At 37.1% G+C, this 72,089-nt stretch overlaps 1 pseudogene; it reads right to left on the bottom strand.

Annotated features, from left to right (window-relative positions):
* Positions 1-36,889: 36,889 nt before the first annotated feature.
* On the bottom strand, positions 36,890-38,206 carry LOC149155596 (high mobility group B protein 15-like; annotated as a pseudogene).
* Positions 38,207-72,089: the final 33,883 nt, after the last annotated feature.

Raw genomic sequence — 72,089 nt, 5'->3', positions numbered from 1 at the left:
ACTGATAATCCCCCATTTGAAGTTTGACATTTTCACAATAGCCTTCACATTTCATTGTCCCCCCATCAGCAATTTGGATCTGGAAGTTAGAAACTAGTCGGACAACACAATGCATTGCTTCCGCGACTCTTTGATGGATAAAATTATGTGTGTTGCCACTATCAATCAAGACTACTACTGGGCGATGCTTAATAAAACCTTTGATTTTGAGAGTTTGGGGAGAAGAAATCCCTGCCAAAGCATGCAGCGAGATAACTGGTTCTTCAGGTACATTGTCATGCTAGTTGTCCTCTTCTTTCTCCTCTGGTTCCTCAAGTGGTGGGGCTTCCTCCTGTTAGAGTCGGTCTAGTAGCCCTCCATCAGCGATCAAAACTCTTTGAATTTCATTAGTAGGTGTCTCATCAGTGTCCTCTTATTGCATTCCATTAGGAATGCCATAACCCTGATGGAGGAGCTTGTGTCTTTTATTCCCCTCTTGGCACTGCTGGTTCAAGTTGTTTCAGTCAATAAATGCTCTACAGGGTCATTTGTCTTGTCTTGAAAGTCAAGGTCCTAGGTCTAAGGTTTAGTCCAATTTGTCTTTGAGGTCATGTTTTTAAGGTCAATAAATGCCCAGCAGGCCAGAGGGATGTCTATCAAAGCATCACTTCAAAGGATTTCATATTGTACAGCTAATTTTTACCTTGAATTCAAAAACCCTGTTTTTGAAGACAAGGTCATTTTCTCATTTTTTGTAAAATTGGTAAAAATTCAAACTCTTCGGAAGTCAGCATGCGGCCTTGGTCCCCTTTGCCAAGACTCCTCAGAAGCTACCTCTGCAAAAATTTTCAAGAAAAAGCATCATTTCAACTAATTTCAGGACAAAAAGGAAACCATAAGTCAGCAGCATTTAAATTTTGAAAAGTGTCATGTTATAAACATTAGAAAGTGGGTTTGAGGGGAAATTAATTCAAATCAAGTTTATAAAATCCCCCCTCCCTTCATTTTATCATTATTTGCCTCCAAGACTCCAAGAGCAAGTGTGAAAGGCGACTTAGTGAAAAAACTGGGCGAAATTGCTGTGAGAGCCCGCGCGCTACGCATCAGGACCTGCGCGCTACGCGTTGGGCAAGCGCTACGCATCGGGGCAGTCATCGCAGTGGGAAAAAGACACAGGCGCTACGCGTTGGACGCGCGCTACGCGTCAGGACGCGCGCGCTACGTGTTGGGGTTTACACACAGAAAAATTGCCTTCAAACCTCAAATCGACCCCAAATCTCTTCAACGTTGCAGATAGGCCTCCAAACATCAAAGTATATTGCTTGCTAAAGCTTGAATGAGCATTTAAATGTCATCATTTTGAAATGAGAAGTTCATGTGTATTTTGCGTACAAATGTCAAAGTGCAAGTAAGGCTAGGGTTTTTCTTTTGCTACTCAAGGTCATCCCTTTTCACCCCCATTTTTTCCCCACATCCCATTACCATCTCCCTTGTCATTTTCACCTAATCTCCCTAACAAAAATACCAAAAGCCCTAAAACCCTACCCCTATCCCTAAAATTCAATAACATAACCCTAAACCCTACTTCCCGTAAAACCCCTGCAAATTATAATTGTATGATGTTGTATATGTCATGATTCCTTCCCTAAATCCCCTTTTACTTATATTTTCCCTCAGTTCCCTCAAAAGTATCCCTTCCCTAACATCTCCCTTGTGTTATTTGTCCCCTTGAAGCAGCATTTCAACAGTTAAAACAACAGGTTTTTGAGCAGAAAGCAGCAGTACATTTCAGCCACTTTGCTCTTGAAACCATGTCAGAAATCGAAACCGACTATGAGCAAAGTGATGACCGTGAGTCAACACCAGAGGTTGAGGTACAAAGGAGGCCTCACAGGGGTGGTAAGGGTGGTCACCATGTGAGAGAGGAGCCCACCTCTTTGACCTATTTACAGGCTTGTCCACTTGCAGTCACATGTTTCCGCCATCAATCATGTTATGAATTTTGCGAGAGGCTATGCTTCTCCGGGTCAATGCTCATTTGGAGAGGTTGCTGGCCAAGGCCAACAAAGATAAGGACCTGCTCCGGAACATGAAGAACCACTATTGGGCCCGAATGCACGTATGCAAGGCGAGAATGAAGGTGCTCCAAGGACGGTTGGCCAAAGCACTAAAACGAAGAAAAAGGCCCGATCCCCTCCACATCTTGGCTGAGGCTTCCTTGAAGGAGCATGATGCTAAATGACTCAACTCCAGCACAAATTTCAGAAAATTTTGAGCATTTTTGGTCACTTGTGAATTTTTTGGGCTAAAAACAGGTTTTCTTCACCAACGCGTAGCGCGCCGCGCACGACCCTTAAGATGGGCAACTCCATTTCAGGAAAACTCAGCATTTTTGGATTTTTCATACAAAAATACACTTGCTCATCAATTTCCAAGAAATTTCACCAAGTTTTGAGCCTCCAGAAGGTCAAAAAACATGCAAAAAATGACTTTCTGCCACTTTTTTGACACACAGGAAGCAGTCTTGGGAGATTGCAATTTTGGAGGGGCAAATGGACACCAAATTCAGAAATTCCACTTGGGTTGGAAAGTAGACATCCAGACCTTTCCAACAAGACCATTTTTGCCTCATTTGGACACCTGTAAGTGCCTCAAAAGTTGCTCCAAAGGCGCGCTACGCGTTCCGAATCAGGGCGCTACGCATTGGGCAATTTTCACAGAAATGCACCTACAGCTCAGCAAAACGCAGTTTTGACTGGATTTGACTTTTTGGAGTGGATTTTGATCCTCCTTGTTGTAAATGATGTAATTTTATGATATTTTGACACTTATTTATCTCTTCTAGAAGATTCATTCATGAAATAGGCAAAAATTTAATGAATGAATTGGTTTCCTAGCTTATAGAGGCAAGTTGTTTTGACTGCCTAGATTTTAGTGCTCAGTTTAGAATTGGTTGAAACAACTCCTAGGATAGTGAGCTCGACCCCTAGAGGCAAGGAAAGATGTTAGATTGCCTATATTATGTACTTTCTTGGTCATTTTCATGGTTGGACTCTTGAGGGAGAAAGCTTCTATTGTATTACTCATTGTATCTCTGCAATTTTGGCAAAGGAAGAAAGACCAGGGTTTTGCAGTCCTTTTTGGGATTCCTGTGGTTACATGTATTGATGGTGTGTTTCTCTTTGTACTTGTAAGTTTGTTATGTGAATCATCTTCTTACTTTTCCTTCTGCAAATTAGGCAAATGAAGTGTTAAAGTAGAATTCATGATTGCCATGCTCTGCTTTTAAGTTTGCTTAATATCAATGTTTTCATCTGTTTAAGGAGAACTCAAGGTGTTTACTTGCTCTCCTTAGCTCCTCACTAGTCAATCTTACCCATCTGACTCTTTCAAAGGCATCAATACAGTCTCCTACCTTGCCCCAAAGAACCCCCTGCAAAAACTGTGTCCAATCCCCGCACCCAAAATTGCCTTTCCCCAACTTTCCACCGAAACCCTAAAAATCGCAAATCAAACCTTTTTATCAGTTTACTAGCCTAAAATCAGTGTTCTTTATTGGTTATCTCTGCCCGTTGAAGATCTTTGCCGAGATAGACCGGAGAGAGCCCTCTCCTGCCCCGTAGGGCTAGCTACGAGGCTAAGTGGTTTGATGTTGCCTTGGAGTTTGCCTTTCTCAGCCTGAGGTGAAATTTCAAGCGCTAACACCTCTGATGAACTGTGATCAGTAGCATCAATTTGAAAGAATTTGGGATGCTTGCATTTATGCCCAGGGGAGTATTTCTCATCACAGTAGTAATACAATCCTTGCTTTCTTCTTTCCGCCATTTCTGCTGGTGACACCTTTTGAACCTTGAGTGTTTGGGTAGTGCTTTGAGCCTGTGTGGAGCGACCCTTGTTGATGAAATTTGGGCAATTGGACTAGGCCGCTAACGCACATTCTACTTCATGAGCTATCCTGCAAGCATGCAGCCATGAGCTAAGGTGGTGCAGTCGGACGTGGGCTTGTATAGCTTCTTTAAGACCACTGACAAAACATTCCGTGTAGAACTCATCTTGTAGACCTCCAGTGCGGAAAGCTAAGGCTTCAAAGGCTGTAATATATTCATTCATTGTTCCTATCTGTCGAAGCTTAGTGAGACGACCCAAAAAATCAGATTCATGGTCAAAGCGATCCGTAAGAGCTTTTTTGAATGTCTACCAAGTCAAGGGCCTTCCATAGCAACGTTGATGCCATTGCCACCATTGCCATATTTCATTGTCCAAGTACATGATACCCACACTAAGCTGAGTCACATCATCCAGGATGTAATTCAGTGTGAAATATTGCTCCATTTGTGCTATCCATGCGGCCGGGTGAGAGCCATCAAATTTATACATGTCCAGCTTGGGTGGTCGCGGATGGGATTGTTGGTGGGTGCCAAAGAGGTGAAGAGACTGGCTAGACTCTCCCTCAATGTTTTCATTGCCAATAGATGCCTCCGCGCGTGCCTCCACCTTGCCCTTAGAGAGTGTTTCATTTAAGGTCTTCAGCTGCAAGATGACATCTTGCAATTATGATTCAAGGCTGTCAATCCTCTCATTGGCCATAGCTTGATCTCTAGTTTGTACCATGCACCGATCCGATGTACTAGAAATTTGGGACCGCCTGAATTTTTTGGCCCTAACAATTGAATGGTACCACCTTACTCAGCTCGTCGACCTGATTCTTATGGGCTAAGTCACCAATAAGCGTCCCAGGGGGTCTCAGACTCTTTTTTTTTTACTCTGAACGGAGTCTTAGTCCTTGCTTAGGAATGTTGCAGTAGCCGAATCCCAGGAATGTTAATGTTGCCCAAAGTCCTGCGAAAATCACGCCTAGGTATAGGAACCCACACAATTAGTTAGATCTGAATGGCGGATCTGATTGTTGTGATGGATACAGAGCCCAAACTGCTAGATCTGGATGGCGGATCTGATGGATCTGAGAGATCTGAATGGCGGAACTGATTGCTGTTGCGAATCTGATGGATATGATAGATCTGAATGATATGATAGATCTGAATGGCGGAACTGCTTGCTGCTGCTGTGACAAAAACCCCACTTGCGAGATATGATCTGGCAAAGATTATGCGTGATCCAGAGATAGAGAAGGGAATTATGGTCTCTAGGAGTGTTAGGTGCTACTGATCGCAATATACATAAGGGTCTGACAGTAGTACTCGGCCCAATTTTTCAGGGCACTAACTAAGGAGGATCAACCGTACCCTTAGCCGTACAACCCAACTACCCTATCGAACGCGCGAGTAATCTCTCCGAGTGCTGTTCTTGGTGTAATATAGTAGCAAGACAGCCGACAATTTATCTATGGCGAGGTTTCAAGGGAGCTAGGGGGCTTCCGATATACCCAGAGGGTACTTGGAAGATAGTCCGTGCGCAGTTCTGTCTAATGCGCTACTACTCGAAGGGGTACCCATAAGGGTTACAAGGGAGTCCAACAAGCGTGACGACCTCTTGTATTTCCTGCGTGCATGCCTCCCCAAATCCGCAGGTTTATGCGTTCAACGACAGATCCCATGGTTTAAAGACGCCGAAACACATCTCTAGCCAAATTTTTTTTTTGCTAAAAATTGGAGATCCCACCAGCCCTGGAAAGCACTCTGATACCACTTGTTATGCTCTTAACATGCAAGATGATACCAGAATACCAAATATGCAAAGAAATATACCCAGAACATATAACAATGAGAAATAACAGTAAGTATTTTATTATTCAGAAAGCAATGTTCACTTGCCTCTTCGAGGGGGCAACCTCCAATAGAGTTGAGCTCAATTACAAAATAAGACACGATGCTCCTCGAGGGGAGTCTCTATCCTTTATATAGGATTCATACATGCAATACCATGGGACAATACCATGGTTCTTATTAATACCATCTATCTAATACCATGGCCCATTTGCAACTAACTGTGGTCCCTTCATTAAATGCGGGTTAACCACTTACAATTATTAATATGGGCTTTATTGACTCTTTACTTAACTATAACTATGACTCGATCCTATTACATAAATAAGGGGGTTAGGGTTGGACCCTAACATTGACTCCATCAAGGATAATCCTCTTCACTTTGGCATTCTCCATTTTGTAGGTGGTCAGCTAATAATAATATTTGCATACTCCCTCAATCCAAACACATCCAATAGGAATGTCATTATGGATTTCCATATGTCAAAGTTGGAGGCTCCATCCAATTTATCCCGATCTCTCAAACCTGCTGCGACCATCTCTGGAAATTTAAGAAACTCAAATTTTATAGAGAATAGACTAAAGAAATTGAACTGGTTTAAAACCCTTGGTTTTTCTCTTCCCGTTCCTACGTAGATCTTCCTTCTTCCCCTAGATCTGTTCTGATACCATATGGAATTTAATTACTATTGTAGTTAGCTAGTTATTATTCTTCTATCAAATAATTATTTGTCTTCTGCGAAAAATAATGAATAAAACACAACTGCAACTTCACTAAAAAATAAATAACCATGAGAACTGAGAAAATTATGCACATGCACAAATAATAATGGACCCTAATATTTTGGACAAATGTCCCTAGAAAAACCCCGAAGGGAAAACTAGTTATGCAGATGAGGGTTTTATTATTAATTATTTGTCAAAATTTGTGAGTAAAAATTACAATTGGTTGCTGTAAAATAGCGAACCTTCGAAAAAAAAATTTCTTCGCTTCCACAAGCCAATCTGACCTCCTAGAAGCAACACGAACCCTCAGATCCAATTTAGCCTCCCTCTGTCTATTCGATCTGGCTCACACGTGTGGTCTGATAAATAAAATTGGGCCTCCTGAAAATTCACACTAATTGGGAAATTTACTCAACTTTCACTGGAAAATATGAATTCTCTGGAAAATCGAATTCCCTTAGGCAAATTGACCTTCTTCCAGAAATTTCATTCTTCCTCTAGCAACTTGACCTCCTTGACCAATTCACACTCCTCCCGGGAAATTTGGCCTCTCTACAGAAAATTGATCTCCCTCTATCACTGAGAATCTAGAAATCATTGTGAATATTTTCTCTTTGGAACTTGATCTTCAATCATTTTTGATACCCTTGTTGTTGATGTCCCTATGTTTCCTCTACACCCTTGCTCTCACTACAATGTTATGTCTTGATCTCTCATTGACATTCTATGTATTCTTTAAATGCCCATTGATTTCCGCTTATAATCTCTTGTTAATGAAGCAGCGACCATTATCTAATCTCATTTGATGGCTAAGATCATCTTGACCTCTTCTCATGACTTTTCTGAAAGTCTCTAGAGGAAAATCGATTTCCCTAATTAATACTAATTAATTAATCCATTTCCATAAGTTATATTTACGTAAATTAATTAACTGGATTATCGATTCTAATTAAGGCCTTTTCTTGCAAAATCTTTTATGGGTATTGGAGAAAATGTGTTCCTTAGCCTCATAGACACAATCTGAGACTAGAACACCTGTCCAAGCTACATAAACTAACACATACCACCCTCTGAAAATAATACCTTCAAGGCCCAAGAGAAATTGCATGAAGATGGGGAACTCATTCAAGAAACTGAAGCCCGGAAAGAGACTCAAGAAGTTTTGGATTAAGAGGCAAAGGACCATGTGGCAGGAACCCTCCAGATCCACTCATCCCCGGAAGCAATCTTGTCCTTAGAACTAGGTAAGCTAGGGGAAGTAATCCAGGAAATAGTTCAAGTCCCAAAAGGATCCAGAGGGGGGGCCTCGATACCAAGGTCAACTAGAACCAGATCTGCACAACAACAAGAAGGAAAGGTAGAAGAAAACCAAGAGGGTGATTAGGGGAAAAGTGAGTAAGAAAATCAGACAAAGAAATCTGAGAGACCATGAAAGAATGAGATAAACAATTGGGGCCTCAATCAAGGCTAGATTCCTTCAAAGGGTACTCCCATGAAGAATCGATTCTGTAGAAAAACATGAGAAATGATGTTGGTAATTCCTCTCATTTGGCTAGTAAATAATGAGCATCATCTCTTGGAATTGCAGAGGGTTGGGCAGTAAAAGGAAAATTTGAGTCAAGAAATATTTAGTGCAAGATGCTCGCCCCTCCATTCTCTGCATCTAAGATACAAAACTTCCAAATTCTTACTGTCATTAATTTATTATAGAAAAACAGTTCAACAATAGCAAATATCTCCTCTAGAGGATCTGAAGGACTATGAACGGTTTGGAATCCAAGACAATTTCACTTAATGAGCCACATTATCCTTTAGGATGTTATATTGACAATTTTGGAACACTAAGATATTGGACATAAACTGAAGTTTTACAATATCTACGTCACAATTCTTTATGGAGAAAACAAAGCATTTTGAAATTATTTGAATGCATTGTAATAAGAGGATCACCACCACCAAAGCATCTGGGTTGGGGATTCTAATACCATATTAGACACATCAGAGAAAAGAGGGTGAAATACAGTAAAGGACCCTTTTAGAGAACACATGGAGGACCTTCTCTTAGATTGGGAGTTGGTCGATATGAAGCCTCACAACAAAACTTTCTCTTGGAACAATCGAAGGAATAGTTCCCAATTCATAGTTGCCTTCTTGGATCAATTTCTGATCCATAGAGATTAGCTTCTGTAGGGGCTATTTTTTTAGGAGAAAACCCTTATCAATGTGGCCTCTGATCATAATCCCATCTCTATAGTTGTTTCAGAAGGGAAGAATCTAGGGTGAATCCCTTTTAGATTGAATCATTTGTGGCTCCAAGAAAAGGAAGCAATCCAAATAGTTTTGAGAGTATGGGGTACGTATATTCTTGGATCACCAACCTATATCTTAGAGGAAAATCTTAGACGACTTAAAAGAGTGCTCAAAGAAAGGGAAAAGGTTGATTTCTCTTCTCCAACATCTAAAAAGTAGGAGATCTAATCCAACCTAGAATTTATGGCCAATGAGATGGCCAAGGACTCGGTTACAAGATCCCATCTCCAACTGCAAAAAGATTTAGCATAAGAACTCTTCATTCAAAATATAAATGAGGAGGAGGAATGGAGAGTGAAATCGAGAAGCCTCTAGCTTAGAGTAGGGGATCAAAACACCAAATTTTTCCACCAATAGGCTTATATGAGAGAGCATTGAAACAAATTTATAGAAATCACTAAAGAGGATGGAAAAAAAGTTTCATCCTATTAATAATTTAAAAGGGTCACTTTCAATCTCTTCTAATCTTTGTATTTGGAATGGGGATCTACTCAAGAGGAAGATTTTGAGTATCTCCTACTAGAAATCCCCAGGTTAATTACCCAAGAGGATAGGGCTCAGTTGGAGGGGGAAATATATGAATGCGAAATAGTGGATGTGTTTTGGGCAATGGAAATTGACAAGGCACCGAGTCCAAATGAATTCACTATCCACTTCTATAGGACATTATGGCACACCATAAAAATCGATTAGGTAAGGATGTTGAATTGGATAAGGAAGAAAGAGAAAATATGAGGAAGCACTAACTCGTCCTTTCTAACTCTCATTCCTAAGGAAACAAAAATTGTTAGTTTCTCTTTCTTTCACTCCATTCCATTGTGCAACATTTCTTACAAAATTCTAATAATGGTTATTCCAATTGGTTCAAGCTCTTGATGGGTAAAATTTTATTGGAAAATCAAGGCAGTTTCATCTAAAATCGACAAATATTAGATAATATAATACTAGTCCAAGAGGCAATTCACTCAAGAAAACAAGTAGAGGATAGAGGAACGGTGATAAAGTTGGACATGGCCAATTCTTTCGACCGTGTTTACGATGTTTATCTCTTTGCGGTGATGACCAAGTTCGAATTTAATGATAACTTCATCAGATGGGTTAAAGCATGCATTGGACACCCCTAGATATCCCCTCTTCTAAATGGCTTTCCAACAGGTTTTTGTCAGGCTTCGAGAGGGCTTAGGCAAGGATTCCATCTTTCACCAGTCCTTTACATCATTATGGTCAATTCAATTAGTAGAAAATTGAAGGCAAAAAGACTCAGAGGCAACCTTGGAAGACTTTAGATAGAAAGAAACATCAAACTTGTAAACTATTCCCAATTCATCCAAGGTGCACTACTGATGGGTGCAACGTCGAAGGTTATAGTGAAATGTTTCAAGAAATTCCTAAATGTTTACTTGGAAACATCTAGTGGAGAAATTAACAAAATAAAGAGACAGATATTTGGGTGGAATTTCCTAGAACCAGTCTTGAGAGTTATTTCTCAAGTCTTGGAATTCCCCTTCTCAGCTAAATGGAAATCATTTAGATATATGGGTATCCCCATCTCAGAGGGTGCTACCCAACCAAGGGAATGGGAGGGATTCATTCTCAAAATAAAAAATAAATTTGAAGCATGGGGGACACATTGACTCAACCTCACAGGGAGGCTAGTGTTGATCAAATCGATTATGATCTCATTACCAGTTTATTAGTATTCAACACTGTTGGCTTCGGTTGGTCTAAAAAATAATTTGAGTATCCTTCTTATAAAATTCCTCTAGCATGGTGGGAAAGGAAATGAGAAAAATCTACACATGGTAAATCAAAACACTGCAAGAGTGCAAAAGTCGTAGGGGGGCCTTTGTATAGGAGATCCCCATCTGTTGAATCTCATGCTCAGAGCCAATATTATTTGGCACCTTTTGTAGAACCCGGGTAGGTGGTGGAAATTTGGTCCCACCAATATTTTCCCTTGCCTCTCGCTCTGGTCCAAAAGAGGTTCAACCATCTGGAAATTATGTTGAGCAATGACCCCTCTTATCTTGAATTATCTAGGGTGGCACATTGGAAATGACAATGAAATTAGAATTTGGGAGGACTCTTTTTCTCATAGAAAAAGGCTCTCCTCTCATGAGGATCTCTCTGATCTCAAGGAATGGTCAACGAATCAAAGATGGAGCACTTTAGATGACATCTCACACTAGAATGAACAAGACAAGTGTGGGAAGGGTGGAAGCTTTCACTAATTCCTGGGCACCTCGTTGAACAAAGAAATAAAATCCTAGATTATCTAAATGGAGCCACCCCTGTGCATGTATATTATAAAGACACTCAAAGTTGGAACAATGCAAGCCATGGATATCAGGAGAAGCAAGGATATGAAATTCTTTTGCAAGAGATCTCTCTAATCACTTCCTTTCTACTTTGGAAGGAAATTTAGCAGGCTGACTGCCTCCCAATTTTATTATTATTATTTATTAATTTTTTTCTTCCTAGCAACCAACACAAAACAAAATATTAACAATAGAGAACCTTAAAAAGAAAGGAATTGTTGGTCCCTCCCGATGTCCTCTGTTGAGCTCACATTGAAACAACCAAGCATCTCTTTCTCCACTGTGATTACTCTCTCGCTACTTTGAAGATAACATTCTATGATATAGTTTATATCACTCGTATACCTTCTTCATGGAAAGGAATTTTCCCGCACTAGAAAAATTCCTACCCGAGCTCTCTTCAGGCCAAAAAGTCCATGCCCGAAGTATGGACAACTCCACCAAAATTTCTCCGTTGGAAGCTCTATTTAGCTCGTAATTTGGTTATATTCCATGGTCAAATGGAAACTCCAAGTAAAACAACTTTCAAATAAATGCGACTGATGCTAGAATTCTTCACTCAAAAGAGTATGCCCCCCTCCCTGACTGTTGGAAGATCTCTCTGAGGAAGAAAGGAGTTAGAAAAACAATCTTAAAACTAGTACCTAGTCATTGTCCAATGTTTAAAAACCAGGAGGGTCGGTAAGAGGAATCATGTGACTCTCGAACATTAATTTGAAACTTAGCTGCTGGAAACAGAAACTCCTATACGCTTTTTTGATGGACCTTGAAAGGAAACCCAGGGGTGGCAGGAGCAGGAGTAGGAGCAGGTGGATTCATTATTTTGCTTGATGAATAAGAAATACCACATTTTCTTGGGGATTAAGAACCGCCACTAACAACATAGTAGAATAATTGGCTTTGTGGATGGGGATGAAGCTGGCAATTTAAAAAAATTTAAAGTAGCTTAAGGTGATTGGGGATTGAAGTCCTTTCATCAACCAATCGATAAAAATCCAATATGGAGCATGCACCCCTTCTCATATATTGTGGTTACAAATCAATATATATATATATATATATATATATATATATATATATATATATATATATATATATATATATATATATATATATATATATATATATATATATCATTCATTTTGATAGGGTGGATTCCTTTCACGTATTAAGGGGTTAAAATTCCTTAGTTGATTTTCAATCCAATGTTGGAGTAGGGCTGCATGAGGGAGTTCTAAAGAGAGGGACCACCCTCTCCCTTCCTCCCATTCCATAATTAATCCACCAATAATGGAAACAATGCGGAGTTGATTGATTCAACGATAGGGGGCGCCATCGACCAATTGGACACTCTCTAGTTCCATAAATCTGTAGGTTTTGCTTCTTATAAAAAAAAATTGAACATATTTTGTAGAATCTATAGCAGCAGGATAGTAGGTAATGGAACTGCTGGGATCCTGAAAAATCTGTCAACTACAACATGTAATGGGCTTTCTACACCCACGAGTCGGTACCGCTCAAACATTGATTTTTTCTTGAACTTTGTGACTGCAACTAATTAGGAATTCAACATTTTTTATAGTACCATCAAAATTAATTGTTCTAGTTAAAAAATAAATAAATAATACATTTAAAAAAATTAAGTTATAAGTAAATTTAATAAAACAATTATTTTATTTAAATGATATATAATTATAATATATTTTAAACCAAATATAAGTAATATATTAGTAAATGGATACTTTTATTAAAATAATATATATTTTTTTAATTAAGGGAATTGAGTGATTTGGGTTAAGTCCAGGATTTAAAAAGGTTAACGTTTTCTTTAACCATGGGAATATGGAATTTTTTAGAATGAGAAGGATTTGAACCCAGGTGGAGAGAAATCAAAAAATACCTCCCAACCATCTCATCAAACCACATCAACCCAAAATTCACATTTTCAAAATAAATGTTTAGGTTAGGTGCAAGTCACAACTAAATTTAGAAAAATAAATACTTCACTTAAATGACACACTATTTAAAAGAAGTGAAGGATAAGGGTACTACACAAAAAAATTTAGTGATGTAGATATCCCCTCTAAATGGCACATTGTTGAAGAGGACAAGTGAGAAGAAAAGTTTTCAATATAGATACCCCCTCAACAACACTCTAATAAAAAAGGTTAATTCTAAATGCAAGTCACAAGCAAATTTAGCTAAATAAATGCCCCCACATGAATGGTGCATTGCTAAGAATTATTGGAGTTGTTTATATTTACAAAAAAAGTGGATGAAGCTACCAACCACATGAATGGTACATTGTTAAAAAGGGATTGAAGCTAGGATCAAGTCACCAACAAATTTAGTAAAATAAATACCCTACTTGAACGGTGCTAAAAACGGGTTGAGGTTAGAGGTACGTCATGAACAAATTTAGTGATAGAGATATTTTCCTAAATGTAATACTATTAAAATATGATTAAGGCTAAGTGTAAGTCATTTAGAAAAATAAATGAGGTCCACTTATATCTAGAGGTGTGACAAACATGCTTAATATGTTGTTTTGACACACTCTCATCAACACAATTATCTTAATATTTAGGAGGTAAAATTGCTTTTGTACACCCCACCATAATTGCAACTTCTTGAAGCCCAAGCACAAACCAAAATTTCACAAACTCATATTTTAACAAAGGCTTCATAAAGATATTGGAAACCTGATGATTTGTCATGCAATAAACTAGATTGAAAACATTCTCATGTACCAATTGTCTTAAGTGATGGGCATGAACCTCCACATGCTCCATCCTAATGCGTGCAATATGATTCTTTACAAGTTGTATCGTAATTTCGTGATCACATTATACCACAATTGATGTATTGACTTGAAAACCAAGTTCACTAATGATATGTTGAATCCATACTACCTTTTTGTCATCATTCATTGCACCATGACATTATGCTTCTATAGTCAAAGGTGAGACCACCTTTGAAGTGCATAATGAAATGTAGAATTTATGCAATAATTATCACCAATTGAATAGGAAATTGGCATAACTGACCAACTAGTTCACATTATCACTACAACAATTTATACCAAGATAATATGTACCCTTGATATAACAAATAATTTTCTTTGCAACCTTCAAGTTACTTTCTCATGGTTGTTACATAAACCATGAAACCACACTAACAGCAAAGGAAATATAAGGTTGATCACGATTTAAACATATAAGAATACCAACAAGTTATCAATAATGTGTACCATCAACTTTTGGAGAATCACATTCCATGGTTATCTTTGTTGAAATTTTGTTGTCATTGATGTCAACCCAAGAAACAACCAGAAGAAGCCCCACCTTCAATGACAAAAATGACAAGAAAGAGTAGTGTTCTTGAGCTCATGATCATCTTCATGTGATGGTTCTTGTGATGCTGATTCTAATGGTAGGTGGAATGTCTCATAACTCCTCATGGTTAAGGAGACATGCCTCGTCAAAGTTGGAGCCCCATTTTGTGGTCAAGAAGCCCTAAAGGAGATATTACAAGCAACTTATTGATTGGTTTACTTGTGGCATTTTATTTCAAGAAAAATAATTTAAACTAAGATGGGCCTATCCTAGTAAAATTTTCTTGCAAAAGAGGACTTTGTCAAGGGAAAAATAATTATTAAGTGCAAAATAAGTCGGCCTACAAAAGTAAGTTAATTTTGGCTCCAAATATTTTCAAAATTTGAATTTCAAATTTGAGAATTTGTAAGGTCAAATCCCCCCTTTGAACATGTCAGCTTGCCGCCTCTAGAAGTCTCTTCAACGAGTATAAATAGGGCTCATTTTCCCTCCATTTTCATCATCTCATATGCACTCAATTTTATATATCTATGTGATTTTCTATGGCCTTGTGGAGTCACACTCGTCTGAAGAAGCAGGCTAATTTTTAGAGAGGTTTTTGGGTTAAATTTTATTCTTTTGGTGAACGGTTTTTGTGGGTCTAAGCAAGGGTTTTCATTAGGTCTAAGCAAGGGTACCCATGCATCTGTTCAACCCTTCTCTTGGTAAATTTTGGCCCTCTAAAAAAATATCTTTGTGGCATGATCCTGTACTAAAGTATCTTGTTGCACAATCTTAGTTCAGGGCTAAGGATTTCAACATACCTGAGGATTTCCACAAGGAATTTTTCTAAGACACTTCCTAAGGCATATTATATACATTAGTGCTCCTTTTGGTGGTTTATTCTAATTTGAGATTAACTGAGAATGTTGAGGTAACTCGACCCTTGTGGAAGGGCATGTTTGAGTTTTGATGGAATTTTTGGTGGTATGTTTTGCCTATGACCGAGGTAGACCCGAGGCATATTATGGACTCATTTTAAGGGCATTTCTCTGGAACTATTCACTGAACTTTTGGTTATGGTTTTTCGTTGGGGTTGTGGATTAAATCTAAGTATCATTTATGTGGAAAGTCTTGGACCCTTTCATTGAGGCACATCTTATTCACTATAACTTTTCTAAGGCTAGTCATTATGATTACCTGATCCCCAATGTGGGTTTATATATGGCAACATTATCTTCCAGCATGAGCTCTACTCCAAGTCCTTTTGAAATCATGTTCTAAGGAAAATATGAACCTGTTTTAATGACTCTATGGACAATTTCAAAGGAACTCCTGTGTATTTGATTAAGGTTTATTTTGTAAATCTTGAGTATTGATTAAAGTTAGATATGTGGACTAATTGAGGGTCTATTCAAGCCTTGTCTAAGGAACAAACGTCTCCTTTTCATCAAATAGTCAACAGATTTTTGACCTTCGAAATAGGCATCCCAAAAGTTACATTTCAATCTACTTGAGACAATATCTATTCATTGATTCTTATTTCGGCTTTCTAAGGGACATATAGAATTTTGAGTTGTGGTGTTTTAGACAGACTTTGAAGTGAATTTTTAACCATTATTTGGCAACGACTTATGATCTCATTGTGGCTAAAGTAAACACTGATATTTTTGAATATTTCAAGGACTATTGAGATGGTTTTGGACTGATATCTAACACAAATATTTTCTCCTTTTAGGGTATTTTTTGAGGTTGTCCTGAGCATTGAATATTGAGCATCATAGCATGGATAGAATCATATCAAAGTCATCAAATCTGAGGCTGGTTTTGAAGTGGTATTCATCTTTGTAATTATAGTACAGTAGAAGAGTAATAACATCATCAATAAGAAACAGTGCATTGAAGGTTGTGCAATATTTAGACCACTCAAGGGAATCTTCAGGCACTAAACTTGATAGTCTGTGGCACACTTCAACAACCTTGAGGTATGGAATATCTTATTTGTTCAGATTAGGTTAACTGAAGGAATTGTCAAGTATTGCAATCAAAAGTTGAAAATGTACAAGCGGTGTCTTCAATCAAAGACACATCCTTGACAAAATATCTCCTAATAGAAGTCTAAAGCATTCATTGGCATATCTCCCATAAAAGGTATGAAACTTGATGGTTCAGTTATGTTTGATTTTTTTTATTGAAGTAGGAGTTGTCAGTACACAAGGACTAGATGTGAAGTTTGGAAACATCATTATACATATGGAGCATGCATCAACAACAAATAAAGGTTTATTAAATATATTTGTAAGTGGGTCATTGTCCCTAGTATGGGAGCCCACAGTTCATTTCTCTATTTTATATTTTCAAGGTGGTTGGGTGGTGCAAGGCTGGAGAGTGAAGTATCCTTCAAGTTAGAGCCTGAAAATACTTCAGGGTGGTAGAGTGGTGCTAGGGAAAGTTGGATCTTACAGGGTGTTGAAGCATCCTTTCAGTTTGAGATTATAAAACGGGGGTATTGTAGCATCCTTCCAGTTGGAGCAAGTAAAACTAGGGTGTAGGGGCATACTTTCAGGAGTTGGAGCTTCTTGATAAATTGAATGCTTTATAGAGTACTAGGAAGTTTGAGCTTCCCTTTCCATTAGAGATGAGAAACACTGTACTCATAAATTATTATAGAGAAGCATTCAATGGTTTTTCTCCTAGAAGGGTCTCCACCTAAAAATATTCTTGTGTACTACTCCTGTGATGTGTTGATGATTTATGTTTGATTTGATGTTATTTCTTTGAAATTTAATAATTAAGTAATTTTAAGTGAAATATTGATTCACCCCCCTCTCATTATTTCCAACAACATTCACTTATGACTAATAAGGTTAGCACATGATTTACAATCTTCCATCTAAAACTTTCATAAAATATTCAATACATATTTAGGCTATGGAATCAAGACACCATCATCCAATTACAAGACTTGGATTCCTAAAAATAAACATAATAAATCAAGATCAGTAATACCAAATGTATTTGCCAAATGTTTCTTTAAACCCAAAATCAAATCAACATAGCTCCCAATTTTCCCTAAATCATCCACATACAAAAGAAGAATAAGAGCTTCACCATTTACATACAAAACATAGATACAATTTTCTAATTCATGGCATTTGAAACTAAGATTGAGGAAAAAATGTCCAATATTTGCATACCATACCCAAGGGGTCTATTTCAAATCATACAAGGATTCCTTTAATCAACAAGAAAAATTCCATCATTTTAAAAGCCTAAGGATTTATCCATATAAATTTCTACAATGAGATCACCATGTAAGAAATAACTTTTGACATCCATTTGGTGCACCTTCCATTGAAAATGAGTACCAAGTGAAAGAATAAGTCAAACGAATTTCATCTCAGCAACAAGGAAAAATTCATCGTAGAAAAATAGATGCCTTCTTATAGAGAAAAACCTTTCACTCTCAAGTGAGCCTTATTTCTTTCGATAGTACCTTCAAATATGAAATTGGTTTTGTAGGCCCATCATTGCTTTACCCCATTCATTCCATGTCACTAAGGAACTAAATCTCATTTTTCATGCTTCATCAAATAATGATACTCATCAACCATATTATCCTCCCATTTAGGTCAACCATCTACATTTTTGTATGTATCAGGATCACATGCTTCATATCTCCTCTATTGGCTCCAATAGCTTCAATTTTCTTAGTAGTTCATCTGGATAGATAAATATTATGTGTAAAATATGTATCTATACCAAAATATTCATTAGAGGAACAATCAAGGGTTCCAAATCTTGTGGTCAAATCTATTGTAGAAGGTTCACTGGAAGTTAGATTTGGTACTGTTGTCACTTTTTCTAGCACCTGTAGCACAAGTGCTTCAGGAGATATAGAAAGCTTCCTAGAGACAACCTCTGGGTTGATTGTAGAGTAGTGCCTAGGACATCTTAGATAGAGGAGTGCATGGAAGAATATCAGTGAGGGGTTTTGGCAGCACTCCAATTGTCACATAGTTAAAAAGATAATAAAGGGGGCTTGGTTCAATAGGCCTTCATTAAGGTAAACTCAAGCCAATACATGGATCCAAATGTTCAGGGGGTAAATCGGGCCAACCTCAAAGAGAAATGTCTGGTTCTGGTGGCCGACACACAACAACATGCAGCTTAATATTGACGTTGCAGTAAAGTGAAGAGGAGGAAAGGGAGGAGGGGATTCGGTGCGTAGGGATGATTGCAATACAAAATCCTAAGCAATGATTGTTTCGGTAGAAATATGGAAGAGGGAGGAGATGAAAGAGTGGAAAGAGTGGAGCGCAAATTAAGGTTTCATGCCATATACCTCATGGGTACCTTTATCACCAAACAACATGAGTAAATATGTGCTCATACAGGTACTGCAGGTTAATCGAATAACACAAGTAAATCTATCTTGTACACAGGTATTGTAGGTTATAGACTAACATAAGTAAATCTGTCTTATACACAGGTATTGTTTGCTATTTAGCAGCCTAGATAAATCCATGAATCAAAGAGAAACCGACAGCTTCATCACACTATTTCAGAGAAAGAAAAACATATATGAAATGAGATTTATAGAGGGGAAAACATACTGCGCATTGCCATGATTGGAATCACCAAAGAGTTTCATTAATCTTCGAAATGAGTCCCATTCACCAGTCCATTTACATTCAAAAATCTATAGCTCAAGTCCCTCATGAACAAGCTTCATAGAACCAAAGTGGAACCACAAAATTTGGACCACTGCAGGTGCAGAATTCCGGAACCACTATTAAGTGTTTCTTCCTCCCTTTTATAAGGAGAGGGAGATCTTGGAAATTAATTACAAAAATATCTCAGCCTGAGCATCCAATTGTATGTTAGGCTACTTGTCTCGGCGTGCAAGGCTCTGTCGCCCCAAAATGATTTCATTTGGATTTGATTCCATTCTCTGAAATATAGAAATTACAGAAAAATTGAAACAAAGGAAACTGAATGGTGATGGAGGAACATATTGTTCTGCGGTTCCTATGAAGGCCCCTGATCAGGCCACGTTTCTGCCACAATTTTCCCCTCTAGCTTCTCGGCTGGTTCCTGTCTCTTTCGAATTAACTGTCTGGCTTCACCACTCTCTGGAGTTGGTAGCGATCTACTGTGTTTTCTTGTCACAAAGAAGAAGCAAAGTTTGCCCTACAAGTCCTTCGTTGTGTATATGAGTGGAGCTCCATGCTGAGCCATTAAGTCTTCCTGAGTCCCATACCTCCATTTACTCTCTGAAGACGTGTGGCGAAGCAATCAAATTCATTTCTGCGATGCATGTAGTCCTTGGTTTCTTGTTGCATGGGCTTCTATAGGATTATCCCATATCGATTTGCAACTGCTCCATGCCTCTATTCAATGTCTTAGCTACTGACCCATCTGCCTTTAAAGCTCTGTACCATGATATCGGAACAGTATTGCATCGGGACTTTTATTCTAGAGGATGCTACAAACAACGAGTTTCAATGCTCCTTGGCCCCCTTTGGTTTAGCCCCTCTTAATATTTATTCATCATAGGGCCGAGTGATGTGACTTGGGGCTCAGCCTCAAGGCACTAGGGCCTTTAGACTCCTGTCAGGGGCCGTTTTCCTTTTATAAAGCGCTTTTTCCCTTTCCTTTAAGTTCCTCTAGCGATTGCATGCTTAGCAAAACATTAGAACTCCTCTACATCTGAGGTTTACAGTCAATGTTCTTATATTGGAGCCACAACATGTTTGCGATCTCCAATTGTGATAGCCCTTTGCATGTGCCATGTCAATAACATCATCATATGTAGCAAAAGTTGTCGTGAGGAAGTGATGAACATTGTTGCCCAATCAAAGCAACATTTGATTCTCATGCAAGTAATTTAATTTATATCTATTAATGGTATGAGAAGGTTCACGGTACTGTATCCTAAAATTTTAGTAGGCTACAATCCAAATTCGATTGTAGAACTTTATTTTTAATAGGTTAATTTAAGTGATTTATTTATTTTTAATCATTTGGATTACAAATCAAATTTTAATAATAAAAAATTATAAAAATATTATAGAATATTGAGAAAAAACTTAATACAAATTTTTTAATCATTTCAATTAAAAACATAATTTTAATAATAAAAAACTATAAAATATTTAATAAAAAATTAACACAGTTAAATTGAGTCAAAAAAGAGTTAGTTGAGAAATGAGTACAAGAAATAAGACTAAATTGTGTATTGAGTCAATAAAGACAACCATTACTCACTACTATTCACAAATGCACAATGATTTATCAAGAAAAACCACTCTAATTGAAATAATTTTTGAGTATTTCATAGTGGATAGATTTTCACTCCATACCTCTAAATCTATCTTTACAAATTATTGCATTGAAATGATCTAATCTATATGTATAATTTCATCACAAAAACAATCAAATTTATATAATAAAAGATCAATTACAAGAAATAAGAGATTTTTTTATATAATTTAAATTTTTTCCATTACTTGAAATATATTTTTAAATATATATATATATATATATATATATATATATATATATATATATATATATATATGGATTTAAAGTCCTAGAAAATGGTTAAGTATTTATTTTTTTATTTTATTTTTTATTTTTGTATAAATATAACTCAAATTTACCATTATAATAATATTTATTTAGATATTATTATTCAACCATTTTTTACCATTATAATAATTCAATTGTCAAAAACTCTTAATCAACAAAAGCAATTTAAGCCATACTCTAGAAACTTTTATCCTAACAACTTCTATGCACAATAACATAGATTAAAGAAAAATGATTTAATTTGATATATATTATTTTTTGTAAATATTAAAATTTAATAATTAATTAATAATAAAAATACCTATTATTATTTGATTACCATTGTAAAAAAATCAATTTATTATAACATGAATTTTCAACACAATTCTCCTCTTTATTGTTTTTTGATTTAACTTCTGCTATCAATTACTTTTTGTATAAGAGGCAAGTACTAAGTTGCTATCGATTACTTTTTGCATAAGAGACAAGTACTAAGTAGCAACATTGCATATTACATGTATTTAAAAATGTGATTAACGTTGTCAAAAGGCATGGAGAATTTAAACTTTTGATTTTTTTTAAAGCTTAGTAGGACTACATCTTTATCATGTCCAATATATCACCTTGATTGAGCGGGGAATTGAAATTGAACGAGTGACTTCACATCAAAGAGTGCTTTAACAAAGCACCCGATTACCGTCTATCCAAAACCCATGAAAAAACTTTTGACTTTTTAAAACTATGATGTAATAATTTAATTAACATTATTTAAATTAATTATCATACATTAAAGTAAATTATTTTTACAACCATATATATTATTTAACTTAGGAGCATATTTTGAAGTAGTAAACATATAAGTGAAAAAGTAACACTCAAGAAGGTCTATATGCTATTCAATCTAAAAAATGTGAGGCGGTTATACTCAAGATAGAGATCTCTGTAAGGCATACGACTGCCTGGATTGGGGCTTCATCACGTGTTTGCTCACAAAGATTGGGATGAGATCCAACATGTTCAGCTGGATCATGGCCTGCGTAGAATCGGTGGACTATGCGATCATCATCAACGAGATTCCATCTCCTTTTTTCCATGCGGCCAGGGGTCTTCGTCAAGGATTCCCCCTCTCGCCTCTTTTATTTATACTGGCTATGAACTCTCTTAGCCTGCATATCAACAAGGCTGTCGAGGAAAACATGTGCCGTCCCCTGAAAATCTGCAAAAATACCTCAATCTCCCATAATTTATTTGTTGATGATATCATTTTATTCGGTTTGTTGTGCAGGTTCACCTGGATATTTTTCTATGAAATCCTAATCAATTTTCAAAAGGCTACGGGTTTGCAAATCAACAATGAGAAGTCAACAATTTATCACAATGATATAAATCTGGATGCAGTTGCATGGTTAGCTGATCTTTTTGGATTTAAAACACAATCCATCAGTTGTGGTATCAAATATTTGGGTTTTCAGATAAAAACAAATGGTTACTCTAAGACAGATTGGCAATGGATTCCGGACAAATTCTACAGGAGGATTTGAGTTTGGGAATATAGATGCCTCTCTCTGGCGGGAAGAGTGATCCTGGCACAATCAATATTAAATCAACTTGCGGTTTACTGGGCGCATTTATATTTTCTTCCAACAAGCATAATTCAAAGCATGAATAGAAAAACAACTAATTTTATTTGGGGTGGTCAAGCGGAAAGAAGGAAATTCCACCTCTCAAAGTTATCCAGTATCTCGTTGCCAAAGAGTATGGGAGGTTGGGGTTTACTTGATATGCACACCTTTGGGAAAGATCTTTTATGCAAATAGCTGTGGAGAGCAATTCATGGAGATGGTCCATGGAGTAATATTATTCAGAAGAAATACTTAGGCAGGAAGGACTTAACATTCTGGTTCAGAAAAGGAAAGATCGGCGCCTCATATGGTTCTTCAATTTGGCTTAGCTTTCGCAAGTTAGAAAATTATTTTTTGAAGAACTTAATTTGGCGTTTTCAATCTGGCAGCAAGATCCTTATTGGAAAGGATCAGTTCCTGAGTGGCACTGAGGTGGTAAATGTGCCTGAATCTTTATTGAAATTCTTTCATAGAAGAGGTCTTTTCTTTTGGGACAGTTTGATTGCTGGCTGGCAGGATTCCATCCCTCTGTGGAAAGATGCTGAAGTTCTGGAAATGCCTCATCCGCTCGCTCTTCAATGGGAACGCATCAGGTCGAGCCTTAGGAGCTGTGGCTTTTTTCGCCAAGTGGAATCTGATTATCTTATCTGGAAACTTTCGAAAGAGATGAATATGGTCCGTGTAAAAGATGTATATCAAGATTTAATTGGCTCAAAGCTGCTCACGCGCAATCCTGTTTTCCCCTGTATTTTCTGGAAGGATGGTTGCCCTTCAAAAATGATTTTTTTCGCTTGGCTAACTTTCCACAACAAGAATTTAACCTGGGAAAATTTAATGAAGAGAGGCTGGCACGGGCCCGGTCTATGTTCTATATGTAGGTCTGAGGGGGAAAATAACGATCACTTATTTTTTGAATGCAAAAAATCGCAACAATTATGGCAGGCTTTGGAGATTTGTTATGGAGTTCAACATAAGACTCACGCTTCAATTTCCGAAGCTTTTCTCTGGTGCAACGATCATAACAAATCATGGAGAAGGATCTTTATTATTACTCTATGGATCATTTGGAAGTGGCGGAACAATACTATCTTCAATGGCATCAAATCTCCATTCTTGAAAATATTCTTTAATATCGTCGCTACCTTTGAAGGTCTTCCGTAGAAGCCTCTCAAGCAAAAAAAGGATGATTGTTCAGATCTATCAAAGGAACTCTCATTGTTTCCAAGGGCGTTTTTCGACGGTGCCGAACAGAAAGGCTCTTGTGGTTGTGGATTCCTCATTATGGTAAAAGAAAATATTCATTTTTCCATCCATTTGAATGGGGGGAAAGGCTCCAACAGCAAAGCGGAGGCGATGGCTCTCGCTGGCCTACTAAAATTTTGTCTCTTCCTTGATATTCAGGATGTGACAGTTTTTGGAGATTCAAAAGTTATGGTGGATTTCGTTTCAAGGAAAAATCATATCTTAAAGCCTCACCTTGTTGGCTGGTTGGATAGGATCAGGTTCTTTTGGGGATGTTTGGCTAGAGGATCAATTCACCATATCAGTAGGGATAAAAATTTTCAGGCTGACTCTCTGTCAAAAATGGGTCTTCAATCAGCTCCAGGTTTTTGGTTTTTGCAGGTCTTTTCTGAAGGGGAAATCTTTTTTATCCAAGAATTTTCTCTCCCTGATTTCTAGTTGTGAATGCTTGTCTCACAGGCTTCTCCTTGACTCATTATGTTCCTATGTTGCTGCTTATTGATCCAGCAGATTCTTCTTTCTATGTTCGTCCATGTTTTTGGATTTCTGCAGCTGGTCGAATATGCGACTGCTATGATCTATGTTTCTCTGTATAGATGGGTATCTCTTTTGAACTGTCAGCCCTGGCAGGAAGCTTTTATTTTTCTGGAATATGCATCCATGCTTTATCTTTTTGATCCTGACCTATGGGTCATTTTCAGATGTAAATGTTTATATCTATCATATAATACAATATCTAGCTTTTTCGTCCTGAAAAAAATAAGTGAAAAAGTAACATATACGAAAAAAATTGAAATAAAACGAGAACATAAAGAATGAAAGAAAGAAAACAACATCATTTGTGCACCAAAATTTTAACAAGCCCAAGCCGAATTGAAAACATGATACTTGCCGAATTAATGAAAAGTAAGCATTGCCCAAAACGCAATCAAAGTCTGAATATGAAGCCAAGTGTTAGTGGGTACATTTAACAACATTTTCCTTAAGAAGCTTCGACGCATAAAACAGAGTTTGACATTTACGTATAGATGAAGATTGTACCAATTGATACATGGTCTGTCCCCAACCTTAGAATCCAAAGAAGTCTTAAATCAGTCTGGCAACCCATATTATAGATAAGACAACCAATGAGGCAAGTTGTCACGTTCATTGCAGTTCATTGATCCCAGCAATTCACAGGGCTTTAAATGCATGCAAAAGGTCTCACCTTAAGAGGGGAACTGCAAGTATTTTTCTGGAAAACCTATGGTATAATGAAGAATGTAAGGTATCCAGGATATATCTAAAAGAGAGAAAGTGGAGCAAAGAAAACAATAAGACATATGAAAAAATAGTATTTTAAAGAAAAGAATATGTAAATCGAAGAAGAAAGAAGTTAATCTCTCTTGGAAAGCATAACTCCAAGGGATTTTGGAAAGAGCTACAACAAAGGAGAAAGCACACTGAAAACAATATTACAGGTGGCCAATGGTTGGACTATGCGAGGCTCCTCTATGAGCGGGTGCATGAGAAAGATACTCCCCCCATAGTGAACATTTCAGTGGAACTATTCATAGAGGATGATATCAAGAAGAGAATAAAGAATTTAGCAAGCAGTAAAGTAGAGGACATAGATGAGATTAAAGTTAAATTCCTAAAATGGGGAGTTGAGCTCCTTGCTCCTCATTTAAAAGGAATTTTCAATGGGATCATCCAAGATGACTTTCCGGGAGAGTGGACTACTAGTGTGGTCATTCCTCTCTTTAAGAGTGGAGATATCAATAACCCCTCTAACTACCACACTATTATGGTCAACCCCCTCATGGGAAAGATTTTTGGGAGCATGATAAAGTGAAGAATCAACAGTTGGGCAGAAAGTAAGGGAAAAAGGGCAAAAGGACAAGCAAGCTTTAGACCTAGACACTCTACCATTGACCACTGTGTCACCCTTAGACATTTGATAGAGAAATTTTGGGACAAGCAATATTAAACAAATTATTGTTGTTTTTTGGACTTCAGGAATGCCTTTGACACAGTGCCTAGAGACAAACTATGGAGCAAGATGGAAGAGTTGGGTATCCCAGATGAGTATAGACAACAGTTCATAGACTTTATGAGAAGGTTAGAGCTAAAATCAGGTTACAAGTGAAGGATTGTACGAATGTTTTGGCAGTGATATTGGTGTTATACAAGGATGTCCTCTATCCCCCACTTTGTTCGATTTATATATCGATAAGATGGAAACATGGTTAAGCAAAGCGGATGGACAAGGGGTTCATCTAGAAATCTATGTGGTAAAGTTGCTTCTATACACATATGATCTTATCCTAATCTCAAAAACAACACATAGATTAAGAGAACACTTAAAGGCCTTTGGAAAACTTTTGTCATGAGGTTGGGATGCAAGTGAACATTAACAAGACCAAAATCATGATTTTCTCTTCAAAGTATAAAAGACAAAACAAGCACTTTTCTTTTCGAAGGTAGTCATCTGGAGATAGTGAAATAATACAATTATCTTGGGATTGAAGTCCACCAGAAGCTTAGTTGGGAGACTTGTAGGTTGAAAAGCATTCAGGGGGGATGGAGAGCTTCATACCTACTCCAAAATAGGTACCAAAAAGCTGGACTTTGGGATTGGAAAACCAAGAAAACCCTTTTTGGTTTGTTGGTTACGCTAGTTGTTCTCTACGGTTGTGAAGTATGGGGAAGCAACATGTCAACTTGCAGCTGGAGGCAGTTAGAAAGAATACAGAAACATCTAATTACTAGCAATCTCAAAGTTAAAGCCACAGTCCTGTACGAAATCCTTTTGGCTGAAGCAGACACTTTTCCATTGGAGGCAACGATGATAACCAGGTTAATAAGCTATTTAAATAAGACTAGAAACATGGATAACCAACGTTGGCCCAAGATAGCTATGGAAGAGGGATTAGATCGTAGGAAGAAAACTTGGATGAAGCAAAACAAAAAGTGGTTGAGTAAGTGGAATATCAAGCTGCATGAATGCCCTAGCACCAATGAAGAAATACAAAAATTGTGATGGAAAAATTTAGGACTGCCATGTGGACCAATCACAATGGGCGTAAAAAAACATACTACATCAAAGAGTTCAATCCAACTTGTGACCATGGTGAGAAAACATATTTAGGAGCAGCTATTAAAGGAAAAACAAGGGTGCTAGTGGCACAGTTGAGGACAAGGTCACATCACCTTAGATGTGAGACTGGCAGGTGGAAGATCCCAAGGAAGTTTGGGAAGAGAGAACTTGCATTTTCTGTGATAAGGGTGTGGTGGAGACGGAATGACACTTTGTCATGGAGTGTGCAACATATAAGGATATTCGCATTCAATATGAAAACAATCTAAAGGTTGACAACATGCACCATATATTTGACAAAGATAAGATCAATCAGATTGCTAGCCTTCTAGTCAAGACTCATAGCCGAAGATCCGACATCGAAACGAATATGAAGATGAATTAATGTTGTTATTCTCTGGGTCCCTTAGGCTGCCCAACTTCGTGGACGTCATTCAAATCACTCATTTCATTTCATTTCATACAACAACCTTGGAAACTTGTTTAGCACATTCATATGTTTGTGTTATAATAAACCATATAATGACAGTTTGCATTGAAGTATTGATATATATTTATTTCTTGTATTGAATTCTTGTAATTTTGATAAAATTACCTTTGTAAATAAATATATTTTTATGATGTAGAGGAATTGAAAAATCTTGACTAATAGATACCTTTATAGTAGAAAATTCTCAAAAACTAAACTCCTGTGTTTAGTGAAGATATGTATACATTGGATTAGTTCTGTAATTTCACAAATAATAAGATAGCATATGAACTTAGGATTTTATCTTATTATATTTTTAAGAAGAGAATTTTCATATGAATATGATATAATTGTAGATATATATTGATTCCGGAGTATATATTTATTTTTATAATTTTAATTAAAAAATTTAAATTATATATATGATTTCTTAATCAACCATATAATTTTGATCTCTATAATTTACTTTTAATTTTTATACACCTAACATCATATCATAGTATCTACTCTACCTTAATTCTTTGAGTTATTACTATTTTACTGTCCAAATGATCTTTTATAAATTTAGACTCCATGAAAATATTGTTCACACACTCATGATGAGAAGATATCCCTCATTTTTTTTAGCTGGACATAGCTTATTATTGCTACATCATGAGCTTGAGATAAAAATGAGATTTGAGTAGATTGTAAGTTAATTAATAAATAGTTTTTAACATTGTTTGATTTTTCTAATTGATTACACACTTACAATTATTAGCTAAGACATTCTTTGAATCATAGGGCAACCCTTAAATCATCAATTTAAAAAAAAAAATCAATAAAGAAAGAGGGTTAAACAAATATTCATATAATTCATTTTAAAATTTTATCATTGTTAGGACCACTTCTTACAACACATCATAACATCAAAATATTTTATTTAAAGTAAGCAGTAGGGATATTTTATGGAATGGTGATTTACATGTAATTATTATTAATATTTTGAAATGTTTCATGATCTCATTTCAGAATTTATAATTTATTTAAATGTCTAATTGATATATAATTTTTTAACAAAAAATATAAATAAATTCTACATAAAAATTTAACTATTTTCTTTTATTTTATTTATAGGAAATATTTTTTTCTATATATTTAATTATTTTAAACCATTGAATTATGATAAAACTTATCCAAATCATGTTGGTTCTTCAATGAAGAAAAATGAAAATTTAAAATTTAAACTCTCTAAATATTTATAGATAAACTTTCATTTTAAATTAGAAGAAGTATATTCGACTCTACAATATATTTAATCAAATCATAATAAATATACATATTATATATATACTTATTTCATCAATAACTTTACATGAGATTTTGTATACATCATATTTATAATTTAATTATGGCTTAGTCTAAATAATAAACAAAATGATTTTTTTCTTGCTTTTTTTTGGGTCAATTTTGTGCTAAATGTGGTAAATATTTTTAAAGATCATAAGTTTAATATGTTTAATTTATAATGTTAGAGTGTTTTAAGGGTTTTTAAGGATGCTAAACCCATTCATGCATTTAAAAGTGCATTTTAAACAACAAGAATAACAATTTTGCTTGAAATTGCATTGCAAGATTATAGCTTAAAAAGTCATTTCCTCTATTTAAATTTTTATAATTCTAATTCTAATATTAAATAGTTGTAAGGTCAAAATCCATGAAGTGTAGACTAATTCATTTTGGTGGGCTTTGTCATCATCACATTGATTGAAATCTCATGAGGATTTGAGGGTGGAAACCACTTAGGGAAATACAAATTATTTCGAAGGATATATAGAGTGGACCAAACTTTATACAAGACTAATTTAACTAATTTAATTTCAACTTGTATGTCTTTATTGTTTTTTTACTCTATTAGCTTACCATAAAAAAGAATGAAAGAGACAACTCAATAAAATATAGAGGCAATAAAACATATACATTAATTCATATACTTGTAGAGAGAACGTACAATTATTTATAAAGTTTCAACTACATTGGAGATTTTTCCATACAAATTGTCGAGAAATTTGCCTATGCTAATTTTCCTTCAATTTGTCTGTGCTAACGGTAAAACAAATTGTAATTAATTATTTATTAAATTTTTTTTTTTTACTCAAATAGTTTTGAGCCAACTTATTTATCATGACTTTATTTATTTTATCACTGGTTCTTGACAAAAGCAGGGATAATATGGTGATAAATTGACTTTTCAGTTCTTATGATTTTAAATTAACTAATAATTTATATTAGTATTCAATTAAAATTTGAATTTATTATAATGTTTATCAATTTAAGATATAATAACCCATTTTCAAAAATTGCAAAGTTGAATGATTTTGTCTAATCATTAAACAAAATTTACATATAAATTTATACCTATAATTAAATAATAACATATTTCAAAAAATAAACATGAATAATAACATAATTATTTCTAAAAACAATAAATTTAAAGAATATATATGTAAAGTTTTATTTTATATGATAATATATTTATTAATAAAAGGTAAGTTTAATTAATGAATTTTTGAACCATATGCATAAAAATTTGGCTTTCTTCCCTTTGATTAAACATATAAATTTTTTTATATGTCATAAATAAATATATTAAATTTTACTTCACATGCTTCTTTATATGACTTATTAACTTTTTTTCTAACACTTTGATATTCTTCTTTTAAACATTTGGTATAACTTTGTTTTTTATTTGCTATTAGATACTAAATTCATTCTAGGTTCCCTTAGACATTATTAAATCAAACTTGCAATTAGATACTAAAACCACTGTAGGTACCCTTGAGACATTATTAAATCAAACTCATGATACAAGGTTTTCCATTATATTAAATGTATTACATATATTTAAACTAAGCGACAGAGACTAGCTACTATGTAGCACTTGTTTTTATTAAATACTCATAATGGTTTTGTTGACATTTTTATCTCTTTATTTTCCTTGAGCAAGATTTTGATCAAATTCATTTGAGGCAACCTAGGTTAAGCTCCTTCCTTTATTTATCCTTGAAAATTGCAAGGTACCTAGCCCAAGAATCTAAGGTAGATTAGTTAGTATGCTCTATTATTTGAGTCTAAATTTACTTCAAGCCTCTTTGAAGCTCTCATCAACCTCTTTTTGAGATGACCTTAGTCAAGTTTGCTCACTTATCCCATCTCTAAAAATTGAAGGATGCATAGGTCAAATTTCTAGGGCATACAAGCTAGTACATTATGGTCTTTGAACTTAAATCCATTTCATTTCTCTCCAAATGTGCAGTTCCTTGACCCCCTATGCCCCCAAAAATATATTGGAAAGCTAAAGTACCGATATTCTATCTTTCGTCACCCTTTTTTCTTGTAAACTCATCTTAAACTATTTCTGAGATATGCATTCTCCTAGTAATTGACAAATTTCGTGTGTTTGGAAAATTTACCTTTCAACTTAAACTTAGAAACTACCCCAAGCCATAACAATCATATCCATCTTAAATTATAATTGTTTTATCTATTAAATAATAGAAGTACAATTAGAATCTTCCAAAAAATATCTTTACTTAGCTTACCCTAACCATTTCATCCCTAAAATCTACAAGTATAACCTCCTTTTGAGTTAAAGAGGAGTTTGGCCCAAAGCAAAACAAAAAGGATGAAGTAATAGTGGCCCCTTCTTGAATGTAATAAGTCTTACACTTAAATTTTTAAATTTAATATCCTTCCATTAAAAATATCCAACAAAACAACCTACATAAAAAAAATTTAATATCTCATCAAAATGATCTCATCTTCGGAAAATTAACATAAAAATGTGCTATTATTTAAAGCGAATGAGACACATATATTTCATATGAAAAGTTTAAAGTGTCATTCAAAGGATTGCTCCATGATTTCCATGATTTTAATCATGGAAGCATGTGGGATTGATATGAAAATAAAAATAGACCCTTTTTTCATCTATTTTATGTACAATTTAGCATTCAAATGCATGAGATCGATAATAAAGTGAAAGCAAGTTAAGTGAATTTTGAAATGTATTTATAATGTAAATGGGTTTTTGATTTAATGGTAAAGTAATTAAATATTGGATTGTTGTTAAAGGGTTGTTTTCACGTTGTGTTATTTAAATAATATTTAAAAAAATTGTAATTTACTTGTTTTGCGCAAATAATATATTTAAAAAGAAAAGAAATATTAAGTAAGTTATGGGTGAATTTAGTATTTATAATGTAAATGGGTTTTTGATTTAATGGCAAAGTAATTAAATATTGGATTGTTGTTAAAGTGTTGTTTTCACGTTGTGTTATTAGTCCCTGCTATCTGGCAATGGCCAGGGACTATAGTACATCGTATCGGAAACGATGTACTTAACATTAACATTAGTTCACCTGCTTGAACGCGCCTGTTTATTGAGTATAAACAAAGTTTTTTAGTTCATAAATCCTGTTTATTGAGTATAAACAAAGTTTTTTAGTTCATAGTGATTTATGGTCTTATTTGGCCTCTTCCCGAGGCAGAGGCGCTGAAATCATATATTATCTCGCATTTGTCTGGTTCTTTCTCATTCATTTTTCGGAGCTGTTGATTAATGCTAACATTAATCTAGCAGTAACTGCTAGCTCCCTGATATTGTTTATGCAGGACCGATGGGCTTTCTTTGAAGTTGCCAGCAAATTGCCTCTGAAATTGCCACTGTTGCAATGTGTCACTCTGCATGCTGCTGTGGTGTCTATAGAACAGATGCTCTGCATGTTGCTGTGGTGTCTACAGAACAGATGTTGCTGAGGGGAGAACCGAAGGGTAGGGAGGAGACATGAGATCGCTAGTTGAATAAAAACAGGAATAAAAACAGATACATGAGATTGCTGTGAATAAAAACAGATACATGACATTGCTGGTATGCTGGTTGAATACTAGGGATAAAAACAGAGACAAAAGATTGCTAGTTGAATACCCGGAACCATGATGTTCTTCAGCAATTCAGCAACCCCGGACACCAGACCACTGGAGGCAAAAGAATCCCTGCATGGCCTGCAAAAAATATACAATCTACAGAAAGCAGGAGGGCGGAATGGAAATGCCGAGAAGAATCATTGGATGCATGGGAGGATGCACATGCCTTCAAGGATCAGGACGCAGAAGAGCACTAATGGCAGGGACACCTTTGACCCATAGGATCTCCCACCGAACAGAATCCCTGCACGGCCTGCAAAAAATATACAATCTACAGAAAGCAAGAGGGCGGAATGGAAATGCCGAGAAGAATCATTGGATGCATGGGAAGATGCACATGCCTGCAGGTATCAGGACGCAGAATGGCATGGACACCTTTGACCCATAGGATCTCCCACCGAACAAGATCTTCCAAAAAAACGAAGCATTGTGAGGGCGTAGTAACCCGAACCTCAAACCGACACAGGTGAACTAGTTCTTAGTATACTAGGACGCTTGAGAGACAAAAGCTGAAGAAGGAACACCACTTTGATCTTCCAGTTGACGCCTATTCCAGGAATGCTCGATCGATATGGAACGTATCAATCCATACCCCCGTCGCTGTCACGAGCACCTAACATTTGTTACCCATTCCACGGAGCGGGAGCGAGGGAAACGCGTGCACCTGGAACTTTTCCGCCTGGGCGTAGAATGACGCTTTGCACATCCCTACGCATTATCTGAGGCAGACTGCGAGCGGATCAAATCCACCCAACCACAGAGAAATTTCTAAGCATTGAATCACGCTATATCGCCATTTTAACCCTTCTCGGGTTTCAATCTTCCTGCTCGGGTTTCAATCAACCACAGAGAAATTTCTAAGCATGGAGCGAGGGAAACGCGTGCACCTGGAACTTTTCCGCTTGAGCGTAGAACGACGCTTTGCACATCCCTACGCATTATTAGAGGCAGACTGCGAGTGGATCAAATCCACCCAACGACAGAGAAATTTCTAAGCATTGGAAGGCAGACTGCGAGCGGATCAAATCCACGCAACGACGGAGAAATTTCTAAGCATTGACGCAGAGCGATAGTCCGCCTTCCCCAAGAGCATCCTTCTGCGATTTTCACGTTTTCGGATGATAGTGGGGGTTCTGTAACTGTATGCAAGCATATCTTGAATCATGCTATATCCATGCTATATCGCCATTTTAACCCTTCTCGGGTTTCAATCTTCCTGCTCGGGTTTCAATCTGCCTGATCACAGATGTTAGCCTGATGCAACCTTAGGTGACCTGCTTTAGAGCTTGCATGCTATGTTAAAGAGACAGAGGTGTAAGCTTGCATGTTATGCTATGGAGAGAGAGGTGTTAGGCACATGGCCCTCATGTAGGGCCCACAAGGTGGATAAATGTTACGATTTTCATTTTTATTTTTATTGAAATCGATTGATTTTCTTATTTTTATTTTAAATTTGAAATTTCATGGTGCATTGTCGTTTCTCAATTGATCGAGTTTAAAAGCTGCAAGGGATTTCATCATACGCCATAGTTTCCTCTCTGGTGTGTCTTGCATCTGATCAGGTATTTTTGCGAAACTAATCGATTTGCGTTTGCCCGTTTATCACAGAAAGCAGGGTGTTTTCATCTATTTTAAATTCCCTGATTTCTTGTTCAACATCTGACCATTTTCCTCAGATTGGATTTGGGATGTCTCTGAAGCTGCTGCATATTGTGCCATGGAGCATTTGCTTGATTAAAGGAAAATTGGGCTTATGAATTCTCTAATAGAATTTTGACAGTAGTCATGAGTTATATTGTTGCAGGGCTTTAAATATGCTGAGTTTGCTGTTTTCTGTGTGTGCTGGAATTGGAATTTGCATTCTGCATGTTTGTGGGATTCAAGTGGTTTCATGCCCATATGGTGCAGGTGGGGCGAAAAATTGACCTGGTCTATGGTGGGGGGAGCGTGGGGCTCATGGGATTGGTCTCTCGGACTGTTCATGATGGTGGCTGCCATGTTCTTGGGTAAGAGATAAATTGCTTGTTGGGTTTAGTTCTTCTGATCTTTCTGCCCTTTCATAAGAAGGGGCCTATGGCTATCCAGATCATTACAGTGTTATCTGTTTCAATTCTGGTTCCTAGGAGTAAAATTAATTTTTACAATAGCATTGATGTTGCTGAACTGACAAAAATTGGCATCTCCTGTAATGACGAGATAATGTGGTTATCTGTGTTTACTTCGTTTTCAATAATTAATTTATTCCATTAACCCTAAACATATCGCCGTTTTGTTCTGGCAGGGTTATTCCAACCGCACTAATCCCTCACGAGGTACCATTGACTTCTATGCTGTATTTACAGTACAACATAATGATTCTTTTTACTTGCCTGTTTTTCTCTTCCCCATTTCTTTCACTTTTTTGCAAAATTTGGGGTAGTTTAACAGTACATGTAACAGCTCAGTGTTCTTTACAACGATCTTGAATACTTTCAATATAATTAGTACACAATTGGAGAATGTTCAAATGCAATTCTAATATCATATTAGAGTGTCTTCTTCCCAATTTATATGTTTACATTTCCTTGTAGTCTTTCTGCCCTTACGAATGTTATGTTTTTAGGATTGCAAAAGGCCGAGAGTCTAACAATCTGGAGGTTATACTCTTTACATTTGCCTGGGTTATGGTTTAATTAAAAGTGAAAACACAGGAAATGCAGGTTGGTTAGGGGTTTCAGAAACTTGGTGGCACATTAAGGTTTTTGAGGAATAGAAAGTCAATGCAACTTCCACGTTGAAGTCCAGTGTAGATGCAGTAATAACAAAGAGCCTCTTAGGACCTCTCAAGATGGGATGCAGAGGAAATACTTCAAACCAAAATCAGATACCTAATCCTTATTCAGGCCCAAGTTTACTCTCATTTGGTAACTAAAATAGTTATAGAAGATTAGTAATTCGTCTTGAAAATTGTAATTCTACATTTAGATAGCATTACGACGAAGCCCAATGTCTTAAAAATCTAACCCTGATGTTCATTAAGGAGTTCAGAAAGAAAGTGCCACAACATTTGCAGAATGTCCATGGACACTGGTATGTTTAGTCCTTTTTTATATCAAAATTCTGATTATTTGTAGTCCATTAGGTGCAGAGAAACCCAATTACAAAGATGGGTGGTGGTCGAGACCACAGGGATTGCATTTCTGATTCATTGGACGAGACAATTTCAAGTAAGTAGTGCTTGCATTCAATAGTTAATTTCATGTTTAATAATTCTAATTTATCGACTGTCTTTCTATGAGCGACTTTGATCCTTTGGTTGCTGAGAGGTGGTTTTGGGTTGTTAGTGAAAACATGGGTGCCTAATAAGCATGGAGTAATGCTTCATCCTGGAGCTTCACCAGCTCCAAATTTGTATAAATTAGCACAGGCTCATCAAAACCCGGGTCTGGCATGCACCTTTGAGGCTATGAAGCTCATAAGTTGATGCCTATGGATATATCCTCAAGGTTCACAACCTCGAAGGTGAATATCAGACATGGGTTTGGGTTGGATTGTGCAAATTCAATGCACCCAATGCACTTTTACAAAGACAAACATGAAGAGTTGATGCATCACACCTTGAATAAGCCCATGTCCTTGATATAAGGGTAGGCTTTCTTTGACAAGTAGTTTTGGTCTAAATTGGAAGCTAATTCATGTGGTGGTGCTACTGCATAATTTTTAGTTTGATTTTCAGTTAGCTTTATCAACTCTGTCGTTATTAGGCAGTGGAAATTTTCTGGCAGTTTCTTGGGTACTGAGCCAGTTAGGAACTCTTTGTCATTCTGGTTCATCCAGCTATGATTTTGGTCAGAGTGGTTCCAGTGAACTGGGACACTCCAAATAACATCTTCCAATCAAGGGCGAGGAGATTAGTTCGTCTTTGCCTTCCTTGAACAGAAGTCAGGTCCTACCCATGTTGTGTATTGCCTAGGTCTATTGGGGCGTTTACATGGCTGAACTTCATTAAATGTCACAAATGGGGTTCTCAAATCTAAACCCCTTTTCTGTGCATAACGGTAGGCAAGATTACAAGACTTTGAATCCAGAAATAACTCGAAAAAAAGTCGTTAATATAGGTCATACTACTTGGTACAAAACACCATAGGTTCTAGATATCTGACAGGCCTGACGATTGTTCGTTGTGAAATTTTGCGAAAAACAAGCAAAAATACTGTTTGCTTTCCTATGTATTTATGGACAGATGATCACGGGTCACTTGTGATATGTGCAAGTGGAACTTGCTGAGTCAATCTCACTTCTGTTGAATTGTGAGTTCAAGGCAAACTCAGAAGAGCTGGCTTCGCTTGGTTTTCTTAAAGAGTAGGGTTGACTCAGATTGGAAGAGTCGGGTATCATAGAAAGCAGGGTGTTTTCATCTATTTTAAATTCCCTGATTTCTTGTTCAACATCTGACCATTTTCCTCAGATTGGATTTGGGATGTCTCTGAAGCTGCCGCTTCCATTCTATTAAGTGTTTCAGTATGTTTGCTAGCAGCCACCTACATCTGTTAGTTTTATTATTGTAATATTTCTGGCTTGCTCCCAAGCCTAGTATTTCAATTTTAGGTGCATATGTTGTTGGTTATTTAACAGGTCAGAATTATTATCCAGTGCTTGATTTGAACGTTCATTTGTTGTAAGTGGCACTCCTCGGTCTTGAGTCTGCACTTCGGTATGATTTTCGAGCCCTTGATTTGAGCCTTCATTTCTAGAAACTAATATTCCCTTGTCCTGGGAAAGCACTTTTTGTCTCTCTCTGTATTCTTCCATTTCACTTTTGTACCTTTCTTTATCCTTCAATCCAAGCTCCTGGTAAACCTGCATCTATCAGAGATTGTCAGCACAACATACTGAGAAAGACAAAACTCATTTTATTTTTAGTTTGTTACCGGCAACAATGAAGACTAACTAAATAGCCACAAAAACGAAATTCACTTGTATCTTACAGCTTTCGCTTCATCAGTCAGTTTATTCCACGAGTCTCCAATCATTTTGCTGATCTCCCTATCCTTGCCCGGATGCAATGCTTTCAATTTTGTATGTTGCTCAACAAAGAAAAAATTGTAACCACTCCTATTTGGCTTAGGATGGTCGTGATCCCTCTTTTTCATTTCATCCTTCCTCCTACGATGTCGACGAGGAGGAACCCCTGAAGCTGTATCCCCATTATCAGAATTGTTCATGCAACTAGGTGCTTGCAAAAATTTTTCTCCAGAAAACCCTGCCGGCATCTCATACAAAACCCCTCTTAATTTCTCTGAACCAACCATCACAGTGATAAGATAAGCATTCTCAAATTTCCCATCAATAACTCCAGTCACGGGATGACCCATGGATGACATAGGATCAACTGCCAATAAAGAAAAAGGAAGGATATCTTAGCAGATATCACCAAGTCAAGGATCAAGCATAGTTAATCTAACAAGCATACCTAACAAATTGCAAGATCAAGTTATCAAGTCAGAGAGCACTTCAAATTCTGTTGAAGAATGATGGTGCTGAGGTCAAGTGGAAACCTCTCTTTCTTGTCTTAAGCGGAGGTTTAGATTCAACAGAGGGTGTAATGGCAGGTTCATTAATATTCTTCTAGTGAGACACAGGACTTGGAGCAGGCAAAGCAGCTGAAAAATACAACATAAAATATTAGGATACCTTCAACACATGTGGTAGGAAACAAGAAGACATGAGTAACAAAGCTGAATCTATAATCACTAGGGCTATTCTCAGTATTGTTTGTTTCTGTTATGCTTGTCAGATTAGATTGCAGTTACTAGTGCTTTTGTTTTTCTACTGTTGTGTTTTAATCGAGATGGCCATGTTTTGTAACAGGTACTTGCCTCTCCCACATGGAGTGCTGGAGATCATTGCCGCAATGGCATTTTTTGCAGAGTATCTCCTGTTTAACTTTCATTCTACAAGCCATGCTAGTCTTGAAGGCCGCTATCACCAAATTCTCGTGCTGCTTGTGGGTCTCTGTATTATTTCAGCAGTATTGGCAGCAACATTTCCCAAGAGCTTTGTGGTAGATTTATTAGGTGGCATTACATTTACATTGCAGGGTATTTGGTTTTATCAGGTTGCATTTACTTTGTATGGCCCTATGATGCCAACTAGTTGCGGCATCAAGGATCATGAAATAGCAATAATGTTATCAGTATAATCTCTGATGTCAGGTTTGTAAAAGGCCACCCATGCATATGCCATTCCCCAAGAAATAGTATCTCAATTTTATTTCAACCAGTTGAACTCAGTTGTGGGGGTTATACCTGTTTGTATAAGGTTAATGCTTGGGATACCTCATTCATTCTTTTCATCAGAAAATTCAAAATTTTCAACTGCAGATATTGTAATTACTGGAGGTGACTGCTAATGCTAATGTGCCTGCTTGAATTTTAAGCCTTTTGTGTTGGATTGTTCAATTATCAATTAACCATTAATGTGTATCGAGGTTATCTGTGTGTGTATGCTTTTTTAACTATGTTTCTTAGCTTTTCTTACATTTTTGGTTGTGAAGATAAGATGTTAGAATCAGATCAGTATGTTTTCAAAAGGGTAACAAGTAATCTTGAAGTTGTCAAGCTTTACAAATTTACTTCTTTGTATATAAGGGAGTCTAATTCTTGCAAGCTAGCATTCATTGCAAATTTAATTACTGAAAGATTGCAGTCTTCGGTCCACGCTTGCAACCCGTATCTCATGTCAAATATGATGAAATGAAAATCAAGGCCATGGTTGCAGCCTTGTTCTGTTTCTAGTTTTTTGTTGACTTTGCAGGGGAAGTGCTAACCTCGTTGACAAGGCTGGACCTCAGCTTCAACTCACTTTTTGCGCCCATACCGACAACTCTTACAGACCTCCCTCATCTTGCTATTTTGGACGTCAGGAACAATAGTCTCTCCGGAAAGACTCCTCAAGATGACATGTTCCTTATGCCCTGCACATCTACGATTAACAATATTATCTAACATTTGTTTTGTTCAAATCACACATTTACACAAGGGGCAAAAATTGTATGGCCTTGGCTCAACAGTGATATATCTTCGTTTTGTTGTTTACTTGGGACCTTATAGGATTACTAGTAGCACAAACCTATTTAAAACCGGGTCTGAGGGTTTGATATTTTGACTTTGTACATCACAAGTTCCACAGTTTGATAGGTCAGCCATAATTGGGTTTGTGCTAGTGTCCCTATTCAATGCCACTAATATACAATCTAGATTCAATGCATCCTTACATGTACAGTCAATAACACAAAAACAGAGTTAGTAGAACACCTCGCCCTCAATTTGATGCATCTTCAAGCTTCGCAACTTCAAGGCTTTGCATATCACATCAGAGTTTTCCAAGTTCGGCTTTGCCCACGATTTAACAACACTGCCAGCACTATGAACATGAGACGCTTCCTAAATTTTCTAACAAAATCCCCTACATGAGACGCTTCCTAACTTTTCTAACAAAATCCCCAATGCAGGGACTAGCTGCCATGCAGCCACCCTTGTTTAAATAATATTTAAAAAAATTGTAATTTATTTGTTTTGCGTAAATAATATATTTAAAAAGAAAGGACATATTAAGTAAGTTAGGGGTGAACTTAGTAAAATAGTGATTTTATTTTACTTCTAAATAAGGAATTTTATATTATTATAGAAATTATATGCATACTGGTTTTCGTTTGTTTAGTGGGAAATTGGATTAGAGACTTAACTTTAAAATTTTAAAGTTGTGAAGACTTTTTCTGCTTAGTGACTTGCTATACATAGGTTGGTCATACATAATATCACTAGAAAAAGAAAAACAAAAAGAAGAATTTGCATAAGATCTATTAATTGTAGTTGTCTTACTTGGGGATGTGTTAGTGAGCATCCCCACTTCAGTAAAATAGTTATTTTATTTAAATGATACATGGTTAAACAAAATTAAGGGTAGATGCAAGTAACCAATAAATTATTAAATGGACACCTTCGTCAAAATTGTGTATAGCCTTTTTCTTTTAAATAAGGGTATTCGTGACATACCTTTACCAAAATTACATATATTTTTTATTTTAATTTTTTAATATGAGAATTGGTAACTTGTTAGGGTGATCATGGCTAGGCCTGGGAGTATATTAAACAACCTACAAACCACATATACTAATAACTTATGACTTAGCAAGGGCCAAGGCATCCATCTACCGTTATAGCCTTATCACAACGACCCAAAGTCTCATCGAGTATTTGAACCCTAGTGGGGATAGTGCATGACCTACCTCCCAACCATCTTGTCAAACCATGTCAACTCAAAAATGCACATTATTAAAATAAATGTTGATGTTGAGTGCAAGTTATAACTAAATTTAGCAAAACTGATACCTCACTTGAATGTCACATTATTTAAAAGAAGTCGAGACTAGGGGTAAGTCACAAGAAAATTTACCAATATAGATATCCCTTCTAAATAACACATTATTAAAAAAGACAAGTCAGAAGAAACTTTCACAATATAGGTATCCCTCAACATCATTTTAATAAAAAAAAATGCTAAGTGTAAGTCATACGAAAATTTAGCTAAATAAATGCTCCCACATGAATGGTGCATTGCTAAAAAATATTGGCGTTGCTCATATTCATAAGAAACGTGGGTGAAGCTATCTTTTGATGAATGGAATAATGTTGAAATGGGGTTAAAGCTAGGAACAACTCATGATCAATTTTAGTGAAATAGATACTCTACTTGAATGACATACTATTAAAAATGTGTTAAGGCTTGGGGTAAGTCACAAATAAATTTAGTGGTAGAGATATCCTCCTAAATGGCACATTATTAAAAAAATGATTGAGATTAAATGCAAGCCATAAGCAAATTTAGCAAAATAAATAGGGCCCACTTAGAACCAAAGGTGTGACGAACCTACTTAACTTGTTGTTCCAACACTCCCACATTAGCACAATCTTTTGCAGATTTAGAAGGTGAAATTACTTCACACCCAGATAATTGCAACTCCTTGAAGCCCATGCATGGCCCAAAGTTTCTAAAACACATCTTCTAATAAGGGCTTTACAAAGATATCAAAACCCTATCATTTATCCCAAAATAAACCAAACTCACAAAAATATCATGTAGAAATTGACTCCAGTAATGAACATGAAGTTCTACATGTTTCATCTTAGTATATGCAACAAGATTCTTCACACTTTTAATGTCACAATATATCACATTCAATGTCTCGAATAGAAAACCAAGTACATACATGATGTTGGAAATACTGAGAGGGGTGGGGGGTGAATCAATATTTCTTTACAATTGTTATATTATTCCAGTTAAGATAATTCATTAAACTAGAACACAAGATGTACAAGAAACAAATAATTTTATTAATAAAAATGATGAGGACTCCAATCCTCTTACAAACAACCAGGCTCCAACCTATACAATAAAATTCTAACTCTTTCAAGGCTCCAATTTTGGTCTCAATGAGGCTCCAACCTCTTATGAGGACTCCAATCCTCAAAGACAATCTAGGCTCCCACTTTGTTTCCTACAAGGCTCCAACTTGGTTTCCTACGAGGCTCCAACCTTGTATGAGGACTCCAACCCTCTCTACTTGCTTCAATCCTTTAAGGTGGATTCATTATTGCTTCAAGTCTTCCAAAAGCTTCTTCAACAAGACTTGAAATATCTCTTCAACAATGCTTCAAGGATGTCTCCAATATTGCTCCAACAATGCTTCACATACTGCTCCAAGATTTACTTCAACAAATGCTTCTAGATGACCTCCAAGATACTTCAAAGTCTGGTTCAATTCAAAGCCATCATCATAAAAAACATAGAAAGTGTCTCCAAGGCTCTTCATGTTTTCTCAAGGAATACTTCAAAATGTCTTCAATACTCCTTCAAAATTGCCTTCAATAATGCTTCAACAAGCTCCAAAGGATCAACTTCAAGAACCAATTCCAATCTCTAAAAGATGCAAAGGTACTATCCTCAAAAGTATGCTCCAAAAGTGTATAAGGTTTGCTCCATGAGTGGCTAGTTAATTTTGGTCCAAGATAGAAAATCACCTTTCTTCGAGCTACATACAGTCACCTTTTCGGAGATCTGCGAGCTATAAAAAGTCACCTTTCTCTGAGCTCTGCGAGCTAGAGAAATTTTCCTTTTTGCGGTCCGCAAGCTATAGAAAGTCATTTTTCTCTGATGTCTGTGAGCTATAGAAAGTCCCCTTTCTCTAAAGTCTACGAGCTACAAAAAGTCATTTTTTTGTGAGGTCCACGAGCTACAAAAGCTTACTTTTCTGTAAGGTCAACAATTTATTCAAGGGAGGGCAATGAATCCATCATAAGATGATCTTAGAAAAATAAAGATTCACCAAAAACCAAAATCTCAAAAACTAGATCCAAATCAAACTATTTCTTCTTTTTTGCCACCAAGTTCAGGAGCTATGAACTTCAGCTTAGATCGAAGCCTTTGTCTTCTTGTCTTGGCCAAGTTGTATAGATAAAATGGAAGATCATAATTTCTATTTATGCTTGTTTGGTTATATTTTGAATAGACGTGTCTCTTGGAGAGGGACGACTTGAGTTCATGTAGGATCATGTAGGACAAATTGATGAGATATAGGAATATGGGTTTCTAAACTTAAAAAAATCATATCTTATCAATAAGTAGGATTTAGAAGGCAAGTAAATGCCCATTGGAAAGTTCATTAAGTCTTCTACACTCTTAAACTCCTTGAGCTAATGTCTCTTTTGACATTAATAACAAGAATTCTTCCAAATCCCCTTTTGTTATTGATGGCAACAATATGCTCATATGTTACTCCTATCATCATGTTGTTCCCCTGTCATTGTGCTACTCCCCCTCATATTCCGCTCCCCCTATCATTATGCTACTTCCCCTATCATATTCTCCCCCTTTGACATCAATAGTAAAGGGATTCTTCCTTTTTTTGCAGCTTCTCAGTGCTCCCCATGAGCTTGTGCTTTCTTAAATCCTCTGCACATATCTCCTTGTGTAATGCATGAATGTATTTAACATTATTTTCTTGGGTTTTCAACCTACCCACTTCATCTTTTGCCTTGGAATACTTAATCTTGAAGATAGTTTAACAATTTAGGATAAATTCATGTTCTTGTATTTTTGGATTCTCATGTTTTCTTCTGCAAACTTGGTTGGGATCTTTTGAGAACCTTTGTTCTTTGATTTGCTTGGGAACCCACTTCATACCACTTCTGCAATCCCGTGCTATATGACCAAAGTTGTGACATTGATAGTATTCTACATTGAACCTGAATGGTGGAGTAACTAAATTCTAATAGCCATTGTCTTGTCTTATGGAAATATTCCTTCTAGGGTTTTTATGATAACCATTACAATAATTCTTGCAGTATGCTTTACAATATCTATATTTATAACCAAAATTAGTGCAAGAATTAAAATAACTAGAGAAAATCCTTATGTACTTGCTGCAATCCCATGCTATATGACCAACGTTGTGACATTGATAGTATTCTACATTGAACCTGAATGGTGGAGTAACTAAATTCTAATAGGTATTGTCTTGTCTTATGGAAATATTCCTTCTAGGGTTTTTATGATAACCATTACAATAATTCTTGCAGTATGCTTTACAATATCTATATTTATAACCAAAATTAGTGCAAGAATTAAAATAACTAGAGAAAATCCTTATGTACTTGGATGAATAGCATTCTATTGAAAATCTTTTGAAGTTGTTCTTCCTTGGAGGAGGCTTAGCCATTTTTTGGTCCTTACTGTTGCTTGCATTTTGTATGAAGTCATCTCCATAGCTTCTTGGTGAAGTTGTTCTTCCAAATTCATTTTTATTCCTTTACTGGGACTAGATCTCTGAAGGATATGGCTCTCATATATTTTAGGTCACTGAATGATTTCATCATTTTTGCATGAAGTCTCGCCTGTATAACCAAGACCTGATTTGTCAAATGGTGACCTTTGGAAACTGAGGATGTTATCTAATACTTGAGAACTTTTCAAGTTCTTATTGAGCTTGTCAACTTCATTTCTCAAGGAAGAAATTTCTTCTTCAAACCTCTCACAATCTTCTTCTTTCTTTATTAGCTAGATATTCATTACTTCTTTTGCTCTCTTTGCTTCTTCTAGCTGAAATTTTAGGGAGTTGACTTCTTCTTCATGTCTACTTTCTTGTTGGTGAAATTTTTCTTCAAGCTTGCTAAAGTCCTTATATATTTATTCTTCTTGGAGCCTATTTTAAGAACTTCTTCCTTTGTATGGTCAAAGATCTTGATTCCTTTTTTCAACATCTTGTACCTTCTTCTTAAGGTCTTTATTTCCTTTTTTCAATCTAATTAGGGCATCCACAAGTTTTGCTTTAAGGTCTACTTCAACCTCTACTTCAGAGTTCTCTTTTCCATCTTCATTGTCTTTCATGTTTTTTATGCCTTCATCTACTTCCTTTGATTCATGATCATCCTTGTGCTCTTGTTCCACATGCTCTAGTTCTGATTTAACAGATACAAAGCCAGATTCTTCATAGAGCTTTTGTAGTTTTTCCCAAAGTCTTTTAGCTAAAGAACATTGACCCACCTTGCCTTTTACATAATCTGATAGACCACTCAAGATTGCTTCCATAACTTTTGTATTGTATTCTTTTGACTCATTTGTAGTTGTGTCCCTAGAAGCAACTGATTCCCATACTTCACAGCCAAGAGCCATAAAAAAGAACTTCATTTTGTTGCTCCATAATACATAATTTGTTCCATCAAACAATGGAGATTTTCCAACATGATTTACATATGATTTCAGGACCGAGGAGGAGATATCTTCAAAAGGTTTGAAGCCTTTCCTTCTTGACTCCATTTGTGTTCACAAGATCTACATTCTAGCTGTTAGGTTATGCTTGAAGGTACTAGCTCTGATACCATTTTTTGGAAATAAGGAGGGGGAGGGGGATGAATCAATATTTCTTTATAATTTTCATATTATGCTAGTTAAGATCATTAATTAAACCAAAACACAAGATGTATAACAACAAAATAATTTTATTAATAAAAATTATGAGGACTCCAATCCTCTTACAAACAACTAGTCTCCAACATGTATAATAAAATTCTAACTCCTTCAAGGCTCTGACCTTGGTATCAATGAGGCTTCAACCTATTATGAGGACTCTAATCCTCTAGGGATCCAACACTCTCTACTTGCTTCCATCCTTTATGGTGTCTTCAATACTGCTTCAAGTATTCCAAAATATTCTTCAATAAGACTTGAAAGCTATCATCAAAAATACTTCAAAAATGCTTCAAGGATGTCTCCAATACTACTCCAACAATGCTTCATATACTTCTCCAAGATTTACTTCAAAACATACTTCTAGATGGCCTCTAAGATACTTCAAAGTATGGTTCAATTCAAAGTCAAATTCATCAAAGCATAGAAAGAGTCTCCAAGGCTCTTCATGTTTTCTCAAGGAATAATTCAAAATGTCTTCAGGACTACTCCAAAATTTCCTTTAATAATGTTACAACAAGCTCCAAAGGATTAGCTTCAAGGACCAATTCCAATCTATAAAATATGCAAGGGCACTTCCCTCAAAAGTCTACCCCAAAAGTGTCTCAAGCCTGCTCCACAAGTATTTGATTAAGTCTTCTCGAAGATAGAAAGTCACCTTTCTTCAAGCTATAGAAAGTCACCCTTTTTCGAGTTTGCAAGCTACGTAAAGTCGCCTTTTTATAAGATCTGTGAGGTACATAAAGTCCCCTTTCTATAAATTATGTGAGCTACATAAATTATCCTTTCTGTGGTCTGCGAGATACATAAAGTTTCTTTTCTCTAAGGTTTGTGAGTTATAGAAAGTCACTTTTCTGTGAGGTCAACAATTAATTCAAGGGAGAGAAACAAATCTAGAGTAAGATGATATTAGACAAATAAAGATTCACCAAAAACCAAAATCACAAAAACTAGATACAAATCAAATTTTGTCTTCTTGTTTGCCAACAAGTTCATTAGCTATGAACTTCAGCTTAGATCAAACTCCTTGTATTCTTGTCTTGGCCAAGTTGGATGGACAAAATGGAAGATCATATATTCTATTTATACTTGTTTGGCCCTATTTGAAATAGACGTGTTTCTTGGAGAGGGATGACTTGATTTCATGTAGGCTTATGTAGGCCGGCTTGATGAGAGATAGGAATATGGATTTCTCAACTTAAAAAACGCATATCTCATCAACGTGTAGGAGTTAGAAGGCGAGTAAGTTCTCGTTGGAAAGGGCATGAAGTCATCAACACTCTTATGTGATTAACTCCTTAAGCTGGTGTCTCCTTTGACATCAATAAAAAAAATTCTTCCAACACATGAGATGTTGAATTCATAATGCCAATGTGTTAGCATTCACTACACCATGATATTATGCTTTTATGGTTGAAAGGGAGCCCACCTTTTGATTTTTATAAGACCAAATTATGGGTCTAGGTCCCAGATAAAATAGATAGTCAAATGTAGATGTTATTTCATTTATGTCTTCGACCCTATCTAATTTGGCATAACCAACCAATTGGTTCACTTATAGATGTATGTGTGTGTGTGTATATTGTTATCCCTTGTTGTCATCCCTTATTTTCATCCCTAATTTAGCTTACCAATGGAAACCTTGAGAAAACATATCAAATAAATCAAACTCATTAGGAGTGTGTCCAACTAACAACCTCCAAAGGACTTATAAAAAATAGGCTATGTCACAAACTTGGAGCTCTAATACCTTGTTGGATAGACAAGAAATGAAAGAATTATGCATCCCAAGAAGAGGCATTATCTAGAGACACCATTATCATGATTAATCACAACTAAACACAACTCAACAAACATACAAGAATCACAAAATTATAAGATTTACATACCTACAATGATTAATTATAGATCAACCCATAATGCCATCTTGTATAGAACCTAGACGTAATCAACTCCCTTTAATGAGGAAGATGAGGTCCACTTAGTTTGGTTAGGCTACATAATAAAGTCCTTGAATTTTTCCTTATTTTATGCATTAGTCAACTTCTTTAGTCAAACTAATCGACAAGCTGAATCCCTGATCGACTCACCTTGTTGATTGTCAACTATCAACTGATTATCTCAAAAATATCTAAAGGTGTGATGAACCTACCTAACCTATTGTAATAATGTATAAGGTCCAGATCCAGTATGGTTGATTCCTCTTTGGTCTCACTTAGCCGCAATTCCCAACTTCTCTACTTTGGGTGCTAAGCATAATAATATGAGAACTTCGCAATATTGAGATTTTCGAGGCCAAAGTAATAAAATTTCAATTGACAGATTTTTTTTGTCTATCAACATTGTTAACTAACATATACATGCCATGAAATATCGATAGTAATGATGGTGAAGAAGTGGGCGGCAGAGCACTCAATAGTGGGGTGGTAGAGTGCTTGGTGGAGAGGTAATAGAGTGCTTGATGATCTCGGTGGTAGAGTGCTTGGCATTGAGGTGATAGGGTGCTTGATGGTCTCGGTAGTAGAGCGCTTGGCAATAGACACACAAATTTTGATTGAATAGGTTTACCTCTGTTGGTATCATCAAATGATGGGATCAACTACTACTTGTAATTGTGTTTCACAACTCTTCTTCGCTTCTTGGTTGGCCAGTGGTGATAGATAGGAAGACAAATAACCGGAATGTCTCCATCTTCTTGGCACTATTGGTTAACGAAATGTTATCAGTTCACGCCTGGATGGTATGGGATTGATGGGGAGAGGTTCTCATCCTTGTCAACACATGGAGACTTGGAAATTCAATATTTAACTAAGCATGAATTTGTGCGGCCTTTAACATAATGTCTGAATTTCACTTTGCTATGTGTTCGGGCTATCCCACTTGCAACTAAGTCAATTGGTCTAACACGCAAAAAATCAGGAATACACAGAATTGATAACACACAAAGGATATGATATTGAATATTGATTTTTGAATCAAACAAAAAATTATATAGGTTATACAATCAATATAGTATCCCTTTACATAGATTCAAATATATCCAAACCTCTCTCTCTCAATATTCTCTCCAATTTGATCATACAAAAGATAACTCTTTTAATATAGTATCCCTTATTTGATTGCATTATGAATTTAACATAGAAACCAAATGACATTCGACTAACTTTCTAAAAGATTAAATTCCTTCTAGACTATAGCTAGATAAATTATAGAACCAAGTCCCTTAGTAAATGGGGTTTTGACCTAAGGAGGTCAAAGGTGAATTTGACTTGTAGATGATCCTACATCAGACTCCCTGGGAAGATTTTTTTTTTCATCATCTCCTCAACACTAGTTCCATACTTGATGATTATATTCTTCGGTCATCCATGTAGCACCTTCAACTGGTTGCTACTTCCATTTGACTGGATACTGAGGATAATATTTACCTGTATTTTTATTGACTACTTTTTGACCCAAGATTGCTTTGATTTCTTTCTAAGCTACTTTGGGCAGTTTCCGCGTCCTCTTCTTTGTTTGGTATTCATCACTTACAGGTGTATCTCCTGTACCAATATCTAATTTCTTTAAGGGATATAGGCCCGCTACAGTAAAAATTGGTGATATTCCAATGTATTATAAGATTTATATCTCATAATCATTAGAAGAAATTTTCTTCAAAATTTCATAGACCAGTTTTCTTGAGTTTAAGTTTGTTGTATGTCCCTACAGAAAAATATCTCCTTTCTCAAATATGCCATTACTAGGTTATCAACTTCAAAATCCAATTATTTTCATTTCATATCTGCTCTCTATTTGTACTTGTTGTTGTTCTCTTGCAATTGCTACTTGACTCTTTCCTGCAACTCCTACATATTCACTGCAAAATATTCACCTTCTACACTTATGAGCTCCTATTTTCCCAAGTTCCTTAACTCATATACTCCCTTGGGGTGAATTTCGTCTATTATTTGGAATGGACTCATCCATGTACTTCTATTGGGTGAGTAATTATAAGCGAACTTTGCTTGAGCAAGTATATGATCCAACTATTTGGGATATTCATTCACCAAACTTCTTAGGATGTTTCCTAGACTTTTATTTACCACCTCTGTCTGTCCATGTGCTTAGAGGTGATAAATTGAACTAAAGTTTAAAATAATGCCTAGTTTCTTCCATAAAGTTCTCCAAAAGTGGCCTACAAATCTTGTATCCCTGTCTAATACAATGCTTTTAGGCAATCCATGCAATCTTACAATTTCTTTAATTAATAACTTTGCCACACTAGTTCTTGTACAAGAAATAAAATGTGCCATTTTAGAAAACCTATTTACAACAAAAAATGGAATCATTACCTCTCTCCGTTGGAGGTAAACCCAACATAAATTCAATGCCAATAGAATCCCAAGGCCTACTAGAATTTTGCAATGGCAGGTACAATCCTACATTCTGACTTCTTCCTTTAGCCAAATTATATATTCTAGATATTTCCACAAATATCTTGACATTACCTTGCATACCTGGCCAAAAATAAAAAGAACTTAATACTGCAAAAGTCTTGTAAGCTCCAAAGTGTCTTACCAATCCTCCACTCTACTTCTCTTTGATTAAGTTGTCCCTCATGGAGCATTTGGGAATGAAAAGATTATTGTTTTTAAACAAACAAACCTTCTTGAATCATGTAGCTTGACCATGGTGTTGAATTCATTCTCTTTAGGTTTTCACATGTTGCATATGCTTCTATGAAATCCACATCACTTTTTCACATTCCATTGAGTTCATTAAATACCAAAATGTGGAATTGAAATTCTTGTAAAATTAAATTTATCCTACTTAAGGCATCAACTACTTTTTTTGATGAACCAATATTATGTTTAATTACATAAGTGAAATTTTGCAAAAATTCGACCCATTTGGCGTGTCTTTGATTCAACTTTGGATGGATGATTATAAATTGTAGAGCATGATTATCAATAAAAAAAATAAATTCCTTGGGCATGAGATAGTGTCACCATTTCTTCAAGGCATGCATAATAATGTATAAATCCTTATTATATGAGGATTACTTCTACTTTCCTTCGTTTAACTTCTTGCTGAAATTAGCGATTGGTTGCCCTTCTTGGCTCATGACTACTCCAATAACAATTCCACTAGCATATGTTTCAACCTGAAATGACTTCATAAATTTTGGCAGTGTTGAAACAGGCTACTAAGTAATTGTTTTCTTTAGAAATTAAAATTTATGGTCTGTGGCTACAATCCATTTGAATGGTTGTTTATTCTCCGTGATAGTTTCAATAATGGGTGCACAAATTGATGAAATTCTTTATAAATGTTTTATAGAAACTGGCAACACCATGGAAGCTTCTTACCTCAAACATGTTCCTTGGAACCGAATGGTTAGTTATCAAACCTGTTCTTCATGAAGCTGTATTTCATTAAATTTAACAACAATTTCTCTTGTTGCAAGGTGCTCAAAACTAACTTGAGATGTCTCAGATCTTCTTCTATTGTTTGGTTATACATTAAAATATCAACTAGATGCATGATCACAAATTTTTCTGTAAACTCCTTCAAGACTTCATTCATTAATACCATAAAATTATTGGGGACATTGAAAAGATGAAAAGGCATCACAAGCCACTCATACATCCCATGGTTTGTCTTAGAGGTGGTTTTCACTCGTCCCCTTCTCTAATTCAGATTTGGTGGTACCCACTCTTTAAATCAATTTTAGAGAAGTATTTAACACCACTTAAATAATGAATCAAGTCATCAATGCATGGAAGTGGAAATACATACCTGATTTTGATCTTGTTTATGGATCTTGAATCAATACACATCCTCCATCCACCATCCTTCTTTGGACTGAACATTGTTGGTATTGCACAAGGACTCAAGATTTATTTGACAAGGCCTTTGTCTAACAACTCATGAACTTGCCTCTTTACCTCGTTTTCCTATCGAGTCATTCTATACGCTACCTCATTTGGAAGATTGGATGTTGGGATCAAGTCTATGTGATGAATAATGCTTCTGATAGGAGGTAAATTGTTTGGTAGCTCATCAACAATTATGCCAACAAGCTCATCCAACATGTTTCTAATTTATTCAAGAAGAACATTTAAATTGCTACATGTAAGAATTACTTTATGCTTCCCATCTAGAGCAAAATGTACCTCCTATTTCTTTACTTCTTGTAATAGTTCTTTCCCTCATCAACAATACACTTGGAATAACTTCATATTTGGCTTCTTCATCCGACCAGGGTAACAAGTTGTGGCTCTGACCATCTTTCTCAAAAGTATATGTGTTCCTTATTCCATCATGGATAGCTTTCCTATCATATTACCATGGTCTCCTGTTACGGGAATAAATACCCTAGGGCTTTGAGTTAGAACCCCAACAGAGCAAAAGCAGACTACAACAAGAAACACTCATACAACTCAGGAAAAATGCTTATATAAACAAACTACGTAAGAGCGACCGTACTCGGATTTCCTTCATTCGAGCAGCTCCCACAGGGTTCAGACCCTCTGCAACTCCCGATGTTCTTTAGACCTGAAGATCATTCAATTCGAACATACATAGCAGTATAGAAGTAAAGCATCTTCACGAAATTTGACTTTATATCATATAAGCTAATGAGCAGTTATACATCAAAACCACATTCATACATGAATTATAACACAATTTTATGCATAAACAAAGTTATTTTTGGAAACAAGACAACATTTCTTTTATTGCAATAAGCTATAAATAACATGGAGAGAATTCACCTGAGTCTTATTCTTCCGGCTCCAAGCGGAACCGTCCTTCAGATTCGTCCTATCCCAACCTTCAACAATCTTCTTCCATAACCAACACCATGATATCTCAAGCAAGAGGGAGAATATCTATAATCAAGGAAACAAGGGTTTCCTGAAGCTTGGGGAAGTGCATGAGGCACAGGGATTCATCAGACTCAGTTAGGGATAATCTCAGTATAATAACTCTATCTCTTCTCTTCCTTAAGGCCTTCCCATAGAAGTCTATTTATACTTTTCCCAATTAGTTTTTTAGTTGGGAAATAGTTGGGCCACAAGCAATAGGAGGTAATCAATAGGTAAAACCCGTGAAATCCACCCATAATTAAATAAATTTAATTTTTTAAGTGTTTTAACACATTTACGCGGGTTGGGTATTGACTAACTCGTGTGTACACGCTTTTATCTCAGGGAAAAGTAGCATATAGGGAATAAAACACTATTTTTAATATATTTGGACCAAGTCTGGAAGGAGGGGTTGCCTTAGGCCATAAACCAAGCATCACAAATACCAAGGGTGATAAATGGTGCTATAACAGATGCCCCCTAATATATGAGGTCAAAATGGGTACATGATGGCCGAATGTATTAAGTGTATGGAAAGAATCTTGTCGAAACTAAGAAAGGCTTCACTAGAATTCAGCCTGCCAAGCCATCAAAAAGAGATCAGAAAGAAAATTCTGTCTAAGGTGGGCATACCCATGCTCAGAGAAAGTAAAGCATGTTCGCATATCAAGTACAAGTGGATCCAATATGTATACAAGTACAAAGAACTGAAAGTACATAATGGATCATCTGATCGTGATCGAAAAAGTACATGTCTGAATATCACATATAAGAAGACGATCAATGAAGCTGATCACTGATGTCAAAAACTGATCCCAATAGTACCAAATGAACATGATGGAATAAAATGATACTACATTGTAACTCGGATGCTAGCATATAAGATGTCACTGTGAAGAACTGCAACATATACGGTGGATGGTGTCAACTAGCAGCGACAGGAGCAACTGACAAGTGAACCAAGACATGCTGATGCAACTCGAGGTCTTCACCGACTGTCGTGGTACATTTCTACACAATGAGAATAAATGATCTGAGGTCAACCACATGAGAAATCGTTTGATTACCAGTCATTGATGTATACTGTTAACAAACGCGAGACTACTCACCGATAACGAAAATGAGAGTCAAGGTACCCAGTACAATCTAAAAAGTGCGAATAAATGAGCTGAAGTCAAACACTTGGAAGAATATATCAATCAGGGGAAAAGATGGTTTCCCATTGTCAATAGTGAAGGAATCTGCCATTGATGACTGCAAACCCAAAGGTACTGCCAAATGGACTCTAGATATTTGTCCCAGAGCAAATGAGCTGTAGTTAATAGGAAAATATCCGCTAGAAGGAAGGCGTTAAGGAATCCTTCATCAATCTAACGCGAGTGTAACCCGCAGGCCAATAATGTGGAAGGAATCGGACGAAAAAGATGTAGTAACCCAACCGAAGCACGTTTTCGGCGTACACAAGATGTAGCTAGTGCACGATAGAAACCCTCTGAACCAACCAATAATGAAAGCTGACACAGAGGCGAGGAATCCACCAATAGGGTCAAATGGAAACCAAGGCACTGCACGAATCCCAATGTGTGATAATGAAAGATGATGTCGAACACAAGGGAAACCACTCAGTCAAAGACCCATGATACTGATTGATGCTGAGCACAAGGTGACCTATCAATAATGAAAATAGGGCCAGGGTACAGCTCTAGGCTTGCCCTCAGAGAAATATGTCATCGTCGATAAGGATAAGACCCGCTAGCAAGAAGTCAATGGAGACCTTCTCAAACCGGCACGAGCAAAAGACCAATATAACTAATGTGATGAAAAACATGACATTGACAACCAGGGATGGTTGACTAAAAATATAGGTCAGGAGACACCACAAAGAGGTCGACTCAAGCTTACTTCCCTCGAACAAAAGCACGACTCAATGATGACTACATGGCAACATATAATAACTCTGTAAATATTGTCATGTAGGAGGCATGAGAAAACTCTCCATATGATTGGAAGAGGTAACTAATCGGAGGAGTACTAACTCAATAACAAGGTTAAGGCATACCTATGTCAAACTAAATCCCGCCCAAAATGGAGGAAAGACTTTCTTTTGAGTGCTTTGTTCAAGGGCGACACGATTGACTCTAGCTGCCAACAAAATATGGAAATGTTGTCCCGTTCCCGCTCTTTTTGGAATATATAATTTTTTTTCTCTTTTTCTTTAACCTGGAAAAAGAATAAAAGAATGATATAGTACAATGGAAAAAACGAGTGTTAGAGAAACAAATGATCTAGTTCCTTGGATGGGAACATTCCTATGCTCAATGCAGGGAGGCGAAGCTGGTTAAGGACACTCAAAGGGATGTTCTATCCATGGGTCAAAGGATGCGTCAAGTTGCAGAAGCTAAGTGATTGCATGGTTGATTTTGCAAAAGACATGGTCAAATAAGTGTCTTAAACACGAGTCCAAGTCAAGCCGGCACAAGGCCAAAAGGTGCAAATAGTCAAAATGCAATGCAGTAGTACAACTCAACACAAAGGAGCCTCTAGGGTATAAGGCCAGAAATCAGCGTAGAAGAAAGGAGAATGTGTCTTCAACGCACAAGTCTTGGTGGAACTAAAGAGGATTCCTGAGCCTACTCAGTATAGCAACATTGGAAACTAATGTCAGCGAGGTTCTAACTAAGATTCCCATGTAAAGGATGGCTCTACCATCACATCATGATTTAAAAATCGGCAAGTGAACATGGTTTGCTAACCAAGACACAATGGGGCCAACCCTATGGCTAATGTATCACTGAATGGAGGCTAGTATGCAAGATGCAATGGAAAAAATGGTTTTCCCTAACCTATATTCCAGTGAGTGAACGATACCTACCATGATGGATCAACGGTCACGGAACATAAATAACATCTCGAATAAGTCTCCAAAATATCCTGAAAAACAATCCATTCTCGACAATCCAAGTCCATAGGTCAAAAAATCCATGAGACAAAAATCAATTTTTGAAAAACTATTTTGCAATTTCAAAGTTATATAATGACTTTTGGACTCACAGTTTTTTTTTTTGGTTCGGAGCAAAGAGCTGTGGATCAAAAAGGAGCAAGATTGCCTCTGAACAATTGGACCATTCAAATCGCACCAAAGTTATCAGGTAACCCTCAAATCATGCTTGTAATGTTTTGTGATAGTTTTTACAAGTTTTCATAAAGTTTTGACCGTGGGAATTTGTGCCCAAAAATCCAACTCTGTGTACACATGGGTTGGATGTGATAAACCCGCATATACGACAGCCCTACACGTGATTGTGTGTAAAGGGAACCAGAGTGTATGTGAGTTAAAGTTTAAACAAAAAAAATAACGATTGAAACTCAAATTTTTGCAAGATGACCATCACATGGAGAGAAAGAGAGCATACCACAATTGATAATGAGGTAATGAATGACCAAAATTCACTAGATGCATTGAGAGGCTGTGGCTTATTGAAATTCTTCAAAATGCCAAACATGAAATCCAACACACGCCTACTCAAACTGCTGATCCACTACTAGAGTGCAGAGGATGATGCCTTCATGATAGACCAGATGACTCTATGGATTGATGTTAAAGACATCTACTTTACTATAGGTCTCTCCGGAAGAGGGGAGGTCGTGCATTCGACTGGCAAGACAAGAAGTAGTCTTTCAGTAGAAGACTATGTACATATATACTGTCCTGGACACCCAGAGAAGATTGGAAGTTAGATTCCAATAAAACACGTGGAAAGTTTATCTTTGAGGATTCTGCTATTTACCATTGCAAGGGTAAATGGATCAGCTTCACTGCATCAGGCATCATGAGTGTCCATGAGCCTGGCAGTGGAATGCCTTACCACAGTTTTTGACTGGTGCATGCCTCTTCTGACCAACATGAAGAGCCAATTGACCTCTATTCAGAAGGGTCAAACAAAGAACTTTGGATATGGGACTATCTTATGCTCATTCTTCTTCGAGAAGGTACCTAGGCTACGTCCCAAAGTATCTGTCTCCATTAGCAGCCCTCGAGATCCTCGAATGGGCAAATGAGCTGACTTGATGAAACACCTTGGAGGCGGGGACATGCCTAGGATGACTTTCGATGATGAGTTTTTTGCCTGGTGGGACCAACAAATCATCACAGTTGACGACTATCTGTATGCTGGTATGGTTTTCGAGGAGATCCAGACTTAGTGTTGCCACCAAACACAACATGGGGAGACATATAAGATTTTTTTTTTTTTTTTATGAAATGAACTTAGAAATATTTTTGATGAGACAAAATACTAACAAAATGACCATGTCCCAGATGTGGGTCTAGTGAGACTAGATGGATTTCCGAGGCACAGGTGTCGCGGAAGAGGTGCCGAAGAGGCAGCAGCTGAGATGAGAGAGTCCTATATGCAGTTCAGAGAAACCTAGTGAGACTGAGTCACCAGGTACCTATGATAGCCATAGAGGATATACCTGAGGATATGCAGCGTCACGTGGTAGGGGTACCAGGGGCTTGGGTCCGCATACTTCAACGTGTAGCTAATGTAGTAGTTAAATTTTTAGCCGCTCATCCTGAGCCGGATCGATAGACAGACTAGACATGATTATGGGCATGAACCCAAATTTTGAGGGCATTTCGTCCCAATTTTGTATATTATTTTTTGAACACTTTATCTATATACAGGCGATTTTATGATATATATACAGATTCAAATTTTTTGATGTTTGTTTAATTTGATGAATGATTAATATGCCAATCTAATGCTTGATTAGCAATAGAGTCTGCTAATGAATTCTCAAATCGTGGAATGTGAACATATGTAATATAAATAAATGATCGTTGCAACATTCTCACTCTAAAAAATTGGCGATATAAATAAGGATCATGAACTCGATAAATGTTATTTAATTGTGACACTACTAGCTGTGAGTCTAGATAAACTACCAATGAATCAATCCCATAAGAAATTGCTTTAGATAGTAAATTAATAATGGCAGTATATTCGACAATGTTATTCGAAGCAGGGCCAATACATACTCCCCTCGACACCATCAACTGGCCAGATGGATAATAAATCACCCAAGCTGTGGAAGCAAGATTCCGAGTGTGTTGGCTAGCACCATTGGTGAATCCAAAATATATCAAATCATCCATTAACACCCGCCAAAGCAGATAAAAAAAATGTCGATATCACAAAATGCCAGACAAATATGTACAAAAATACAATATATACAAACAAGCAATTACTCGGCTAGAACTTGAGCAAAATACTTTTTAAGGTAGAGCCCATTCTGGGGCTCCGCCAACTTGTTCCCTTCAAAATCAATTAATTCATAGGCCCCCTTTCCCAAAAATCGCTTGACTACAAAGGGACCATACCACATAGACTTGAATTTGCCTGCCCCCAGGGTGTCTTTTTCTTGGTCATAAACTAAGACAAGGTTACCTTCAGAAAAAACCCGAGGATGGACAACTTTATCATACTGAGTTTTAACCCTCTTCTTATGGGCCTCGTTTATTATGGCAGCATCTCGACGTTGCTCATCAAGATGTTCCAAATGAACGAGGCGTTCTTTGAGACTAGACGTCTCTGGAAGAAGTTCTACAACTAGCTTAAGGGACAGAATTTCACATTCGATAGGAAAAATAGATTCCAGCCCGTAAACTAATTGAAAAGGAGTAAAACTAGTGGCAGTATTCACCGAGGTTCGGTATGCCCAGAGTGCCGGGTACAACATGATGTGCCAATTGGAGCGATTTTTGTCAATTGTCCTTTGTAGGATAGTCTTAAGGGACTTATTCACGGCTTCGACTTGCCCATTGGCCTGAGGATAATACAGAGACGAATGCTCTTGCCGGAAGCCCAACTTGAGAGCCAATTCGATCATCAGTTGATTCTAGAAGTGACTACCATGGTCAGTGACAATCTCTCTTGGGATACCAAATCGTGAAATAACCTGATTGAAGAGAAACAAGGCTGTTGTTTCACTATCATTTTTGTAAGTAGGCATGGCCTCAACCCACTTCGTAAAGTATTCTACGACCGCAATGATGTACTTGTGATTCACTGTCGAACGCAGATTACAAGTAGTGAAGTCAATTCCCCACTTCGTAAATGGGCCGAAATTGATAACAGGTAAAAGTGGAGCTAGATGCGCGTGGATTTTTCGAGTATAAATTTGACAAGGGTGGCAACATTTGACCGCTTCAATACAATCTTTGAAAATTGAAGGCCAAAAGCAGCTGGCACGTAAAATTTTCTGGGTTGTTGCAAGCCCCGATAGATGACTACCACAAGCTCCACTGTGGCAATCATTAAGTACAGACTTTGCTTCTTCCAAAGTTAAGCAACGCCTAAGGATTGAATAGACCCTTTTGCGATATAATGTATCACCAGTGATAACATAGTTTTTGGCAAGGTGACGTAACTTTCGACACTCATCTTTGGAGGAAGCAGGTGGGAACTTCGAAGTTTGGAGATATATAATGATATCTTCGTACCAAGGATCTTGTAAAGAAATGAGGAATAAATGTTCGTCGTGGAAATTTTCCTCATAAACAATGGCTTCCTCACAAGGCAACTCGGAAATTAATTTAGAAAAAACCAATGACTTCTTAGATTTGGCTAACAAAAACTCGAGATAAAATTTTTGCAAAATAACAATCCATCGATTATATTTTCCCCCAATCACTCACCTACTGAGGACAAACTGAAAAGGATTGACAGCCGCTAAGACGAATGTTTTGCATAGCAGAATGTAATGATAAAGCCTCTGGACAGCATGGATAGCTTCCAAGTCCAATTTCTCGATAGCATAGTAGCGTAGCTCAGGTCCTACTAAGCCTCGACTCAAGTAGTAGATTACAGACTCACTGAGAGCATCATCCTCCTGAACCAGAACCATACCTATGGTTGATTCTGCTGCAGCAAGATACAAAAGGAAATCTCTGCCATAATCTGGTGGACTCAACAATGGAGCAGAGGTTAATGCCTGTTTCAAGGCATCAAAAGATTGTTGCGCAAATTCGTCCCATAAAAATGGAACTCCTTTCTTAAGCAAATGCATAAATCCTTTGGTAATCTTGGCGTAATTTGCTATAAATCTTCTCAAGAAATTTGCCTTTCCTTGGAGACTTTGAAGTTGACGAATGGAAGACAGGGGAGGTAAATAAATTATTGCCTCAACCTTGAAAGGATCAACTCGAATCCCTTCAGTTGATACTATGAATGCTAAAAACCGACTAGATGTGACCGCAAAAACACACTTATTCAAATTCAACTGGATTTTATAAAAACGACATCTCTCAAAAACTAACCGAAGGTGGCTGGGATGATTGATTCTCTTTCGAGAATGAGCATCTAAATCATCCAAGTATGCTTTGATAACATGTTTGATGTCGTGGAAAGCATAAGACATGGCTTGTTGAAAAGTAATTCTAGCATTTTTAAGACCAAAAAGAATCTTCTTGTATGCAAACGTGCCCCAGGGACAAATAAAGGTCGTCTTGTGCTGGTCCTCTAGACGGATAGTAATTTGATTGTAACCAGAGAATCCATTCATGAATGAAAAAATTTCATTACCCGCACATTCATCAACAATTTGATCAATAAAAGGCATGGGGTAATTGTCTTTTGGACAAGCTTTATTCAAATCCCTAAAGTCGATACATACTCGTATCGTTCCTTGCCTTTTATCTATCGGGACTGGATTGGAAACCCACTTCATTAGAGGAACGAGGTATATGAAACCCGCCTTAAGCAACTTTTCAACTTCAGCTTTAATAGCTGTTGCTTTCCGAGGATTGATTGGTCGAAGCTTCTGATGAATAGGTTTAGCGTTTTCGTACGTCTTGATCTCATGCTGGACTATAGATGGATCAATTCCAGGCATTTCCTCATAAGACCAAGCGAAAACATCTTGAAACTATTTAAAGAGGTCAGTGTAAATTTGAATTTCTTCAGGGGAACAATTGGCTCCGATTAAGACATTTTCTATAACGTTAGGATTCCTAGAGATGTTTATAGGTACAGTTCTTGAGATAACCGACATATTACCTTCGACAGATAATTTGTTATGAAACTAGCTCACAAAAGATAGAAAAGAGAGATAAGCGCCTTAGAATTCAGCCTCTTTGAGGGGGCAACCTCCTTTACATTACACAAATGAAAAATTCTTGGATGATACAAATGACAATACCTCATTTCTATATATAGGAGTCTAAGGGGACATAATATAATCAGAGTCAACATAACAATAATAATGTAAGGGCACAATAATAACAATAGTTGGACTCTATGGGGCACAATAATAACAATATGGGGACTACATGGGAACAACAATATAATAAGGGGGTTGTACTCATAACAATAAGGGGTTACACTAGTAGTATAGGGACCTAACATGCCCCTCTCCTTCAAAAAGTGTTGTCCTCAACGCTTGAGTAGTTCTTGATGCTCCTGTATAAAATTCTTGTCCTCCCATGTGGAATCTTCAGCTGGTAAGTTCTTCCACTTGATGAGATACTCTGAAATTGATCGATTTCGTAGCTGTCGGGTTCTTGTTTTTGTGACTGCTCCAGGCTCCAATATGATTTTTCCTTCCTCGTCAAGTTCTGGCAATATTGTTTGAATTGGGATCTTCTGCAACTTTTGAATGAGTGGCCACACTTCTTTGTCCTTCTTCCATTCATACCTTGTTTCATTTATCCACTCTGGTTGGATAATAGAAATGGCACACAACAATGCTTCCACATCCTCATCCTTTCTTGAGAGTGCATCTGCCACAACATTTTGCTTCCCTTTTTTGTAGATGATTTCAAAGTCATAACCCAACATCTTTGTGACCCATTTTTGTTGCTCTTCAGAGGATAATCTTTGTTCTAAAAAGTATTTAATACTATCATGATCCGTTTTTACCTTGAAGTGTCTTCCCATTAGGTAAGGTCGCCATTTCTTAAGTGCATGTAGTATTGCCAACATTTCCTTCTCATAAATAACTTTCTTGAGGGACATTTGTTTGTATGTATGTAACCATAAAAATACCCAATTGCCTACATCAAAACTTCTTTCATTGCGATGTTGATCTGCCTGTTGTTTCATTCGATTCTGCACCAAAGTGGCGTTATCCTTTAAAAGTTGGAGAACTTGTTGTTGATGCTCGATGTGATCTTTCACTGCTTGAATCTTTTTCTTCTTGATATGTCCTTCTATATTTAGAGTTTGAGGAGTGGTAATTTCTTCCAGTGCATTACAAGATATGGTCGAATTCATTTCTTGATGCTCTATGTGATCTTTCACTTCTTGAACATTTTTCTTCTTGATATGTCCTTCTATCTTGATAGTTTGAGGAGTGGTAATTCCGGCCATTGCATTACAAGATATGGTCGGATTCATTTCTTCTTTCTTGATGTGGTCTTTCACTTCTTGAACCTTTTTCTTCTTGATATGTCCTTCTATCTTAAGAGTTTGAGGAGTAGTAATTATTTCCAATGCTTTACAAGATGTGGTCGGATTCATTTCTTCTTTCTTCGGGGTTGGTTCCTATATACTCTTCTTTTGACGTTTCTTGATCCTTTTCTTCCTCCTCTCCACAATCAATGTAAAATAATTTCTTCTTAGCACACTTATGACCTTTAATGTATTTTTTATCACAATTGTAACAAAGCCCTTTTTCTCTTTTTCTTCCAATTGTTGTGGTATAACCCTTGTAGGTTGTGGAAGGCTAGGAGAAACAACACTTCCATCTTTATAGTTGTGAGGGGTAGACTTCCTTATTTCCATAATTTTTTCTTTCCACTTTGTAACAAAGCCCTTTTTCTCTTTTTTCTTCCAATTGTTGTGGTGTTTCTATAAAGAAGGTGTTGCTCTTTGTATCCTCATAATGTGCTATAATTTCCTCCGTGAAAATTGACCACATAACAAGTGGTTTACGAGAACAAAGCCCTTTATAACATAAAAAATGATCTTTTTCTAAATATGAAGACGCAATACATACCATTTGTAACAGTGGTACGCCATGTAGATCAAAATATTTCTCCATCTGTAGTATCCAATTTACTGGACCCTTACCATCAAACTTCCTCATCTCGATTTTTCTTGATTTTAGGAGCTCGATCTTGAAACGAATGTAACTCTGTAATTTCATATCTCCAAGTTCTGAAATTTCTTCCTATGGTAGCTCTCTGAGTTCTCTTTCTAACCCCACAAGTCTGATCAGAATTTGATTATCCAAGAAAGAGTTATGCCAAATCTCCCACGGTGACCTGATTATAGACTATTTCAGTAGAGAAAACTTGTAAAATGTGCCATGTCTCACTGTTTCGACCTTAGTACTTGAAACTGATAAATTGAAAACTACAGGCAGTCCTCTTTCTGAAATTTCTTACGAATCAATCTAATGCTCAGAACAAAAGTTATGATGATTTTCCCAAGGTGACCTGTTTGGAATGTAATTCGGGGGTCTACAAAAACCCTAACTTCCTCGGATTATATATACGCAAATATAGCGAGACAGGATCTGAAATTCGGTGCCGAGGTTCAAACTTATTTCGTCTCAAGTGAGATTTTTTTTTAGCTTCGGAAACTTTGTAGCGAAAGAGTTATAGGAAAAATTCCACGATGACTTGTTTTAGATGAAATTCTAGAGCTTGCAAAAACCTTAACTTCCTCAGATGATATCTCCGAAAATATAGCACGAAAATATCTGAAATTGGGACGTGAGGTTCAGACCGATTTCTTCTCAATTGCGTTTTGTTGTAGATTTTGAAACTTCGTAGCGAAAACGTTATAGCGAAAATTCCACGATGGCCTGTTTGGGGCAGTGAAACCCTAGAATCCACAGCTTTGATACCAAATGTTATGAAACTAGCTCACAAAAGATATAAAAGAGAGATAAACGCCTTAGAATTCAGCCTCTTCGAGGGGGAAACCTCCTTTACATTATACAAATGAATGATTCTTGGTTGATACAAATGACAAGACCTCCTTTCTATATATAGGAGTCTAAGGGGACATAATATAATCAGAGTCGACATAACAATAATAATGTAAGGGCACAATAATAACAATATTGGGACTCTATGGGGCACAATAATAACAATATGGGGACTACATGGGCACAACAATATAATAAGGGGGTTGTACTAATAAAAATAAGGGGTTAAACTAGTAGTATAGGGAACTAACATAATTGTGCTGGAGCCAAAGGGTTTGAAATTGTACAAACATCGCTAGTAAGCAGATTGGAGAACTTGGATTCAACTTCATGCAATAGAGGAAGAAAATATGAAATATGATGTAAATCTTCCCATGGTCGATCCAAACCCATCATTACCTCCAAAATTGATTCTTCAGATGGTAAAACTGTATCTAAGCAATCCAGTTCTGAGGCAGAGTCGAGGGTCCAAGCTGGAGCCACATCGCCATCTAACTCCTCTTGTGAAAAAGGAGTGGGATGGTTGTCTGTAGAGTTAACGATATATTGATAGCTAAGTTCTGTTGCAGACATGGGAAATTCCATTCCACCAACCTGCCCTCCATCTAATGTGGTGGTAGATGAAGGTAAGGTCCAAGGGTCTAAAAAATAATGAGTTCGAAAGAACTATTTCCGTGAAGGCCCCCTGGAGGATGAAATCACATTGATTCTAGCTATAGGAGGAGGAAGGTCAAATATACCCATTAACGAAGAGTACATCCCAACTCCTAAATCCTCAATAGGTTAACGGGGATTATCCACCAATGGAACGGTAGAATCCGAAGTTGAGTGGGAGTCACCTAGAGAATAATCTAACTGTTCAATTTTAACAATTATCCCCTCATGAGGAAAATAGAGGATGCAGAATAAAGATGAAGCTATGGCATCCATCTTGTAAATCCAATTCCTTCCTAAGAGGAGGTTATAATCTAGGTTGGCATCAATGATTTCCACCTCAATGTTTACGACCTTTTCCCCAACACATATAGGAAAGGCCGAGATAATTCTATGTGGCCTATGAGAATGTCCATCAAATGATGTCAAGAGAGTCGGTGAAGGAACAACTAAAGGTGATCCAATGGCCTTCCAACATGACATAGACATTACACATGTGGAATCTCCCTCATTTATAACTATTCGAAAAATATTGGTTTTTCGGTAAGTGGACTTTATCTGGAAAGCCATATGGTGAGGAAGTCCATTTTTGACATTCAACATATTAGAAGTGAGCACTAAAGAATTCTTTGGATCTACTACACCGATTTCCGAAAGCAAAGAACTTCTCTGAGTAGGAAACAACTGGAGTACCTCCAAAGTAGACATAGCACAAGGACTTTGAGCCAGATATTCTACAATCGAGTAGTTCTGGGCTGCCCTAGCATTAGGGTTAATAGTCGAGCAATTTAAGGAACCTTTCGGTATCCGAGGTATAGACTTAGTAGAGGGTTACTCAATATGAAGTGGGTTTGTGGTTTCGGGAACATATTTAGCCTTAGATGTTTCTGTTTCACCATAATCACGTGCTCGTGTAGCAACATCGACATGAGAGTTCATCATATAAACATTTGAGGAATTTTCCCCTTCCTGGTTGCCCCCTGTGGAGGTACCAATGTTCGAGTTCACGCCAATCAGAATAGCTTGGGAGCTAGAGGACCCTTGCTGCACTAACAAGCATTGAGCATCTTGTATCTTAGGGCAGAGGTGAGTCAAATGATCTCCATTGCATAACTTGCATGGAAACTTAACCTTTTTCTTGGACTCTTTTCTACCCTCACCGACACCATTGTCGGGTTTGTTCGCATTGCCTTTCCCCTCCTGGTTCTTCTTCTTACCTCGTCCCTTCCTCTTCCCATCGGATTGTTGATTTCCTTTGGGGTTAGAGGCCTAGACGACATTTATAGAGGTAGGTTGGGAAGGTGAAGGTGTAGATGGTGCTGCCTGGTTAGAAGAAGCAGTTTGTAGAGACAACTGCTGCAATTGATTCAAAAGGTTCACCGTATTTGCGTCAATTGATCCAACTATACCATTGGTGTGAGGGTCTGGCTTCGGTTTGGCTAAATCAACCTTAGATCTAGGAGTATTAGGTAGGATTTTCTAAAGAGTCCCAGACTGAGAATATATTAGTTCTAATTGCTGGTCTCGAAAAATAGCCTGCTCTTCCGAATAAACATCGGAAAGAGAAGCATCCTTTGAGATCTCAGGTTGTAATGATTTGAGAAACCATTCGAGAAGGAAGTTTGGCAGAATTTCGGCTTTGATAAGCCTTTTTCTCCTTCTCTAGTCGTGGATGTGATATGAAATGTGAGTTGCTGTGTCTTGCTGAAAGTTGGCCAGAAGTTCAGTTCCAGCTTCATAGTGGATAGGCAACTGAAAATGGTTCAAGAAACATTAGCCAAATCGGTGAAAGAAGTATAGGTTCCCCCTGGAAACTCTATATGCCATTTGGCCGCATTTCTGGTTAGGGTGCGTTGAAATAACCTCAACCTGATCAAATCATCTATCAGGGAGTTGGATGAGCACCATAAGTGAAATGTAGTCACATGGTCTCCTAGGTCTTCACCACTCTTCCCTTCGAACTTTGGGATATCCAAGGGAAGTTTAGTTGGGACCAGAAGCCAAGCTGGATTGTACCTAATTGGATCATTCGTCAATTTAGTTAAGTCTGGAAAATTAAACGTGGCCAGAAAAGGAAGTCGTGGGGGACCTTGGGAATTCCATCCAGAGCAGGCAGGGTTCCCAAAGGTCTTAAAAGAATGACCTAGATTTTGAAAGGCACTAGGTTGCCTGAAGTAACTCGTAGAGCCTACTGAACCAAAAGGTGATCCTTGTGGTCCAGTAAAATTTGGAGTTTGACCAACTCCTGCCGAAAATCCTCCGTAACCAGTGAAGTTACCCCCTAACGAAGTATTGAAAGGAGCCGACAGCCGCTGATAAGGGTTCCATGCGTTAGCAAAGGGTAAAAAAATTTGAAATGAATTAACCGAAGAATATGACACATTCCCTTGTTGGCCGAAAAATTGATTCCCAGCTCCTATCCCACTAACCGTAGGGTTTGTCCAACTTTGGAAGGGGTTACTACCTTGACTTGTAAAAGGAAAAGGCATTGACCCTACTATTTGATTGGAATGTGGTATATGACCACTTCTAAATGGGAAACCATGGAAAGAAGCCAATCCACTCATCATGGATGTAGAGGCAGTTGATGGTATGTTCAAAGGAACTGAAGGAATACCTTGAGATGACATTGGGAAGAATGCAAAACTGGATGCAGTAGCTTAAGAACTTCCACTTGTTGATGGAATGGAAGTAGACCCAAATATAGTCGTGCTGGGTGTATTAGAAGGGATGGAAATAGTTCCTCCCCCTTGTACAGATATGGGAGTCTACAAGCTCACAACACTCGTCGTAGATGCCATGCTTCCAGCAGTGGTCATTGAAGGAATAGATGTATGTAAACCTGGGCTCGAAGGTGTGTGAGTCAGAGTTCCAACGTATAACAAAATGTCTAGATGGTCAGGAGGGAGAGGAGAATTCGGAGCCAAAACCAGCTGTGAAAGCTCTTTTACTTCAATACTATCTTCCGACTGGAAGAGCACTCGAGAAAGAATTGGTGTGTTCCTCTCTAACTCTGTACTGGTACCAAGTCTATCCTGTGAACTAATGTCCCCAAGTGGGATCAATCTCCGATGCGCCTGTTGCCATTGGCAGAATCGCTCCTACGCCTTCTAGGATAAGGCTTCGAATCGTAGGTGATAGCCCACGAAGTCTCCTAGATTTTCGAGATGGTCAGTCAACCACGTTGAATTATTTAAAAGATCTACTTAAAGACTAAAAAAAAAATATAAAGCTAGGTCGACTAGGAGCACAGAACAGTCACTAAAATGTCCCTAAAGATATCAACAATCAAACAAATCTCAAGTATTACCGCTCTGGGTGATCTGCATCGGACACCAAAATACAAGAATGTTAATAACAAGGGCCTTCCAAAAATAGACTTGGGTAATTACACCCTAGACCTACTAGCGAAGGTATCAGAGGTAGTTACGCTGACCTCTAGATAATAGCCTTTGCTGGTGCAAGCCCCCAAGCTTCGCAAGGGTGCCTTCCAGAAGTACAACTGAACGTGATACAACATCAACCTCAGTTGCCACGGGATTCCCCTTCACATCCACCTGTGTGGTTCCTAGGATAGGCAACTATGGTCACCAACTCATATCAGAAGCCGGGCGGAACAGTCGTGAGGTAGGATCCGACAAGTAAGAGAGGGGTTATCTCTCATCCTTATTTTCACTAAGCCTCGTGCTTTACTCCCAGTCACGGAGCTTTCCCAGTCTCGCTAACGCTAATGGATTTCGATCATTAATCAAACTTCTTTGTTTTGTAATTTAGAGCGGCCTTGGAGAGTTAACTCTCCTCTCACCTATTCCAAGGCCCTAATAAACCTAAACTTGTTGATGTATTATGATGACAATACAAAAGTTCTAGTTTATTTTTATTAAGCACTTGATTTTAATGGCTGTTCTTTTAAGTCAAGGTTATAGATGGAAGTGAAACCAATGGTGTTTATACGACGCAAAAGAAATCAATGAAAAACTAACTACATGAATGCAATCATTTGTTCTTCGATGAAAAGAGATCTCTACGTGGGTTCTACGAAACTTCTATAAAGCAAAATACTTTTTCTTTTCTTTTCTTTTCTTGAAACACACTTCACACATGCAAAAACTAAAAAGACTACTAATGCTTTAACAATGCAAACTACCCTAATGCAAGGTGTAATGAAGATGCAAGATCCTAAATCACTCTAAAAAAAATGAAAGCAATTGTTTATAACTATTAATGAGCCAACTTAAGTATTGAAGAGGATACAAATTTTGAATACAAAATTCTCTCCAAACAAGAAGGACAAATTGCAAAAGATCGCAATTCACTTTCAAAAATCAAAAGAAACCAAAATCAAACTTGGCAAAAAAAAAAAAAAAAAAGTTTTTTGAGATCTTTTCTTTTTCAAGAAACAACCAAAACAAATTTTTGAAATCACTCTAAATGCCACTAAAACTCAAAGACCAAAAGAAGAGCACAAGGAGTCCTTACAAGTTACAAACTCGAAAGTGAATGAAAACTTGAGCAAAAAGGCTTCAACTTGTACTAAACGACCCAAACAACAACAAAGAGCTTGACAAACTGACCAAGAATCCAGGAAAGAAATACTTTCAATTTCGTCAAAAAGACTTTAAAAAAGCAAGAAAAAATATAATGCCACAAAATGACAGAAAGCAAAGCAAGTAGAAAAAAAACCGAGCTTGACACTGAGATTGAAAACAATCTCCTGTCCTGGAGGACCAGACCAATTAAGAACTTCTAAACGAAGTCTTGTGTGCCAAAACACCAATTACAAACTTGCTCAAAAAGAAAACCTAGGCCAAATATTTTCAATGAGGAAGAGACTTCGAAATAGTAAACTTGCAGAATAATGAAATTCTTCATACAGAAATTGACCACTCAGATACTAAGCAGACCAGGCAACAAATATTTCTGGGCAGAGAGATTTGAAAAACAATGCAAAAAATGGTATACAGGACTGTGTTCAAGCACAGAGGCGTGTACATGCACTTCTGATAAATGAAACTCATGTATACGCGGGTTCACTTCACAGAAAAAAGCGTGTGTACGCTACTGTAAATAGAGTAAAATGTGTATGCAAAGCTTTGCAAGAAAAGTAAAAAAACAAAGCGAGATAAAAAAGATCAGACTTAAGGTCTGAGACTCTAGGAGACCAAATAAGACTGTAATAGCAAGCAAACCATAGACTGAGCCCTGATCGACATTGAACAACCCAAACTAGGAATAACAAGATTGTTATCCCTAGTGGAGTCGCTAATTTTGTTACAGGAATAAATACTCTAGGGCTTTGGGTTAGAACCCCAATAGAGCAGAAGTAGACTACAACAAGAAACACTCATACAACTCAGGCAATATTCTTATATAAACAAACTACGTAAGAGAAAACGTACCCGGATTTCCTTCGTTCGAGTAAGTCCCACAGGGTTCAGACCCTCTGCAACTCCCAATGTTCTTCACACCTAAAAATCATTCAATTTGAACATACATAGCAGTATAGAAGTAAAGCATATTCACGAAATTTGACTTTATATCACATAAGATAATGATCAGTTATACATCAAAACAACATTCATACATGAATTACAACACAATTTGATGCATAAACAAAGTTTTTTTGGAAACAAGACAACATTTCTTTTATTGTAGTAAGTTATAAATAACATGGAGAGAATTCACCCGAGTCTTCTTCTTCCGGCTCCAAGCAGAACCATCCTCCGGATTCGTCCTATCCCAGACTTCAAAAATCTTTTTCCATAACCAACACCATGATATCTCAAGCAAGACGGAGAATATCTATAATCAAGGAAACAAGGGTTTCCTAAAGCCTGGGGAAGTGCATGAGGCACAGGGATTCATCAGACTCAGTCAGGTATAATCTCAGTATAGTAACTCTATCTCTTCTCTTCCTTAAGGCCTTCCCATAGAAGTCTATTTATACTTTTCCCAATTAGTTTTTTAGTTGGGAAACAATTGGGCCACGGGAAATAGGAGGTAATCAACAGGTAAAACCCGTGAACTCCGCCTATAATTAAGGAAATTTATTTTTTTAAGGGTTTTAACACATATACGCGGGTTGGGTATTGAGTAACCCGCGTGTACATGCTTTTATCTCAAGGAAAAGTAGTGTACAGGGAATAAAGCACTGTTTTTAATATATTTGGACCAATTCTAGAAGGAGGGGTTGCCCTAGGCTATAAACCAAGCATCACAAATACCAAGGGTGATAAATGGTGCTATAACATCTCCCCAACAAAACATGGCAAACACCGATCAACATCATATCACATAGAATTTCGTTGATATATTTCCAAATTTAGAAATCCACCTTATAATGTTCATTAACTAAAACTTGATGGAATTTTTGAAACCAAGATACTTTGTAGGGATGAGGGTGTGTTGTGCTAGCATTATAAATTACAACTTTGTGGTAGGAAAATGTACCACAAAATGCAAAAGATGGCCAGGAAAAACACATTTAGCATGTGGGAAAAATCCAATACATGAGATCTACCCCATCATCATGGCCATCACCCTGGTTCCTATAGGTTCTTTGAGCCTCCTTCATCATATAGTAACCCATGATTTTCCCAAACCTTGGTGGGCAATGAACTGCCCCACCTTAAAATGGGGTAGTCACTGCTATATCTTATACATCATGTTTGTTATAGACATTTTTGTGCCTTACAGCATGGAGCATGAAATGTCAATAATCTGAGGGATCCAAAGTCCCTAAACATGTTGTTCTTACCCTTAGAGGAACAAGGTCAGCAAACCACAGCACTGCAAATCAGTTCTCCACTGAAAAAACACTCAAAAACAGGTCAATTTTGGATCAAAGCAGCTGGTCCACTAAGCATCTGCGCTGAATGTCAAAAGCTCTATGGTGTACCTGCACTGCATAGCAAGTGCAACAAAGGCTACCTGCGCTGGGCGTACTTTGACATGTGGAGGAATCTTTTCTCAATGTGCCAGTGCCCAGGAAGCTTCCAAAATGACACTTGGATCAGAAGATTCGCCTAATGATGAGTAAAGAGGTTCTAAAACTCCAAGTGGAAGGTAGAAACTCCGAGTGGACTCAAGGACTGAAGAACAACTGGAGTTGAAGAGGACAACAAGTCACACATCAAGCTGACTTATCTTCACTCCAAAACTCTATATAAGGATCTCATCCCATGGGATCTGGAGGCCGGAATTTTGTGCAAAGAATTGCTGTTGGTTTACAGTTGTGAGTATTGGGTGATTGCTTGAGGGAGGTGAAGAGGAGATTTCTTTCCGTCGGGAAGGTGATGCTGGATTGGACCTCTCACGGTTGTATCACCGCCTGAACCTTACTTCCTTATATTAATAAAGCATTTGAGGTTCTTCTATTCGCATGTGTTTCAATGGTGTATTGTCTTACTTGCGTATTTGATTTATGCTAATCCTTGAATCAATTATGGATGCATGCTTCTTGTAGTTTCCTTTTCTTGTCTTGTTCGCAGGATCTCGTGTAGCTGGGCCCGTGAGAAGACTTGGAGCTGGGAGCGAGCGACAAATAGAGGAGATTGGATCGACCATTTGCGCAAGACATCGGTAAGTGGATCTCTTCCTTTCATCTCTTGCATGTCATAAAGAAGTAACTTTAGATAGCTTTGCTTCAGCTGTTGCTAAGGAACTATCACCCTTAGAGTGGGATAGGGTCATTCCGTGTTGGATACTTTTCCCCACAACAATGTTCTTACCCCTTGAGTCCCGAGAAGTTAATAAAAAAATCATAAAAAGGAAAAAGGAATATAAAGAAGGGTGGAAAAATCAAGTTCGGGGCACCTCATGTACCACAATTTCTCCCTCCTATACATTATAAACCCAAGTGTGGGCTTCCCTCTTATTAGCTACCCTTGTACCCCAACATGTGACTCAGGGCTGCCCCTTCTCATTCCCTACTTCATCCACCTATCTGCCACATGCCACCACCCTTTAAAGGATGTACCTTTACTATATTATCCCCTTTAGAAGTATAAACCACCTAATAGGATTATTGGTTAACCCTGTTAGTGTCAGTGTCTTCACACTGCCATCAGTGATCAAAATATGCTCTTTTGCATTGCATAGTAGGAGTCCCATACTGATGAGTTTTCATTCCATTAGGTCATGGATTCACTGATGGTAGGGTTTTCTTCAAATTTTTCCCTCATGATCTGTACTTGCTGATCCTCTTTCATATATTTCAGTCATGGCTCATGTTCCCTTTGCAATTCATTTCATTAGGTCTTAGGGTCTGGTCTCATTAGGTTTTCGGGTCCCACCATGGTCAAATCCAATAATTACATGCC

This window comes from Pinus tabuliformis, chromosome 9 (genome assembly GCF_031772625.1).
Source record: "Pinus tabuliformis cultivar Carrire ecotype Pingquan chromosome 9, CPIR1, whole genome shotgun sequence".
Lineage (NCBI taxonomy): Eukaryota > Viridiplantae > Streptophyta > Pinopsida > Pinales > Pinaceae > Pinus > Pinus tabuliformis.
This window is presented reverse-complemented; position numbering and strand designations above follow the sequence as displayed.